This window comes from Musca vetustissima, unplaced genomic scaffold (assembly GCF_032173495.1).
Source record: "Musca vetustissima isolate MV318-11 ecotype Yass unplaced genomic scaffold, APGP_CSIRO_Mvet_v1 utg209872, whole genome shotgun sequence".
Taxonomy (NCBI): Eukaryota; Metazoa; Arthropoda; class Insecta; order Diptera; family Muscidae; genus Musca; species Musca vetustissima.
In genome coordinates, this window is record NW_026886801.1 from 3,970 (window position 1) to 76,058 (window position 72,089).

General features: G+C 34.0%; 4 protein-coding genes across 4 annotated transcripts; 2 read left to right on the forward strand and 2 right to left on the reverse strand.

Moving 5' to 3' along the window:
* Positions 1 to 13,987: 13,987 nt before the first annotated feature.
* On the forward strand, positions 13,988 to 22,728 carry LOC133334276 (limbic system-associated membrane protein-like). Its single transcript, XM_061542565.1, has 5 exons — positions 13,988 to 14,163; positions 15,139 to 15,352; positions 16,790 to 17,047; positions 17,122 to 17,253; positions 22,715 to 22,728. Exons 1-5 carry the CDS (start codon positions 14,011 to 14,013, stop codon positions 22,726 to 22,728), a joined length of 771 nt encoding a protein of 256 aa, XP_061398549.1. The 5' UTR covers positions 13,988 to 14,010.
* Positions 22,729 to 22,918: 190 nt separating this feature from the next.
* LOC133334278 (large ribosomal subunit protein mL45) lies at positions 22,919 to 24,080 on the reverse strand. Its single transcript, XM_061542567.1, has 2 exons — positions 24,008 to 24,080; positions 22,919 to 23,938 (listed from the first exon to the last, which is right to left on the reverse strand). Exons 1-2 carry the CDS (start codon positions 24,050 to 24,052, stop codon positions 22,919 to 22,921), a joined length of 1,065 nt encoding a protein of 354 aa, XP_061398551.1. The 5' UTR covers positions 24,053 to 24,080.
* Positions 24,081 to 35,266: 11,186 nt separating this feature from the next.
* Positions 35,267 to 36,154, reverse strand: LOC133334277 (S-formylglutathione hydrolase). The gene has a single exon (XM_061542566.1). The coding sequence runs from the start codon at positions 36,141 to 36,143 to the stop codon at positions 35,286 to 35,288; it is 858 nt and encodes a 285-aa protein (XP_061398550.1). The 5' UTR covers positions 36,144 to 36,154; the 3' UTR covers positions 35,267 to 35,285.
* An 890-nt stretch (positions 36,155 to 37,044) lies between these two features.
* LOC133334279 (E3 ubiquitin-protein ligase RNF113A) lies at positions 37,045 to 38,198 on the forward strand. The gene is made up of 3 exons (XM_061542569.1): positions 37,045 to 37,144; positions 37,211 to 37,940; positions 38,006 to 38,198. Exons 1-3 carry the CDS (start codon positions 37,045 to 37,047, stop codon positions 38,196 to 38,198), a joined length of 1,023 nt encoding a protein of 340 aa, XP_061398553.1.
* The last annotated feature ends 33,891 nt before the right edge of the window (positions 38,199 to 72,089 follow it).

Consider the following 72,089-nt stretch of genomic DNA (forward strand, 5'->3'; position numbering starts at 1 on the left):
AGATCTCAAAAAAATATTCTTTTAAAAATCCACGCCTTGTGTAGATCTCAAAAAAATATTCTTTTAAAAATCCACGCCTGGTGTAGATCTCAAAAAAATATTCTTTTAAAAATCCACGCCTTGTGTAGATCTCAAAAAAATATTCTTTTAAAAATCCACGCCTTGTGTAGATCTCAAAAAAATATTCTTTTAAAAATCCACGCCTTGTGTAGATCTCAAAAAAATATTCTTTTAAAAATCCACGCCTTGTGTAGATCTCAAAAAAATATTCTTTTAAAAATCCACGCCTTGTGTAGATCTCGAAAAAATATTCTTTTAAAAATCCACGCCTTGTGTAGATCTCGAAAAAAAATATTCTTTTAAAAATCCACGCCTTGTGTAGATCTCAAAAAAAATATTCTTTTAAAAATCCACGCCTTGTGTAGATCTCAAAAAAATATTCTTTTAAAAATCCACGCCTTGTGGACAGCTCAAAAAAATATTCTTTTAAAAATCCACGCCTTGTTGACCGCTCTAAAAAATATTCTTTTAAAAATCGACGCCTTGTGTAGATCTCAAAAAAATATTCTTTTAAAAATCGACGCCTTGTGTAGATCTCAAAAAAATATTCTTTTAAAAATCCACGCCTTGTGTAGATCTCAAAAAAATATTCTTTTAAACATCCACGCCTTGTGTAGATCTCGAAAAAATATTCTTTTAAAAATCCACGCCTTGTGTAGATCTCGAAAAAAATATTCTTTTAAAAATCGACGCCTTGTGTAGATCTCAAAAAAATATTCTTTTAAACATCCACGCCTTGTGTAGATCTCGAAAAAATATTCTTTTAAAAATCCACGCCTTGTGTAGATCTCGAAAAAAATATTCTTTTAAAAATCCACGCCTTGTGTAGATCTCAAAAAAAATATTCTTTTAAAAATCCACACCTTGTGTAGATCTCGAAAAAATATTCTTTTAAAAATCCACACCTTGTGTAGATCTCGAAAAAAATATTCTTGTAAAAATCCTCGCCTTGGAGAGAGCCAGGAAAATATTCTTGTAAAAATCCGCGCCTTGAAGAGGCCCAGAAAAGTATTCTTTAAAAAAAACTTGAAATTCAAAATAGTTCAGTTTATATTGTGGATCTCTACATATTATCGATGAAATCTTCCCGGCAGATAATTTCTAATATAGCTCCATTTTTTGTCACAACCCCGATTTAAGACATTTCAAATCCCCCCTCATATTGAAGAGTATAAAAAATTTGTTCCGACCGAACACTACAACTATTTTATTTGTTTTACACCACATTGGCCGCTGAAATATATTGAGAAAGAGAGAGGCACCTAGCTGCTCTGGTTGAGACGAGTGGTTAGTTGGTCAATGAGTTGTTATTGGTTTTTTTCATTTTTAACACTCATTCAAGCCTATGACGCTTGTTTTTCACAGAAGGCCTCACACAAACATCGCTAAAAAACGAACCAAAAACAACTTTAATTGTGAGGTCATGTTCTTCAAATATTTAGACTTTATTTTATACATTTTTTGTCGAGAGCTATAGCTGTGTGTAAGTATTTGTTTTTGCTGTTGTTGTTTTTGTTTTTTGGACATGAATGATGTTTACACTTTGAGTTGTTTGCCTGCCTGTTTGGTCGGTCGGTCGTTCGGTCGGTAGGTTATTTACAATGAATGCATTCATCCAACCATCCATCCAACCGATCAACCAAGCAACCAACCATACAACCATCTATCTATCACATCTGGAACACACTTGAGAGAAATTGGACAATAGTTTACAATTCTTATGGGGTTCATTTTCTTCTTCAATGGTCTTTTTCGTGAGTCGTTTTTCAGTCGTCCTGCCTGCCTGCCTGCTTGTCTGTATTTTCACACTTTCTTAAAGTGGAGCAAATTTGTTTGATGACACCTCACAAGCAAGCAAGCAAGAAAAAAAATTTATATCAGGAAAAAATTGAAGAAGAAAGAGGAGGGAAGAAAAACTCTCAAACCAAACCGTTAAAGGCAAATAAAACTCCACAGAAGAAACAAAAAACATTGAAAAAAAAAGAGGAGAAGACAAGACGTTTATGATGATGATGGCATGGCACACAATATTAAAGGCAATGGCCATAACAATTCCACAACTGGCTTTACATTTATTTAAAGCAACAGCAACAACAAAAAACGAAATAAAGGAGCGAACATGAAAATTGTAGCTCTTTGCTCTTTGCCATCCATAAAATTATACAAATGGAATAATAGATGATCTTGATGATGGCTACGTATGATTAATAGTCATTTTAATGGCATTACTCATACGTTCACATTACCGCACATTACGACTTTACAATGGTTGTCGCAGTGGTGAGGGATAATGGTGGTGGTGGTGGTGATGGCGATGGTAATATTGGTTGCACAATGGTCTAGAATGCTTTGGCGTTGAAGTGGATGGATAATATTTAAAACAAAACTATTTGTGGATGGGTTTATTGGCTATCCCAACGGAGAGATTAAATGGAGGCCCATCAATTTTTAAATTTTGACCACTTGTAAAGGGATGGTAAGTAGACATGAACCCCACTTCGTGGGTTTGTTACTGTTCACATGCTATTTTGAAATGGCATACATGAATAGATGCAGGCTTAAATAAATAAAACTTATGTCAAACCTTCAGCAGTTTCGGAAGTTTTTAGAGATGATATGGGAAGTCGTAGTACCTAAAGTCAGTAGATATTATCTGCCAGGGGATTTTTCATGTCCTTAGAAAACGATATACTAAATTACAGACACTCAGGTTGGGAAAATGCAATTCAATAACCGGGAATGTCAAATTACAGGCACTTCGAAGTTATGTTCCGCCAGTCCGAACCGTTTATACACTCCATCATGCGGTGAGCATTCTAAAATCGGTTGAGATTATCTGCCTGAGAAAACGAAATACAAAATTACAGACACGCAGGATGGAAAAAATTCGGCATTCCGAATACCAAAAATTGGACCCGACCTTTACATGAGAGCATTGACAAAATCCTGGCCTATATTGAAAAATGTTATGAGAAGAAGTTGGAAAATACGCCCATGGCCATGAAAACTCCCAAAAATTAGCGAAATCTTGATAAGGTATGCTATAAGACAGCGCCATATTGACAATTTTCTGCAAATAAGTTTATTAGCCGTCAAGAACCCGGAATGCCAAATTACAGCCACTTCAGTTAAGAAAATACGCAGAGGACCATGAAAAATACCTCAAATGGACTTCGTTTGAAACCTACTCCCATTTATATATATATATATATATATATATATGGGAGGGCTATTAAAATACCGAAAACGGGTGGAATCTTTAAAAAAGCTATGCCAAAATATGGACGTGTATTGGCATTTTTCTGAGAAGAATTTATAGCCATTCCGGACAATAAAACATGGACTTTGAAAAAAATTGCTAAATATCCACGAATTTGCAGTTCAAATGCGACTTTGAAAAATTGCTAAAAAAACACGCCTTTGTGGCTCTTTTTGGCCTTTGAAAATTCACGCCTTTGTGGCTTTTGACATTTTTCTGAGTAAAAGTTTTTCCACCCAGTAATACTCCTAAATACCAACATGCAGCGACTTTGGTTGGTAAATGCGTCCGCCACAGTGAGAATACTGAAAATAGGACGGGGCATTGATATGAGAGGTATGCTAAAACTTAACCGGATTGGAAAATGCGTCTGGGGCAATTAAAATAAAATAGCTATGCCAAAACATGGACTTGTATTGGCATTTTTCTGAAAAGAACTTATAGCCATTCCGGTTGGAAAATGCACCCAGGACCATAAACCATGGGCTTTGAAAAAAAATGGATATTTCAAAAGCCAAAAAGAGCTTTTTAGCGTGGATTTTTAAAGGCTAAAAAGAGCTCTTTTTGGCTTTTGAAATATCCATGAAAAATCCACGTCTTTGAAGCTGGATAAGGCCTTTGAAATATTCTTCAAAAATCCATCCCTTTGAAACTCTATTTGGCCTTTGAAATATTCTGGAAAAATCCAGGACTTTGAAGCTCTGTTTGTCCATTGAAATATTCTCTAAAAATCCACGTGTTTGAAACTGGATATGACCTTTGAAATATTTTTTTTTAATCCACACCTATGAAACTCTCTCACCTTTGAAATATTCTCTAAAAATCCACGTGTTTGAAACTGAATATGACCTTTGAACCATTCTTTAAAAATCCACACCTTTGAAACTCTCAATTGGCTCTTTTTGGCCTGTGAAAAAATTTGCTAAAAATCCACACCTTTGTGGCTCTTCATGGCCTTTAAAAATACACGCTTATAAAACTCTGTTTGGCTTTTGAAATATTCTCTAAAAATCCACGACTTTGAAGCTCTGTTTGTTCTTTGAAATATTCTCTAAAAATCCACGTGTTTGAAACTGGATATAACCTTTGAAATATTCTTTAAAAATCCACACCTTTGAAACTCTCAATTGGCTCTTTTTGGCCTGTGAAAAAATTGCTAAAAATCCACACCTTTGTGGCTCTTCATGGCCTTTAAAAATCCTCGCTTATAAAGTTCTGTTTGGCTTTGGAAATATTCTCTAAAAATCCACACCTTTAAAATTCTCTTTGGCCTTTGAAATATTCATGAAAAATCCACGGCTCTGTAAAATTCTTGAAAAACTTACGCCTTTGATGCTGGGTATGGCCTTTGAAATATTTTTGAAAAATCCACGCCTATAAGCCTCTCTATATTTCGTCTCAATCGAATAAACGTTGAGAGTTTGCTGCACTCGTACATAATATCGATCGAAAATATATATGGGAGCTATTTTTAAATCTGAACCGATTTAAAAAAAAAACGTAATCCAGGCCCTTCTAGGCTCAAATTAGTACGCTGTACAATATTTCGTCTCAATTGGACGCCTTTGAAGCTGGGTATGGCCTTTGAAATATTCTTGAAAAATCCACGCCTATAAGCCTCTCTATATTTCGTATCAATCGAATAAACTTTGGGAGTTTGCTGCACTCGTACATAATATCGATCGAAAATATATATGGGAGCTATTTTTAAATCTGAACCGATTTAAAAAAAACGTAATACAGGCCCTTCTAGGCTCAATTTAGTACGCTGTACAATATTTCGTCTCAATTGGACAAATATCAAGACTTTGATGTACTTTTATATAATCGGGTTCGTCGTTGGGTCCAAATGTCATCCCATTCGTATCTCTTTCTCTTCCAATAATCAATAGTTGTTCACAATTTCAAAACGCATTAACCACTTACCTTAAAACACTCCATTGTCCCAATCATGATGTCGAACATCTGCCAAATTTTTCCTTATAATATTTCACATGGTTGGCAACATTTATGATTGGGACCATGGTACAATAAATAGGTAGTCCCATGGCACAATGAATAGGTAGTCCATTTAGCGCAGCTGATGTCTCGATTAACTGTCAAAGTGGGCAATTTTACTTGAATTCGATGTGCAACTGGTTGGCAACACATTTGAAATATTATAAGGAAAAATTTGACAGATAATCGAGACAAAAACAAATGTTTTTGTTTTGATACATCACCTTATTATTGTATCATGGGTAGTCCATTTAGCGCGGCTGACGTCTCGATTAAATGTCAAAAGTTGTAATTTCTACTTGAATTCGATGTGCAATGTTGCCAACTATGTGAAATATTATAATGAAATATTTGGCAGATGGTCGAGACCATGGCACAATGAATAGATAGTCCATTTTGTACAGCTCAAGATCTATTAATAAGGTCACCAAGATAGCAATCGAAATCGGAAAACAGCTGTTTTTTCTCAAGTCTAATGTCAAAAATTTCGACTGTGTTTACGTTTTCATAATGGAAGTCCATTCACAATAATGCATTTTGACAGCAAACTTGAGAGGTATCGATAATCAGCTGGTCTCCCTTGGTGACCTTATTTATAGGCCATGGTACAGCTGATGTCTCGATTAACTGTCAATGTGGGTAATTTCTACTTGAATTCCATGTGCAGTGTTGCCAACCATGTGAAATATTATATGGAAAAATTTGACAGATGATGGAGACAAAAACAAAAGTTTTTGTTTTGATACATCACCTTATTATTGCATCATGGCTTCTACTTGAATGCGATGTGCAGTGTTGCCAACCATGAGAAATATTACTAGATAAAATTTGACAGAATGTCGAATAATAAAACAGATGGTTTTATTTTCATCAGACCATGGCAAAATAAATAGGTAGTCCATTTAGCGCAGCTGATGACTCGTTTAACTGTCAACGTACTTCATTTATAATTGAATTTAGTGTGCATTGTTGCCAACTATGTGAAATATTATAAGGAAAAATTTGACATAGGGTCGACAAAAACAAAGGACTTGAAAAATATTCATAGAATCTCCTCAATAACTTCCGCAGGCTTCATATAATACGTTTACATTGTATTGGATTTAAATTGTCAATGTTATTGCATATACATATGTCAAATAAACCCTCATAAAGTAGGCTAACCGGGTAAAAAGTTCTAATGTATAATTCCAAATTTCTCGAGCCTCTTAAATATTCCCGTACCGAAAAATTATATTTTTGAAATTCATTGTTCCAACAGATTTCTGTTTTGCCATGGTATTTCTCGAGGAAATACATTAAATTAATTATAGCAACGACAAATAATTCTTCAAGGACCATTTTTTTCCAGCAGAAACAAAGGATTACTCACAAAAGTTCCATTTACGATGGAAACCTATTGTGCAATTCGATGTCATACGACAACTGGATTTTCGAAAGAAACTTTCTATGGCATGGCATATGTATGTTATACAGGATTTTACGAAAAATTCATCTACCATGGAAACCCATTGTGCAATTTTTAATTCAAACTACCAACACCGCGTAATGTCATCGTACGTACTTCATGTCACAGTTCGTATTGTTGTAGGATCATAAATTCATAAAAATTCATTTTTATTTAATGTGGTTAAAGTTTTTCGCCAGCTAGCCCGCCCAGCCTGTATGCCATAACAACACCAACCATAATTACCACTTTTTATTACCATTTCTATTAACCACCAGGGCTTAAGCTGACAAAGGAGCTCATCTTTGTTCGCTTTACCTTCCGTTTGCAATCAACCAGCTATCCATCCAGCCAAGCAACGAACGAACGCAGCAAAAGTATTACAATGATTTTGTTGTTGTTGTTGTAACAGCAATCCCTTTTTTCGTTTCGGTTCAGACCGAAGGATTTTTGGTTTTGTACCACATTTCCAAGAACAACCTGCTGAATAAATACTGTACAAATTGTTCTGGTGGATAACCTTTATCCCATCGCTTCGTATTTTCGTTTTCATTCATTCTGTTACATAGCTATTCTGTTCTTTCAACAGACTGTGGGAAATTTCCTTCATACCCTGAACAGCTATTGTCACTGAGGAGGAGAAACTAAACAAAAACCAGTAAGCTGATGTATCTGCTGCTTGAAAATATTTTGTGCTTGGTTGAGCTGGCTGGCTGGCTGGCAGGCTGGCAGCACCATTATCACCTTATACGTCATCTCCCAAGGCCTTCGTTTAGATTTTAAGCATCAAATTTCAGCAAGGAACATTTCTCGTTGATCCGTATTCAATAAAACATTTGTAGTTGAAAACCAAATCAGAAAGAAATACGAAATCATTCAAGCGCTTGTATAGCGCACAGCAAATCCCCCTCACAAATCTCTTTGCATATTTCGTAAAATTTCCAACTATTCCCGCAAGCATTAACCGCTCTTATTCGCTTACTTATCGAAATGTCAAAGTTTAAATTGATTTTTGTTTCGCTTGTTTGTGGGCCAATAGACTTTTCTTTATTCCCCGAAATTTGATTAGAAGTGCAAGATTCAATGGCAAAGCGACGAGGTGGCGGAGGTTAGGTGGCTTAAGGATTTTGTAATTTAATCAGTCTGTCTTTGTTTTTAGGTTCGGGTTTCTTAATCTTCGAAACAAAACCATAAATTCATGGATATTTAATGATTATTTAACCGCAAATAAAATTTTCGAGGATAACAAAATAAAATAATAATAAAATTGTGGGGAAAATTGAAGGCAGCCTTTTAACTAGATTTTATAGCAATTTTATCAATGCGACAACCTTTCGTCGTCAAATTCACAGATGACTGATATAACTGAAATGTTGTCCCCAAAAAAGTTCAAGGTTATGCTGCGACAGATGGTGTTTTTATATATTTTTTCGTTCTTTATAATTATTGTTGTAAATTTTTAAAGAATCCTTAAGAATGTTTAGCATTTGTCTTTTGCGAAATACCATGAGTTCTCAAATTTAATAGATGATGCAATAAAAAGATGATGTATAAAAACAAAATTCTTTGTTTTGGTCCATTTAGCGCAACTGATGTCTCGATTAACTGTCAAAGTTGGTAATTTCTACTTGAATTCGATGTGCAGTGTTGCCAACCATGTAAAATATTATATGGAAAAATTTGACAGATGACGGAGATAAAAACAAATGCTTTTGTCTTGAACATCTGTCAAATTTTTCTTTATAATAATTTACATCGTTGGAAACCATGATGCAGTAATATATCAACTATGATGCAGTAATATATCAACAAAACCCTTTGTTTTTGTCTCGACCTTCTGTCAAAGTTTTTCATATAATATTTCACATGGGTGGCAACATTGCACATCGAATGCAAGTAGAAATTACGCACTTTGACAGTTAATCTAGACATCAGCTGCGCTTAATGAACTACCTAATTATTGTGACACGGTTGTAAACATTACACATCGAATACAAACAGAAATTACGCACTCTGACAGTCAATCGAGACATCAGCTGCGCTAAATGGACTACCCATGATGCAATAATAAAGCGATGTATCACAACAAAAACATTTGTTTTTGTTTCGACCATCTGTCAATTTTGTTCGTATAATGTTTCACATGGTTGGCAACCTTGCACATCGAATTCAAGTAGAAATTACGCACTTTGACAGTTTATCGAGACATCAGCTGCGCTAAATGGACTACCTATTTATTGTGCCCATGATGCAATAATAACGTGATGTATCAAACCAAAAACCTTTGTTTTTGTTTCGACCATCTGTCAAATTTGCCCATATAATATTTATACCCTTCACCACACTGTGGTACAGGGTATTATGTATTTGTGCATATGTTTGTAACAGGCAAAAGGAATCGAGATAGACCCATGGTTCCTTTTGAGAATATGCATAGAATCACTTTCTGAGTCGATTTATGCATGTCCGTCCATCCGTCCGTCTGTTGATGTTAAATTGTAAACAAAGTACAGGTCGCATTTATTATCCGATTTGGATGAAATTTGGCACAGCTCACTTATTTGGCCCAAGGACAAACCCTATTGAAATTGGGAAAAATCGGTTCAGATTTAGATATAGCTCCCATATATAGTTTCGGCCGATTTTAGGTAAATGGTGCACCAAAGTTCCTGAAAAGCATTTGATTTGCACGAATTTTGGCATAGCGTATTGAATTAAGTCTAGAATGATGTGTGCTAAGTTTCGTGAAAATCGGTTTAGATTTAGATATAGCTCCCACATATAGTTTCGCCCGATTTAAGGTAAATGGTGCACCAAAGTCCCTGCAAATCTTTTGTTTGGCAATAATTTTGGCATTAATTAAGTCTAGAATGATGTGTACACCTCCTATATATATTTTTTCGCCGGTTTTAAGTAAATTGTGCACTAAAGATCCATAGCTTGGCCGATTGACACAACGTACTGAAGTTAATTTAAATTAATATCTGGCAGATTTGCTTGAAATCGCTTCAGATATAGATATAACGTAGTTTTCATATATAATTTCGACTTATTGATGTTAATTGTACACCAAATAATCAATGGGTGTATGATTGAGATTAAATTTTAAACAGTGCAGCGACGTCTTTTCGGATAAATATGTAGAATATACCTAAAGTGGTGAAGGGTATCATATAGTCGGCCCAGTTCGACTTTGCTACTTTCCTTACTGGTTTTATTTTACACTTAACGAGTAGCTTAGCTCATATAAAGTGTCCGGAGGTTCATTCTGTATAATGGGTGAATAAAAACACTTCTTTCCAGAATATTTCCTATATATATCCATATTTTCCATTTACCCTGATATGATTTAATCCATGAAGTGGGCTCAGATCTTCGCCCGAACTTTTTTCTTAATATCAATAATACTTTAATCCCAAATCGTCTGATTTGCTACATATGGTATAGTTAATATGGTCGTCTATTCTAGCCCACCATATTTGGTCTGCTTTTCTCATTTTATTTTATTTATCGATTAGCAAAAATACGCTCCAATAAATCCCCAATTGAGTTTTGGCAAATTCCTTTAATCCCGACGTCTGTTCGTCTGGCTTTTTTAAACAAATAAACAATTTCCCAAGAAAATCACATATTCCGTTGTTTTGTTTTGTTTTTTACTTCCATGGAAAATTTTAAACGAACAACAATTTTTTTAATACCTTAATACGATGGACGATTTGTAGCGACTTCGAAAGCAGCAAAAACAAATATTTGTTTTTCAAAAAAAAAAAAATTCCGAACAAACACCATGCCATGCCGATAAATCTTTCCCCCACCATTTATCATTGTTTGGCTCCTCTCGGCCCCCAGAGGATATTTTAAAAATAAGTTATGCTTGAGGTTATTGTCACAAGAGAACAACAACAAACCGATTCATAAGCTAGCTGAGTGACTGCCTGACTGCTGCATCAACTTCTGGTACCAGTTATTATTTTATTAAATCTGAAGCAAGAAGAAAAAAAACGTACGCATATTTTTCTAAACAAAGTTTTCTTTCTGCACTTCTCACAGCGGGCATTTGAAGGAGACTTCAATTGCCAATGCCTCAGTATTATGAACTTCTTACGTGCTATTCTCGGTTGGACTCCATCCATCGTTCCAAGCAAGGAGTGTGTGTGTGGGGGGAAAAGGAAGGAGCACCACCACATGAGTAGTATTTGTTCGTGGTTGTAGTAGGGGTAGTAGCAACAATAATACCAAAGACATTCCAAGAACAAACGAACTTCTCGAAAAGATTAATATTTGTTTTCTTTATGAAGAGCTGAGATGCTAAAAAGTCTTGTACTTCAAAGTTTTATTTTGCGAATATTGTTGTTGGTGTTCTTCTTATTTTTTCTTTTTTAAAAACTTCCCGAACATTGAAAGGAGGTCGATAACGAAAAAAAGAACTCTAGTATAAAGTGTTTAGACAAGATTGGCATACAGTGGTTTGAATCAAAGAGGGCCAATTCCAAATATTTTTGAATATTTTCAAGTAAATTGACAATACAACCAATAATAGGTGGGTTCTTTAACTTTTCCAGTAACAATTACTCAGTAGTTTCCATGATGCAATAATAAGGTGATGTATCAAAACAAAAACCTTTATTTTTGTTGCAGCTGTCCTCCATGACCATATTAATAGGCCTTGAGTAGAAATTACGAACTTTGACAGTTAATCTAGTCATCAGCTGCGCTAAATGTATCAAAACAAAACCTTTTGTTTTTGTCTCGACCATCTGTCAAATTTTTCTATATAATATTTCACATGATTGGCAACATTGTACATCGAATTCAAGTAGAAATTACCCACTTTGACAGTTAATCAAGACATCAGCTGCGCTAAATGGACTACCTATTCATTATGCCATGGTAGCATCCATTGTGATTTCTCAATGACTTATTTTATGTAAACATAATATTTTACATAACAGCATAATTATAGGGTTCTGTAGATGGTAAGAATTTTAATTTAAAGTATTGTAAAAGTTTTATGAATATGTCGACCACTTGGGATATGCAACGGTGGATCATGATGCAATAATAACGTGATGTATCAAAACAAAAACCTTTGTTTTTGTCTCGACCTTCTGTCAAATTTTTCCTTATAATATTTCACATGGTTGGCAACATTAAATATCGATTTAAAGTAGAAATTACGCACTTTGACAGTCATTCGAGACATCAGCGAAAGAAACTGATTCTGACCGAAACAATGTGCTTACTGGAGAATAACCTCTCTCTGTATTCCCTCCACAGAGAGAAGGAGCGAATTTGGACGAGGACTTTGCAATGGCAAAAAAATCCCAGGGAGATTGATGCAAAACTAAAGGACTATGGTAATACTGGTAATAATATTTAAGAAAAATCAGAACTGCTTCATTCTGATTCTTCTTCAATTACGAGAACGAAACTGATATAAAAAAGAAGGAACAAACAGGAAAAGTCCCGTAATATTGTGAGGCAAATACATGACGACCCAGGACTATGGTATGGAAAATATTACTGAAGAAGAATCATAGCAAACAATTTACGATTGAACAAAAAGAAGAACTCCTGCAGTTTGGCGATACAGAAACTAAGTGCCACTTAAAGAAAAGGAAGTTCGAAGACGAGATTTTTGATGGGGACAATACAAGGCGACCCATATGGTAAAATGGGTAATTTTACTGAAGAAGAATCAAAATAAACGACTTACGAGGACAAAAATGAACCGGACAGAAACTATGTGCCAGCTAGAGATAAAGGAAGATGATGATGGGTACTACAAAAAAAACAAGCTGTACCAGTTGGAGATAAAAAAATTTGATAAGTACTACAGAAGGCCGAATAAGAGATTTTTGATAGAGGGCAAAATCAAGTCGGCCCAATAATCCTATATGGAGGGCAGCGTTGTCTTCAAAAAGTTTGGTAATATTACTGAAGAAGAATTAAAACAAACGACTTATAAGTTCGAAACTGAACCATGCAGAAATTATGTGCCAGCTGGACAAAAAAGGAAAATTATGACAGGGTACTACAGAAGAAGCCAAGCTGTGCCAGTTGGAGATAATAGATGATGATGAGTACTACAGAAACCCGAATAGGAGATTTTTGACAGAGGGCAAAAGCAAGTCGGCCCAATTATCCTCGATAGTGGGTATTGTTGTCTTCAAAAAGTTGTCTAATTGTAGAAAACCTGTGAAGAAAACTAGAAGAGGACAAATGGGAGCAACAAAACTTAAACGGAATTCTGAAACTGAAAAAAACAGGGAAGAAACATAACCAGCTGGATATAAAGAAAGAACCAAGAAGAGAAACCAAGGTCGAAGAAGAGATTTTTGATGGGGAAAAACAAAGTAGTCTATTAATACTAGAAGAGGGCAAATGTCGGTGATAACGATGTTCGTTGCTAAAAAAAAGTATATATAGCAAGAAAACATTAATCCAAAAAATCTTAATGTCTCTAAAGTATTCAAAATAAAATTGGGATTTTAGTAATTTGTCTGTTTCAGAATTCCAATCTTTGGGTATAGGTTACATGGTATAAACCCAATTTATAGGTATTTTAATTAATGTTCGGCGTATTTTCAAATGGCTGCAGTTTGACATTCTGGGGGAAATTTACCTTCAAATAGACCCGTATAAAATCCCTGCCGATTTATTTATTTCTATGCCAACGATGCCTATTTTTCCTGATGGTCATTTGTTTTGGTTTCAAAACACTGTACAAAACATAGAAGTGTTTTCTCCAAAAAATATTAAACAATTCGAACAATAATTTGAAGCCATATTTGCAGTTTAAAGTTGTACTTTTTTGGCAAACTTAAATGCAAATTGGAAAAGTATAAAAAAGAAAGAAATTTATTTTTCAAAAAAGTTTGAAAATAAAAACTGCAAAAACAGAACAAATATTCGACTTATTTTTCTCAAAGTTCTCAAACACATCCACAAACATATGTACATATTGGAAGACCTATTTTTGTTGCAGTTTTCGGTTCCGAAGGCAAACACACACACATACACAACTGGAAACTCAATTAGAATTTATTGCAATATTTATTTATGTGCAAAAAATGCTGATGCTTTTTTTACCTTTTTTCTGAAATTATTATTCCATTAAATAATTGATATTCAACACATATGAAAATAAAAAAAACACACATACGAATGTTGATAATAAGTAAACAAAAAAGTCATACTTAAACTAATTGATAATTTTTTTGTGTTTTATTGTTTCATTACAGAAATGCGAATAATATCCGGCGATGTTTCCTCACACTACTGGGAAACACCCTACTCACAGCCATATTTTGATAATTCCTCAAGGCGTGAGGTTACCTCAATTGTGGGCCAGGCAGCATTGCTGCAATGTCGTGTACGAAATTTAGGAGATCGAGCTGTAAGTAATATTTCCTAGCAAAGAAGAGTAATGTAATTTGGAATGATTTGTTGTGCCACAAAGAGAAATACTCAAAGTCGACTTAGAGATCACTAAACATTATTAATTCTTTTTGGTCAAAATATGGTCAAACATGGGAAGGTTAACTTGAAAAACAATAGAACCCCGAAAGAGGAATGAGATTTTAATATTCCGAACAACTCTTGTGGATTTTTGTTTTGGCTCTAGGTCAATTGAAAAACTCGTTGTTTATGTTTTTCTTTTTTGTTTATTTTTATTTTCCAATATTTCGACTGTCTTCGGCAGTCATCTTCAGGGAAATACTACAAAACATACAAATATTTTAAAGATGTAGACGTAATTGTATTGCACAGATCTTACTTTTATGAGAAAAGCAACCGATTTTCATCACCGTCTATGCTAAACTAAGTTTTTCTTTTTTTTCTCGTCTGTGCTTATGAACTATGTTTCTATAAATATGTGCACGAACAACTATTATAATAAAATTGTTCGCATATTGTCATGAAACAGCTGATTAAAAGAACAGCTGGGTAAACATCTGGCATTACTTGAAAATTCATTTGTGTCATTTGTCATTTTTGTAAATAAAAATCTTCCAATAAAACATCGTACATATCATTATCTAAATATTGCTATTATAAAATAATTACAGAAAAATTAATTTATAGATCTCTATATATATGTTTTAATGTCAGATTTTTATCGACAAAAACGAATAATATTTTATATCTCAATCAAAAAATTATTGTTACCAACTATTAAATAAATCTGTCTATAGATTCCTAACAAATCATTTCACCTGAATTCAATTAAAATTTTAATTAATGTTCGGCATTTGTTATATCCTTCACCACACTGTGGTACAGGGTATTATTTTTCCTTAATTTCGTGACAAAATTTCACCACATTTTTATAACACCTCAACATGTTTATTAATTACTTTTTTCTTTCAAGAAGGTCTCCTGGATACGAAAACGAGATTTACACATCTTAACAGTCGGCATTCTGACCTACACAAATGATCAACGATTTCAATCGCTACACACTGAGGGATCCGATGAATGGACACTGCGTATATCATCACCCCAGCCAAGAGATTCGGGAACCTATGAATGTCAGGTGTCAACGGAGCCGAAAATTAGCCAAGGATTCCGGCTAAATGTAGTAGGTAAGTTAACAATAAATAGGGTTAACATACTTTATGAGGATTTATTTGACATATATGCAAATTGACAATTGAAACCCACTGGGTTAACGATATCCGGTTAAATGTAAATGTATTATAAACCCACTTGGTTAACGAATGGCACAATAAATAGGTATTCCATTTAGCGCCGATGATTAGATTAGTCTAAGCGCATATTTTCTACCACCTTGTTTTCTACCATGGCACAATGAATAGGTCCATTTGACGCAGCTGATATCTTGATTAACTGTCAATGTGGGTAATTTCTACTTGAATTCTTGAATTGGCAACACTGCACCAACCATTTGAAATATTATATTGTTACGAATATAACTTTAGATTTAAGTTAATTTAGATGAATTCCGTTAATTTAAGAATTTGAATTGTAACGTAAATTTCTACTACGCAGTTTATTCGAATAACTTCACAACAACAACTACTGTATAGATTTTTCTACATCCTTCCCTTTCCTCTTTCATTTTCTATTTTGTTATTGACGTACAATTCTTGTCAAACGTCATCATTGATGATCGCTTAATTCCTCTTTCTTTGTTACTCCCTCGCCAGTATATGTGTTGTTGTTATTGTTCACTCAGTGTAAGTTTGTATGTGTGTGTTGCATTGGTGGATTGTTCGTAATCCAGATGTTACCAGATCGTCTAGAAACTTCTGTAGCGACAGGCAAGGCCCATATAAATAGAGGAAATGGCAAGGCAGTTAGTCAGTTGTGAATCAGATCGCGAATTGAAACCGTCAAGTGAAGTAAAGTGCAAAGTAAAGTGTGTCAATAAACTCATTGTAATAATCGTAATCAGAAAGAACCCGCGTTTTATTTAGTACGAACTGTACTGAGTACTAGCGGAAATGTCAAAAATAGTACAAAACGTGACACAATCAGTAGGTACTCCATTTGTCGCAGCTGACTATCTTATTAACTGTCAAAGTGTGTAGTTTATACTTGAATTAGATGTGCAATGTTGCCAACCATGTGAAATATTACTAGAAAAAAATTGACAGATTGTCGGGACCATGATACGATAATTAGGTGATGTACCAAAGCAAAAATATTTGTTTTTGTTTCGACCATCTGTCAATTTTGTTCTTATACTAATTCACATGGTTGGCAACATTGCACAACGAATTCGAGTAGAAATAACGTACTTTGACAGTTAATCGAAACATCATCTGCCATAAATGGACTACCTATTTATTGTGTCACTTTCAGATTAAGGTTTTTTTGGCAACAAAATCCAACGGCCTAATAGTTTCTACGGTGTTAAAGTTATTCCTAAAAAGTTTCAAAGGGTTTGTGTACTTCCCTTCATTTATTATTTAATTAAATTTCTACAATAAATTTTTTATTTGGTATTTTCGTGAAAAAAAAAAACAAAAATTAATTATTGTTTTTTTTTCTTACAGTCTCTCGTGCTAAAATTCTTGGTAATCCAGAGCTATTCATTAAAAGTGGCAGTGACATTAACCTGACATGTTTGGCAATGCAATCACCGATACCACCCTCATTTATCTATTGGTACAAGGGCAAACGTTTAATGAACTATTCACAGCGTGGCGGCATTAGTGTAATAACCGAAAGGACAACGCGCACCAGTAAACTTTTAATATCGAAAGCAACACCAGCTGATTCGGGAAATTATACATGTTCGCCAAGTAGTTCAGGTACGGTATAAAATAATAAAAAAAAAACGCAATTTTGGGCAACAATTTATGACTCCATTGTTATTTCTTTTCAGATTCGGCGTCAGTGGTGGTACACGTTATCAATGGTGAACATCCCGCAGCCATGCAACATGGCAATAATAGTGCTACAACACTTATACCCTCCTATCGACGACGTCGAACACTGTCAACCACATCATTCAACGGTGGTGCTGTGGGACGGCTGGCATCATTATATTTCAATATATCAAAAGTTTATAGCGTTTTATGGTCGATAATTGATTTTATGATTGCAACAAATTGTTGTTTAGTTATTTTCGGTATCTGTCTGTCACAACGACTAGTGCACACAAGTGGTCGTTCAAATCATTTGCTAAATAGGTGACTGTAAACGGGTCAATGTTATGAAATTGACTGTTCGGTCTGGACCGAATCTAATGCAAGGCCGCCCATTACATTCAGTATTAAGATCAATAATGACATCAAGAATAACAACAACAACAAAAAACAGCAAAACCATTATCATCCGTATCGTTGATAGTAGACGAAAAGACATGGGCACTATCACTAAAGCAACAACAAAATAAGTGATGATGTTGGAGGCAAAGAAAATGGATGGCTTTTTTTGCTCGTTCGATGTAAAATCGATTGCAGCATTAGATCGGTATTATCGTTTTTTTTTTTAGTTTTATATTCTAGACAAGAGATAAGTGAGAGAAAAGAAGTTGGCAACGCGAATAGCAGCAATGAGTGTACACTACTATTAGGGATATACAAATCGACTTTCGTCTTAAAGATTTATGGATTTTTGTAACGAAAAATAAAATAATTTAAATTATTTTAAATTGACTGGATTCAACTTATTATCAAATAATTCCAACACACGAAAGTCGAAAATCCATTCCCTGTCATGGATTATTATCAACATCATTGGCATCATCATCCTCATTTTTATCATACAAACTAGAACAATAGCAACTGGGGTTTCCACCTAAATGCTGATGCAATGGGTTCCAGGCATTAGATCCACAACAGCAGCAGCAACAACAACAACTAATTAAAATTGTGTATGCAAAATATAATAAAGAAATCGTCGTCGTCGTCAAAGAGACAGAAAGTAAACTTTGCATTTGTTTATATTGTTCATAGTTATTAATTATTATCATACTATTATTATAAATAAGTAAGTTTAAAGATTTTAATTATGTATAACATAATATTAAGTAGATAAAAGTAAAAATGAAACAAACAAAACCATAAAGAGAGAAAAAACCAGAATGCTAATATTTCCAAATGGTTTTCATTTTCGTACCAATGCTATATAAGTTCAGTAGAATGATTTCCAAACCAAAAAAAAATTATTTAAAAAGAAAAATATAAAGTTTTCTAATATTTTTGTTATTTTTATTTTGGGTTTGACTTCACTTGGAATTTAAGTTACAATTAAGATAACGGGTTCATAATCAATGCGAAACAACCTGGGAATCTTAATTATGACTACGTACCTATGAAATAATAGACATATGGACATGTTTAGTCACTATTATTCATTTCATAATCATTCACCTAAACTTATATAGTAATCATTTTAATGAATATAATAAATAGACTTAAACAAAAAATTCATACATATGATAAGGTACGAAAATAACACCACAAAATAATAATAAATAATTATAATAAAAACTAAGTAAAGGGAATATATAGGGAGTTTTTTTTATGATAAATTAAAAAGCAAGGTAAGTTTTCGTGGTTCGGGAATATTGTTAATTATACCCTTCACCACACTGTGGTACAGGGTATTATGTCTATGTGCATATGTTTGTAACAGGCAAAAGGAAACGAGATGGACACATGGTTCCTTTTGAGAATATGCATAGAATCACATTTTAAGTCGATTTATGCATGTCCGTCTGTCTGTCCATGTTAAATTGTAAACAATGTACAAGTCGCATTTATCATCCTTATTTGGCCCAAGGACGAACCCTACTAAAATTGGGAAAAATCGGTTCAGATTTAGATATAGCTCCGGTTTAGATTTGGATATAGCTCCCATATATATTTTCGTCCGATTAAGGGTAAATGGTGCACCAAAGTCCCTAAATATCTTTCGATTTGCACGAAATTTGGCATAGCATAATGAATTGGGTCTAGAATGATGTGTGTTAAGTTTCCCGTCTGTCTGTCCATGTTAAATTGTAAACAATGTACAAGTCGCATTTATCATCCTTATTTGGCCCAAGGACGAACCCTACTAAAATTGGGAAACATCGGTTCAAGGTAAATGGTGCACCAATGTCCTTAAATATCTTTCGATATGCACGAAATTTGGCACAGCATACTGAGTAAAGCCTGGAATGATGTGTGCTAAGTTCCGTGAAAATCGGTTCCGATTTAGATATAGCACGCATATATATTTTCGTCCGATTTAAGGAAAATGGTGTACCAAAGTCCCTAAATATCTTTCGAGTTGCACGAAATTTGGCATGTCGTACTAAATAAAGTCCAGAATGATATGTGTTAAGTTTCCTGACAATCGGTTTAGATTTGGATATAGCTCCCATATATATTTTCGTCCGATTAAGGGTAAATGGTGCACCAAAGTCCCTAAATATCTTTCGATTTGCACGAAATTTGGCACAGCATAATGAATTGGGTCTAGAATGATGTGTGTTAAGTTTCCTGAAAATCGGTCCAGATTTAGATATGGCTCCCATATACATTTTCGTCCGATTTAATGTATATGGTACACCAAAGTCCATATATATCTTTCGTAATGAACTTAGTATAACCTATAAGTTAGATATTAATGCTGCACCGAATTCCCCAGGTGGGTCCGATTGGCAAAAAAATTTGCACAACTTATGGAAGTTTGAGATAACGTGTGGCAAGTTTTGTTGAAATTGATTCAGCTTTAGATATAGTTCCTATGTATAGTTTCGTCAGACTTTAAGTAAAATGTGCACCAAAGACCCAAAGTTATATAGTTTATATAACCTATGATGTGGAAAGTTTTATTGAAATCGGTTCAAATTTGGATAGAGCTACCATACATATTCTCTCTCGATTTTAACTAAATGATGCACCAAGAACTGAAAATGAGGCCGATATTCTGTGACAAGATTCGATGAAATCGGCTTAGATTTCGATATGGTATAGGTTGCAGAAAGATATGTTTATGGGACAATTTCATTTTACTGATCCTTCAAAAATGCGACGTCTGTTAAAATTCATCTGTTGATGATACCCAAACTGGTGAAGGGTATCATATAGTCGGCCCCGTCCGACTTTACAACTTTCCTTACTATGGATATGTGTAACAGGTGGTCTTAGGGTGTATATTATAAGGCATAATAAACCAATTTTAAAGGATTTGACACATTTAACGTTAATAGGTTCTCATTTACCTGAAATCGGACGAAACATATATTTATCTATATCTCAGTCATTTTTGACCAGCATTATTCGGTACTTATGCACAAAATTTTGGAATTGGTACTTATGCATAATTTTTCGGAATATGGGAGCTATGTCCAACTATGAACCGATTCAAACCAAACCAGTAAGAAGAGTAGAAAAGTTGAGCGGGACGACTATCTGATACCATTCACCACATTGATTTCATATAAGAGATGCTACCAAGTCTTTTATTTTATTTTTAAAGTACCATGACATCGAAAGAAATTAAATATGTGGTGTGTCTCAATCGTACAAAATTTGAAAGTTTGGTCCACAATTTACATAAAATCGGAGGAAAGTATATATGAAAGATATATTTAAATCTTAACAGATTTCAAGAAAACATCACTTGTGTAAATTTGTATTTAATTTAGTGCGCTGTACAAAATGTTGTCTCCATCGGACAAACTTTTTAAGTTTGTTGCACCACTACTTTTTACTACGATGACGAAATTTTCCTTTATGATATCAACAAAAATAGTAAAAACTAGTAGATTCTTGCAGTACGGGAACAGACCAAAAATCGGACGAATTTTCATCATGTTAAATTTTGTTTCGATCTGGCAACTCCTTCATATAGAAACAGGTGTTCAAACAAGACGCATCCACAATTTTTTACAATGGAAAAATTAGAAATGCGTTCTTTCATTGTAAAAAAAAAATCGGATGCGTCTTTCTTTAATAACGTAGATAGAAGTTTCCAAAACACTTAACTTTTTTCTGTTTATACCGCTCTTTTTGTGCTAGGCTAAGAACTTTCCGAACTGCCCTCGTATGGTAGCTATACCTAAATCCGATTTCGACAAAACTTCACATACGCCCAACTCTACTCAATTCAGTACGCTGTGCAAATTTTTGTCTCAATCGGAGAAAACTTGGGAATTTGCTGCACCTTTTACATAAAATCGTACAGAAATATATATGAGAGCTATACCTAAATCTGAAGCGATTTGAGCAAAACTCTACTTAATTCAGTATGCTGTGCAAAATTCGTTCAGACATTGTGACTGGGAATCGGACGAAAATATATATGGGAGCTATATCTAAATATAAACCGTTTTTCTCCAATAGGGTTCGTCCTTGAGCCGAATATGTAATTTGTGCCAAATTTCATCTCATTCGGATCATAACGCAACCTGTACTTTTTTTACTATTTAATATGGATGGACACGCAAAAATCGACGCAGATAGTAATTCTATGCATGTTCTTAAAAGGAACCATGTGTCTATCTCATTTCATTTTGCCTGTTACAAACATTTGCACAAAAACATAATACCCTAGCGATTTTCTATGTTATGTTAGGTATTTCAACACCCACACATGATGTATAAGGGATAATCCTTAAAAATAAGTTTTCCGGATAGGCATATATTTCCAATTTCAAGTTTAATACTTCTCCTATAATCATGCATTACGGAATATTGGTGGGTACAAAATCGTCACTTCAAGACCAATGTTCGATTCTGTCTATAATTTGGCATTTCGTTTTCTAACGGCAGTTCCTCACCATGGCATAGTCCTCATTATCCTGATCAATTTTAGGTATTTTTAATTTCTACCTCATGGTGGACGTTCAGCCCGGTCGAACTTAACAACGCTGTTACTTGTTGTTAAAATAGTCTAACATAAAAAATTCTCTTACCTCCAACCGTGCACAACATATTTAAATTAAACAACGTTTTATAACCTCTTTATTACAACAATATTAAGTTTTACTCCGTTAACACCTCATGAATATCTTTATGATGTACTTAATGTTATAAAACGACACAAAAAGGTCCTTCTCTTCGTAAAAGTCAACAACAAATTATGTGTATGTGTGTTTATTGTAAAATATTCCTCCTTTATATTCTTTAATTATTTCTCATTACTATACGACGTTATTGTTGCTGTTTGTTGACTTATAAATTATAAATGAAATAGTGCTTTCAGCCATTAACACTACATGATGGATTATGAACAGTGAGTGCTAACATCCTTAGGGTGGAGAAACGTGGTAAATGTTTAAGGATTTGGTTTTATGAATTAAAGCCTACAGGCATATACTTCGAATAGTAAGGAGAAGTTCAATGTAGTTAATGTGGTGCCACATTAAAAACTATTATAAATATTTTAGTATTCTAAAGTATATGTATGTAACATGATGTATACCTAAAATTCTTTGTTTTTCTTTTAATCTCATCTAAATTTTATCCAATTATAAACAGTATTGTTGGGTTGAAAAAAAAACCAAAGATATTAACTAAAAAACAGAAATCTCAAAAAAATTTCCTTAACTTAATTCAAACCAAATAAAAAATCATAACAAATAAAAACAACAAAACCAACAAATTATATACCTAATAAAATATTTATTAAACAGTATTCAAACGTAAACGCTTAAAGCGCCAACCCAACAATAAATAATATAATCAAATGGCCGTTACATTTGGTTTCGTTGTCGATTCTGTCGATGCTGCTGTGGTGGCCACTTGCACTTCCTTATCCTTTTCAGCATCACCACTTTCCTGCTTCTTTTGGCCTTCTTCCAGTTGTTTCGTTTCGGCAGCAACCTCTTCGACGGCATCTTCAATCAATTGATAGGTAATTGGTGCCGGTTGTTTAGGTGGCAACCAATCGGGTATAATCTTATCATGCAAACGCCAACGACCATATTCATTGGAAATGTGTTTCTCAAACACCACATATTCTAATACATCTTTGGTCAAAATTTCACTACCATGCATAAGACGACCAAAACGATCATAAATTGCCAACATTTGCTGCGTATGGAAACGTACGGTGACTTGGGCGAAGAGATTTTCTTTGGAAATAACATCAGTGACACGAGCATGTACCATACGTGGTGGTTCCAACGACTTAAGGAATGTCCAACGTATCGTCTTATCCTTTACATTATGCATCATTTCGGGATAACAACGTTCGGTAACAAATTCTCTTAGTTGATGTTTATCCTTATCGGCCATATATTTGTGGGCAGCAATGTAGATATCTTGGGCAATGGTTGGGAAATTATCGGTATCGAAATCTTCTTCATAGGTGCGAATTTTACGCACAGCCAACATACTTTTGGATTTCTTTTCCAAAAATTCGAATTTCTGCTTGGCACCAGCGGTGGAAATAAACGATTTCTTGCCGTCACCTTCTGGTGGTACGTAAGCCTCAAAAATACCACCAGTACAACTGATATGGAATGGTCGCTCCAACCATGGTCGTGGTGGCAAGAAACCACGTTCTTTCATACGTTTCTTCAGCTCTTCCTGTGGCAGCTCATTGGCTTTCTCCTGGAAATCTGGCAAATCCATTTTGACAAACTTCATCTTGCGCAGTTTCTTGAACTTGGGATTCCAATGTTTCGTCTGACGATGACGAACCTGCTGGCTTTGCACCAACGATTGTACACCCGGTGTCAGCATGCCTGGTTGTACATACTAGAAGAATAGAGGGATATGAAAGGTAATTATCACACAAATATGTTGACATATCATTGATGAACTTACCTGCAAGAATTTTATGCAGCTCCTTGTGGAGCATAACAGTTCCATTGTTTACGTAAGTTTTTATTGATATTTCTGTAATGGAAAAACAAGCCGTCTCCTCCTAAAAGACTCCACAAGAATTTTTTATACAATCAACCATATGTCGGCAAATGTCAGCCAACACAGAGTTGCCAATTTGAATGTATTATTGTGAAGCGCAATCAGCTGTATTAGGGGGCAAGGTAATTTGGCAAATTCGTATTGTAGGCTAGATGGTTTGAAAGAGTTGTAGTTTAGAATATATTCCGGCAGCCACAAGGTATATTTAATAAGGGAGGCGCATCGGTCCAGCTGTTGGTGCAAACAAATGTTAAAAATATTGTTGTAATGCCGAAGCAAGCAATTAAAAAACAAAATTATAAATGAAATTATATTATAAATTAACATTTTCTACAATAATTTGTGTTAAAAAATCTATTGCTTTAAGCAGAATCTATTGTTTTAATCAGAATTTTTTGACATATCAAAATACAACAACCGATGTTTGTTGTAGAAATTCGCCGATGCGGCTACCTTGGGCAGCCATTTACTTTAATTCTAAACTCAATTATCCCCCTAATATAAAAATAGTCATTAATCTGTGTTGACAGATACACCCTTAGCCTACTACATTTTATTACGTGTAATGAAAATCTGAATCAAATCGAGAACTCACTTCGCACTCACAAACAAATCTTGCAGAAAGTTTGTTTTTTTTTTATAAGAAAAAACAAAATAAAATCCTTAAATGAATATGAGTTTTATTTATCTATATCTATCTACAAATTTCTAGGGCTCCTCTAAAACATTTTTTCCTCCTAAAAAATAATCCTCAGTCACTAAAAAAATCTACATTGATGTCTGTTTTTAAACAGCCTTAAGGTTATTCGTGGTCAGGCGTCTCTATTTCTATAAAAAATCATCAGGCCATCTAAGATCTGTTTTTCAAGGAAAACAAAAGGTTCTCCTTATGACATTTTTTTGAGAGAAAATATTTTTGCGCTGTTATTTAATTACAAAATGCAATCCTCAAGCTCCTCTGAGGATTGTTTTTCTATTTTGTAGGTTTTGTTAAAATTAATGTTCGTTCGCTTTATATGAAATTTAAAAAAGGTTATACTTTTTGAAATTTCATAGCCGAGGCGGTGAATTGATGGATCAAATTTTCATGTCGGGCTTTTGAGAAGCCTTTCCATTCCCTGTTAGTAACGGAGAATGGACTGCTCCATCGAGAGATTATTAATACTTTTTTATATCGGAATTGGCTGGTATCATGGTATAATTATTGCAAGGTAGAGCACAGCTACCAACTGATTACAATTTTCTCAAGGTGGCATGTTCTATCAAATCAAAATACATTTTTTGTGAATGTGTGTGTGTTTTGTTTTGAATACTATGTATGTGAAATAAATTGAAATATATTCGAAATTAATTGAAACGAAAATGACATTTTTAACTCGTCCATCTGGAAAGAATTACTTTGTTATGGATGAAACAAACATTTCATGGTATTACCTACTGACTTTTGGAAAGAAATTATAACCTTTCAATTATTTTTCGTGTTTTTAGTTATGTGTTGAAAAAATGTCAAATAAACACAACCAATTGATGCAGATATTTATTTTATTTTTGGCAGAAGAAGCCACCACCTACATTGTTGCTTTTCTGTTATTCAACTCAAGCTGCCCTACCTTGTATCATTGTACCATGGCCTACCTTACCTAAAATTACAAAAAAAATATACACATAGTCTATATTCCAAGTTCTGTGACACATCTAATATATATTTTTTTCTGCGTAATAATTTTTTTTTTAATTATTCGCATTTGTTCTTTTCAATTTCATTAATAATTTTTACCACTAAAAACATCTCACTTAGAAACGCCAAACGCTAACGCTTTTAAAAAAATCCCACGCTGACATACCAATGGCAACGCTGTCGTGTCGACTGGCAACATATGTTTGGCAAATAATTTTTCATAGCATCACCAACTACATAAAATAATTACAGGAAATCTTTTTGAAAATATAAACAAATAATTTATTGGGATATTGTTTTGAACGAGATGTCCTGTTCGGTAAATAATCGCTGGCAAATCTGTCGAATTTGTTTAAAGAGTGGTAATCATGAATTATATCCAATATTCCAAAATGTGGAGAAGACCAAGGATTTAGGCAATTTGCCAGAGAAAATACAACAGAACGGTGGTATAAAGGTAATTATTCAGACAAAAAGGAAGATCATTATTATAAGATAATATTCGAAATTCAATTATCTTTTAGATTTTTGATCAAAAAAATCTACCACGTAAAATATGCAACCGATGTCTGCTGTTATTAAGGGCCGCCTGTAAGTTTCGCGACCTGTGTGAACAGTCAAATGAGCAGTTGAAACAGTTCATAAATCCCCTTAAAATAGAGAATGGACAAATTGTGGCAAGCCACCCAAATGACCAGGATCAGCAGCAGGAATGTATTATATTAAATACAAATACTCAGGATATCGGTGATATTGAGAACAACGATGACAAGGAATCTTTGGTAACTATTATGAAAAATGAATACGATGATTGCCAGGACAACAATAATATGGATGGCCATATGGAGGAGGAGGACGAGGAGGAAGATCAAGACGAGCAAAGGGGCATGGAAAATCAGGAAGCTATGGCAGATGACGACGATGATGAAAATCAATATATTTATGAACAATTAACTGAAAATAGTCAAGATCATGGATTTTTAGCGGAAGATTCCAATTCATATTCGCTAGATGATAATATACACATAGAATATTATGATGATTCAAAAGAACAATCCTTTAAAATTCAGGCTATGGCAGAAGAAAAAACTACCAGCAACAGTAATCAATTAACTAAACCGGCAAGAGCTCCTAGACGTAGAAGAGGTCGAACGAGCATCAATGAAGATATTAAACCCGAAGAGGGTGGTGTATATCGTTGTAGTTTTTGTGAGAATGCTTATCATGATAAGGCGAAATATGTTTTGCACATAAAAATGCACAAGAAAGTTAAACCACATGAATGCGAGTAAGCAATGAAATGCATGGAAGGCTTAGTATTGTACATTTATTTAATTTCATATTTTTTTTCTTGTAGAATTTGTGGCAAACGTTTCTCCACAACACCACAATTATCCAGACACATGAATTCACACACCGGTAATCGACCGTATAAATGTCAATTTTGTGATGCCAGTTTTGGTGATCCATCCACGAAAATTAAGCATGAAAGGTAAGATACATAATACACAATAAAATATAAATGTAATTCAATAAGATTTTTGCTTTCAGAATCCACACCAATGAACGTCCCTACAAGTGTACACTTTGCCCCAAATCTTTTGCCTATTCGAATGTTTTAAAAGTTCACATGATGGTACATACTGGAGAGAAACCTCACAGGCAAGTTTTTATTTTTTTGTGAATATCTATAGGAACATATTAAAATTGTATTTGTTAATTACAGATGCGCCTATTGTAGTCGTGCCTTCTCTCAACTCCATCATAAAAATGCCCATGAAAAATGTCATAAAAGAAAAATTATTGTTATGGGCACTGAAGATAACGATGATGATTTCGATGAAGATATGAAGGAATATGAATTGACAAAGAATTAAATTATATATAATTATGTACCTTAACATTAGGAAGATGGGTATATGTTTTGTTTGAGTAAAAGAATGTTCAAAGTAATACAATATATTTTTATTTAAAACTCATAGAACTTGTTTTTTTTTATATATATATTGAAGTCAGCAATATTAATACATTAAATTTATGTTTAATTTTTTTTTTTTAATGAAATCCTGTGTACGTTGCTGAAAGAATATATATATTATATTTCAAAACTAATATTTGAGCCATAAGCGTGATTTTTAAACAATATATTTCATAAAAACATTTTAACCATAAACGTGGATTTTTAAAGAATAGATCAAAAAAATATTTGAGCAAATCAAATATTTAAGCCATAAGCCTGGATTTTTAAGGATTGTTTTTAAAATTTAGGAGAAACAAAGTTGTCGATTTTTGTAGAAAAGACTTGTGTTTAAAAAAAGATATAAAAAAATATAAATGAATTTTCAAAAAACAGTAAAGACATAGACAGTCATACACGTTAATTTTTAAAGTATATTAAAAATAGTAGGACCAGACCCGTAGATTAAACAATAAATATTAAAGAGAATAATAAAAATATTAAAAATGAAATATTCTTTAAAAAATTTGCGCTTAGGTTAGGTTTGGGGACGTGCATTCACTTATGTGGCTGGAGCACTCTGAGACCGTTAGGTCCGTTGTGATCATCCACGAGAAGAAAAGAGATAAGGAGAGATCTATAGGGGAGATACGATTGGGGAAATAAAGAGAGATGAGAAACTTACAGAAAGATATAAGAAGGTAAGTTTGGAATAATGTCGATGGTTATAGAGATAAGACAGAAGATATATTACATGTCAAGGTTGCACTTTCCCAACCACTTTAGGTTTCTAATTATGCTGTAGATTAGAGCAGGTTCGTTTGTTGAGAATAAGCTAAGACTCGGTGGAAAATGAGCACCCACTAGTCTGTGCCGCCTGTAAACCAGGGCTGGACAGTGACACAGAAGATGCTCAATTGTCTCCGTCTCCTCCTCGTCAACGCAGAGTCTACAGTAATCAATTGCATCAAGATCCCATTTACTAGTAAAGGCCCTGATATTGGAATGACCAGTAATGATTCCTGTCATTACGCCTAGGTTCGTTGTGCCAAAGTTCATAGGCTCTTTCGTCGAAGAACGCCTCAAAGTTCCGGTAAAGATGACATATGGGTGGTTTGATTGAGTCATCAATTGCTAGATCTGCGAATTGAGATCCTTGTCTAGCTAGTTCGTATGCACTTCCATTACCCAAGATGTCACGGTGTTCTGGTACCCAACACAGCCGATAGCTGCAAGCTGTTCTACACTTGAGGACGGCCTCAGATTTGATATAAAAAGATTTGATGGCTTTTAGAGCCGCTTGACTATCCACGGTTCAACGACCTCTTCATCCAGACTTTTTATTAATTCCGCTGCCTTCCAAATCGCGAAGATTTCTTTGCATAAGCTCCGAGATTATTGACGGAAATTTTACGGAAATTAATATCACCACGTCGACCGCATAAGCTAAAACTTTGATACCTTTCCCGTCCAGTTTCATCAGTATATTATTAATTACCAATAGCCTTAGCAACGGCGAGAGCACACCACCGTGAGGTGTACCTCTAGTTACCGTTTTCCCGATTTTTGTATCCACCACACTTGAATTTATAATTCTGCTGTTTTATCTATCCAATACGTAAGGATATGGATTCAAATTTAACGTTATTAAAGCCTCCTCTATACGCGGCTTTACAACATTCCTTACTGGTTGAAAATTATTTCTAATTAATAAAAAAAACTTTAATGTATCTATATAAATATATCTATATATTTTCAAATCATATTTCTTAATTTTTATTATAAAATAAATTGTATTATTAACTTGACCAAACCTTTATATATGTTTATATTTAATGTTTTCTGATTCAAAACAAAAATAAATGACATATTTTTCAAAAAAAGAAAATTCGTTATCGTCGTAAAAAGTTAGATTCTTGCAGTTTGGAATTTTACAATTAACAGGCTGTTACATTTTTTCTCTAAAATTTTATTATTTTTTACCAAAATTATATATTCTTGGGTTATTTATAATTGGTCTGTTCCCGTACTGCAAGAATATACGAGTTTTTACTATTTTTTTCGATATCATAAAGGAAAAAAGTGTTATCGTAGTAAAAAATAGTAGATTCTTGCAGTACGGGAACAGACCAAATGTTTCCTAGGTATGTGATCCGCATTTTTTTCATTCTTATATATTTAGTCCATGCTATTATAAATAGTCCATGCTATTATATTTATATGTTTCTGGAAATGTTATGCAAAAATTATGTTATGCAAAAAAAAAAAAGCAAAAATTCCCTCCTCGTCACTTCTTTATAACATTTCTGTTGAAGTCAATTTCTACAGCCCAGACGATCCTTCGGTTAATCTTATGATTTTGTCATTTATTCCATTGGCTTGCTGTGTAGAACCATAGACTAATGAAGATATAGACGACGAAATACTCAAAAAATGCGCGGTCAAGTGACTCAAAACAAAAAAACTCAAAATTTTTTAAAGACGTTTTTTGAGGAAAAAGGCCCTTTTTTCTTCAATGTTTTTATCTGAGGATATAGTTTTTGCCTAAAACTAACTATATTTAGTGGCATTCCAAATTAAAAGGTTCAAACATTTAAATAAATCACGATTTAAAATTGAGTAGCGCATTGACTCAATTCAGAGAGGACTGGTGAGAGCATTTCGTCGTCTATATTTTCATTAGTCTATGGTAGAACTAAGGCATAGTCAATGAATCAATTGCCCTTGTACGATTTCAAACCTAGTTTAGGTTTTAATTTCTCAATTACGTTGCCACTTGCAATCTATTTTTCGATTTTAATACCTCGGCATTTTTTATAATCCTGTAAAGAAAAAAAATTAGCAAATATAATTACATAAAATTATTTAGATTTGATCATGGTAATTAAGTAATACTTTCGGAATATGCTCATTATTTACATATTAATGAACAAAAAAAATATTTTTAATAAAATTGTCTTTACCATCTCTACTAAAGCCTTCTGAATTTCCGCCTCCCGTTCAATGTACATCTTTAAAATATTCATTTTCTCCTCCTCTATGTGTATTAGTTTCCTCATAGTTGTATTCACTTCATTAAGCATCTGTTCAATTTTAATTTCAATATTTTTGAAATGTAGTTTTAATTCGACGCCACCATTTCCGTCTGTTTCCGAAGCAAGAGTCGCTTTTACATTGCAAAGCAACTGCAATTGAGTCAATATCATTTTCACAACTTGTAATTTTTTGGTGTCCAATGAAGTTCCCTCAATAATTGTCGGTAGGGCCAAACGTCTTCGTCGTAATATCAGTTTTGTAATAATTTCTTTTTTATTTGTCATTTTATTTAACGTAATAGTTAAAAATTTTCCTATTCTTTGGCTATTTTGACAGACTGAACTGAATTAATTACCATATACTTAATTCGCTCTCTCTGCTGGCATAATAATGAGAGAGAGTGACTTACAAATGCTCTCATGAAAACATAACGTAATTGTTATCGTTTTTCCTCATTTCGATTTTGATAATCGACATATGGCCACAAACAATATGGCCACTCCCCGAATAATTGACAGTAAAGCAACAACAGCACGACAAGCGTCACTGTTTCCAATTGTGTGAGAAGTACTTTTTTTTTTGTTAAGTAGAAAGATTGTTGAAAACATTTCAATATTTTTTTGTGGCTACGGAAATTAATTAAGTAAATAAATAGAAGCATCCATCAATCACGGAGGCCACAACATGAAATCGGGTTTAAATCAAAAATGGCTGGTGTGTCGCATTTGCCTCAAACAACCCAAAGAGGAGATGCAAACAATATTCGATAAAAATGCTGAAAAAGATTTGACGCGTATGATATTAGAATGTGGTGGTGTACCTGTAAGTGGCTTCCACGAAAAAAAAAATCAACAACAACAAACTCCAAATGTGGAACAATAACCATTTATATGAAACCCTTTTCCATTACAGATAAAACAATTCGATCATTATCCGGATAAGATATGTAAAATCTGTTTTAAATATCTGCAAGTGGCCTATAAATTCCGTCAAAGTTGTCAAAAGTCTCACAAGCATTTAAGTAAATTTATAGCACCCGTCGAAGTTGACGATCCCAAAGATGAGCTGCTTTGTAGTAATGATGATGATTACACCAATGATTCAACACAAAATACAGTGGCTTTTACCGACGAGGGCTATGTGCTGGAGGATGCAAATGGTGATAATGTCCTAATCAAATTGGAACAAGATACAATAGTTAATAATAATGCATCGGCAGCAACAGCATCATCATCATCGGGTGCACCTGTCAAAGAAGAATATTCGGTGCACATCGAAGAAGATGATGAATTTGTGGAAATCTATGAACCCATGACGGAGGAAGAGGAAAAGGAAGTTTTCCAATTGGCCGATGAGGCTTTCGAAATTGATGTGAGTAAAATGGGAACAAATGCACTTTACGGACACCTCTCAGATCATTTTGAAAGTTGAAGTTGGAGTATTTTTTGAACTTTCGAACCCCATATCTCGGGAAGTACTGATTTCCCCCCGAAAAAAATTATGTTGCTGTAATCAGCATCAGAAGGGCTACTTATGGTTAAAATTTCAAAATGATCTGAGAGGTGTATGTAAAGTGCATTTAAGCCGTAAATACGTTTAATGTAAATCGATGAAACACGTTGTGGAAGGGCTGTATGCGTGACACTTGTTTTAAATTTCTCGAATCGAACTTCGAAACATAGACATAGGCCGGCTATGGGAGCTATATATTAATCTGAACCAATTTTCACGAAACTTAGCACATATCAATCTAGACTTAATTCAGGACGCTGTGTAAAATTTCGTGCAAATCCAAAGATATATAGGGACTTTGGTGCACCATTTACAATAAATAGGACGAAAATATATATGGGAACTATATCTAAATCTGATCCGATTTTAATGAAATTTAACGCACATCATTCTAGACTTAATTTAGTGCGCTATACCAAATTTCGTACAAATCGAAAGATATATAGGGACTTTGGTTCACCATTTATATCAAATCGGACGAAAAAAATATATAAATCTGAACCCATTTTCACAAAATTTAACACACAATATTTTAGACATAATTCAGTACGCTATGCCAAATTTCGTGTAAATCGACAGATATATAGGTACTGTGGTGCACCATTTTCATAAAATCGGCGTAAAATTTATATGGGAGCTACATATAAATCTGAGTTGATTTTCACGAAGCTTAGCACATATCAATCTAGACTTAATTCAGTACGATGTGCCAAATTTCGTGCAAATCGAAAGATATATAGGGTCTTTGGTTCACCATTTATATCAAATCGGACGATAATATATATGGGAGCTATATCTAAATCTGAACCGATCTTCACGAAATTTAATACACATCTTTCTAGCCTTAATTCAGTACGCTAAGCCAAATTTCGTGCAAATCTAAAAATATATAGGGACTTTGGTGCACCATTTCTATTAAATCGAACGAAATTATATATGGGATCTTTATCTAAATCTGAACCGATTTTATTCTAAAAAACTAAATAAAATTCCATCTATTTTCCAGAGTCTAGCTGGCAGTCAAGATCACATTGAATATTTAGAATTGGAAGAAGATCTTGAGCTACCCTCATCGGATAATGATGAATATGTACCCGATGAAGAACGTAAACCAGCACGCAGTCGACTTGTTATGAAACGTACCATTGTTAAGCCATCAACCAGCCAACAGCAAACGGCGGGAACAAGACGTAAACGTACCGGTACCCGAGAAAAGAAACCTAAAGATACAGCGTATATATGTGATTTTTGTGGCAATAAATATCCATCACAGGGTCGTCTGACGGAACATATAAAATTACACAAGGGCATTAAGCCACATGAATGCGAGTAAGTACGTTTGTTCTTGATTTAAAGAATGTTGATGAAATTTTCTGTTTTTTTATTAATTAGAATTTGCGGTTATGCTTTTGCCCAAACCCAACAATTGGCCAGACATATGAATACCCATACCGGTAATCGACCATATAAATGCAGTTATTGTCCGGCGGCCTTTGCTGATTTGTCGACCAGAAATAAACATCATCGGTAGGTGAAATATTAACGAATTAAAGAGCAACATAAATAATTGAGGGTGTTTTTTCGTTTCTTTTTTCTCTTTTTTTAGTATCCACACAAATGAACGTCCCTATGTTTGTGATGTTTGCGGAAAATCATTTACCTACACCAACACATTGAAATTCCATAAAATGATACATACCGGCGAAAAACCATTTGTGTAAGTAGATAAACGTGAGACAAAAAATTCTAATTTCTATATGAAAAAATCCCAATGCTGTTCCTTGTCTTGGTGACCTTCAATTCATCATTTACGAGTTAGAAGACTTTTTAGGTTTTCTTTTTTCTATAACATCTTCTGGTATTCTATGAAAAGGCTTTCTAGTCTTCTAGGAGAATATATGCTGACATTCTAGAAGAAAAATTTCTGATTTTTTATAAGAACACATTTTGCTATTCTATGAGATCTTTCGCTTTTCTATGAGAAAACTTTTCGATCTTCTAGGAAAATAAGGATACATTGTGATCTTCGACGATACGTCTCTTTAACTTTTCCTGAGAAACGCCTTGATCTAAGACATTCTGTCCTCTATGTGAGAAGACATTCTTCTGTATATTCTTCAAAGAACAGAATTGAAAACATATTTTGATCCTCTACAGAAGAACATATGGTTCTGCAGGTTTCGAAAACAATCTTGAAAGTTTGTCCTGGATTTTGTAAGGAGGTATTCTTATAGGCTTCCGTCAGAAATTTTTGGTATTCTGTGAGAAGATTTGTTGGTCTTCATTGAGAATATTTGTTGGTCTTCTTCAAGAATATAATATGATGATGAGGATACATTTTGGAAACGTTCTCTTGATCTCCGGAAAGACATAAACAAGGTCTTTGAGAAGAAAGACAGTTAAAATACCATCTAGTCTTCTATGGAAATAAAAGATATTGGGACTTATTTTCAAAATTTAACGTTCGGTCTATCTCAAAATGTATTTATTTTAATTTTTTCTTTTTCTCTTCTTTCAGATGTGATATATGCGGCAAAGGATTCCAACAGGCCTATAAATTACGCACTCACAAAATGACCCATGAAAAGAAGGGTATAAAACTGAGTATGTCTCAAATTGAGAATAGTAATAATATCATGGAACAGCAGCAGCAACAACAAGAACAAGAACAGCAACAAACGTATCACGAAATGACTGTTGTTGAAACAGGAACACATCAGCTTTTGCAGATTTAAACCAAACTATTCACATGCAGTGAATAAAAACAAAACCCTTTTTCTTTAATTTTTTTTGTTTAGTTTTGACCACACAATATATATATATATATACATAACTATAATATCTGGAAAAAGAAGAAAATAATACACTCTGAAAGTTTTTTTTAGATAATTCTTAATACCTATTAATTTCTTGAGTTGTAATCGCATAAGTAAAATAAACAACAACAAAATAATATAATTTACAAAACTCCACATTTTTATTATTTCACATTTTTTTTAATTCTTTAAAAACTTAGCATGATAGGCAATATGTTCACCCACAAATGTAGCAATATAATAATAGCTATGATCATATCCCTCACGTTGTTTGTAGATGGCCTGCAAATGATCATTTGCCGCACAGGCAGCCAACAGATTATCGGGCAGTAATTGTTTTTGTTTGAGGAAATTATCATCACTACCCTGATCGATGAAAAGTTCCAATGGTGTACCCGAGTATGTTTGGGCCAAATGGGTGGCATCATATTGTTTCCATTGTTCTTTGTCGTCACCCAAATAGCCCTTGAAAGCTTTCTGGCCCCAAGGGCATTCAGTGGGATTGCAAATGGGTGCAAAGGCAGATACAGATTGATATTGGCCGGGATTTTTAAGGGCACAGATCAAGGCACCATGACCACCCATGCTATGACCAAATATACCCTTCTTATTGGGTACAACGGCGAAATTTTTATTTACCAATTCCACCAGTTCTTCGGTAACATAAGAATACATCAGATAATTCTTGGACCAGGGTTCTTGAGTGGCATTCACATAAAAGCCGGCACCCGAACCAAAATCATATGAATCATCTTCACCGGGGATATTGACATTACGTGGAGAGGTATCGGGATTAACGATCAGTATGCCCTCCTTGGCTGCATGCTGTTGCATACCGGATTTGTGTATGAAATTCTCATGGGTACAGGTTAAGCCGGAGAGGTAATAAAGGACGGGACATTCTTTTTTCTCTTCCAACATGCAGGGTGGCACGAAGACGGAAAATTTCATTTCACAACCCAACACTGTCGAATTGTGACTGTAGATACGTTGTTCGCCTTCGAAACATTTGCTGCTGGATATTAATTCAAGGGCCATGATTTCGAGTAGTTATTTTACAATGTCCCGCACGTACAAACACTATCCGAAACGAATTTACAAATCAGCAATTGTATTCTGAACTTAAGATAAGGCACACAGATTGGCGGACATTTAGAGTTGCCAATCAATGGAAATTTTTAGAAACATTCCATATCATGCAAAAAACTTAACGTACACTGAGGATATTTTGTGCGGGATAGTCTGTGATTAAATATCAATGGGTATATACACATAATGACGGTTTTCGGCCTCAAAATTGGATGTCGAAAATCGAAACGCACTTCAAATGCCTTAGGACAAAAAGTTCCTCTGGTGTACAAAGGTTTTGAACGGTAAGCTGGTAAGTACGAAAGGTTAGTCGAAGAGAGTAATCCTGATCTGAAATAAGATAAGATCTATCGGTCCACTCTTTCTTGTATATACACCACAAAACGTTAACATTTTGAAAACATGTAAATTGCACATGAAGTGTTGGTGGTATGCGATAAGATCCATCGAATATTTATCAAACCAAATATATCACCCAGCACCTTTTTTTCTCAAGTCTGATGTCAAATATTTGGACTTGTTTACGTTTTCATAATGGAAGTCAATACACAATAGTGCAGTTTGAGAGCACACATGAGAAACAGCTGATATGCAGCTGGTCTCTCTAGATGACCTCACTAATAGGTGTTGAAAACAAACTTTAATTAAACCCAATTTCTTTGTTCTTATTTCCAAAAAAATGAATGCTTGATACGCAAAAAAAATGCTCTACGTCATCCACTAACTGCAGTAATAAAAATAAAAGTTGGCAACTCCGTATTATGACAATTGTGCCTGAGAAACAACGTTTGTAAACAAAACAAAAACGTTCAAAGAAGTTTATTTATAAAGAAGTTCCCCCAAGAAAAAAATGTCTGAAGAAGCGGCCAGTTCCAGCAGTTTTGGTTTCAAAAAACGGAATATCAAAAAGCCAGCATTTCGAAAAAAGCAAGAGTCCAGCAATGAGTCCGGTAAGTAAATTAATAAACCCAACATCCCTTCCCCTTCAATCCATTAATCCCAACACACACTTTCAGATGCCGGTAGCGGAGATGAGGAACAACAACAAACCTCAGCTGTTGTTCGTTTGGAGCAAAGACGTAAACGTGCCAATCCAAATTTTCAAAGTACCAAACATCTAAAATCTAAAAAAGAACGGAACAATAAAGACTCCAGCTCGTCGAGCAGTGAAGACAGCGATGATGATAAACGTGTAACCGTGACATATAAATCCAAACGAACAGCAGCACCAAGTGGACCCCAAGATCAGGGTGCAACATCAGTTTTGGAAATCGACACCGAAATTGATCGTGATGCCCAAGCGATACATGAAAAGGCCATTAAAGTCAATGAAGAATTGGAGGGAATGGCCGATGATAAAATCTACAGGGGCCTTAATAATTATGCCCAATACTATAAGAAAAAAGACACCGCCGCTGGTAATGCTAGCTCTGGTATGGTACGCAAAGGACCGATTAGAGCTCCAGCACATTTACGTGCCACCGTTCGATGGGATTATCAACCGGATATTTGTAAAGATTACAAAGAGACGGGTTATTGTGGCTTTGGTGATAGTTGTAAATTTTTGCATGATCGTAGTGATTACAAGGCAGGTTGGCAATTGGAATTGGATCATGCTGCCCAGCAAAAGGGTGAATGTGAATCCGATGATGATGATACAAAATATGAAATACATTCGGATGAAGAAACATTGCCATTTAAGTGTTTCATCTGTCGCCAAAGTTTTGTTAATCCCGTGGTTACAAAGTAAGTTTGGGGTATTTTTTTATATAGTAATTTATTGAATAATAATATAATATTTGTTGTTTCAGATGTAAACATTATTTTTGTGAAAAATGTGCTTTGGAACAGTATAAGAAGAGCCAGCGTTGCTTTATTTGTTCCCAGCAAACAAATGGCATTTTCAATCCGGCCAAAGAATTAATAGCCCGTCTTAAAAATGCCGGAGATGATGATGATCATCATCGTGGACATAGTGATTCGGAGGAAGAGGCTAGTGATTAAGTTTGCTATATTTTGATATATATATTTTTTTAAATAAATTGTTTACGCATGTAATCAATATGATTTCGATTTATAACCTACAAAGTGTTTGTAGCACCATGAAATTCGGTCCCTACATCCACTTTTGCGGGAGTATAAAACATGTATTTTAAATCCTCACTTGGTAGCAAGTCTTCCTGCCAATAATGACATATATCGGTCCTCTTTATTATATCTCCCATATAACGGTGCTCTCCATTATTCAGTATGTTGACGATTTTTGGCATGTTTATAACCGAATTGGCTGTAAATTGGTATTTTGGTTTCCTCTTGGGTAGAAAATCTACCTACCAAAAATTATTGATATCGGTCCACTTTTTATGATAGCTCCCCTATATTAGTATCCTTCATTATTCAGTATTTTGGGAAGTTTGGACACATTTTTCAATCAATTTGGCTATAATATAATATATTTGAATCCTCATTTGGTAGCAAAACTTTTTGCAAAAATGATCAATATTGGTTCAATTTTTAGACAAGTTTTTTTTTCAGAATTAGCTGTAATTTGGTACTTTGGGTTCCCATTGGGTGGCAAATCGCCCTATAAAAAAATATCGATATAGGTCCACCTTTTAGTATAGAACCCCTGTAACCTTACCCTCATTATTCGGTATTTTGGGGAGTTTGGGCTAGTTTTTTAGCCGAATTGTCTGTAATTTAGAGATTTGGGTTCCCATGGGGTAGTAAATCGTTCCATCAAAAATGTTCGCTTTTTATGATAGTTCCCATATAGCAGAACTCTTAATTATTCGGTATTTCAGAGTTTTTTAGCACGTTTTCCAACCGAATTGGATGTAATTTGGTACTTTGAGTTCCCATTGGGTAGTAAATCTCTCTTCCAAAAATGATCGATATCGGTCTAATTTTTATGATAGCTCCCATATAGCGTTAATCTCCATTTTTTGGTATTTTTGCGATTTTTGGCACCATTTTGTTAGCGAATCGGCTGTCATTTGATATTTTGTGTTACCATTGGGTAGTAAATCTCTCTTCCAAAAATGATCGATAGCTCCCATATAACGGTACTCGCCATTATTGGATATTTTATGGATTTTTTGAAGTTTATTAGCCAAATCGGCTGTTATTTTGTTCTCATTGGGTGTCAAATCTTCCTACCATGGCATAGCCCACCATGTATGAAGGTCCCGAACGATTACTGGTATTTTAAACGTCCATCTCATGGTAAAGGGTATAAAAAATTCGGCCAGGACAAACTTAACAACATTTTTAAATGTTTAAAAATTAAAGTTTTAAAACCTACTTTAGATAACAACCCGATTAAAATTATTACAATTACATCGTGTGCTTTGGAATATCTTGCATATGCGCTGACACCTTCTCCTTATCGCATTTACATATCTATGTATGTATATGCCGGCGAAAGGAAATGCGTTTCGTTGCAAAGGACCCACAGCACCGAACATTTGTTATGTTTAATGTAATATTTACTCGGCATGACATGGCGCAGTGTATGCGGAAACAACAGAACACAAATCTCTTGTTGTTGTTCGTTTTGTTGTTATTGCCATTGTTTGAATGCCTTGTATGGTGAGATCCGGTATTCGATTGCCTTTAGTAACACTTGCCTTTTATTTTCTGACACCTCAAAGGAAAGCAAAACTATGCGGATGTACAACATTGGATATGTGATAAGGTATAAAATTGCAATACTGACATCGAGATATAAATATCGAATGATATTTCCTTGTCGGCAATGTTCCGAATGGGAAGAGTGTAAATATATATCGATGTAATAGAACAATTGTAGAAACTTCAATAAAAAACAATGCTATTACTATTTTCGAAGTGTTGTTTTGTGAATGTTCTGAAATTTGTTTTACTTCTTAAAATATTTAGAACTTAATCCACATGCTTAATAGAAAAAATAAGAAATTCCATATTAAACCGGACACATTTTTATATATGTATATAGTCACTTGTAATATCTTGTAAATTATGACTAACAGTCAAAACCTAAACACGATTCTTTTAAAAAGGAAATTCACATAATTTTGTTTTTTTTTTTTGCTTTTTTAAAATAGTTTGTATTCTTCTTCTCTGGGTTTAGTTTACTTCCTAAACATGTAGGCCCGTTCCTTTATTTATTATTTAACACTTTCTTTAACAATTTCCGCTAAATAGTCTCTTCCGAACAAAAAACGATTGTCAACTTAACATGATAAAAATGCTCAAACGGATAGAGAAAAATGCATCAACCTTTTGTCCGCCTTCTATTGTTTATGTTTAAGCTTAGCGTAATAGCAATAATAAAACCAGTAAGGAAAGTAATAAAGTTGGACGGGGCCGACAATATGATACTCTTCACCACTTTGGGTATATTCTACATATGTATCCTAACAGACTTAGCCGATTTCAAGGAAACTTGTCCGAGATTAATTTATATTTATTTCAATAAGTTGTGTCAATCGACCTAGCTATGCGTCTTTAGTGCAACATTTACTTAAAGACGGAAGAAAATATATATAGGAGCTATATGTAAATCTGAATCGATTTCAAAAACAACTCGACACACGTAAAGTTAAACTAACTTAAGTACATTGTACAAACTTGTGTGCCAATCGGACAAACTTTGTGTCTTTAGTGCACAAATTACATTAAATCGGACGAAAATATATATGGGAGCTATATTTAAATCTGAATCGATTTTCACGAAACTTAGCACACATCATTCTAGACTTAATTAAGTACGCTATGCCAAATTTCGTGCAAATCAAAAGATATATAAGGACTTTGGTACACCATTTACATAAAATCGGACGAACCTATATATGGGAGCTATATCTAAATCTCAACCGATTTTCTCGAAACTCAGCACACATCATTCTACACTTATTTAAGTACGCTATGTCAAATTTCGTGCAAATCAAAAGATATATAGGGATTTTGGTACACCTTTTACATAAAATCGGACGAAACTATATGTGGGAGCTATATCTAAATCTGAACCAATTTTCACGAAACTCAGCACACATCATTCTAGACTTAATTGAGTACGCTATACCAAATTTCGTGCAAATCGAAAGATATATAGGGACTTTGGTCCACCACTTACCTTAAATCGGACGAAAATATATATGGGAGCTAAATTTAAATCTGAACCGATTTTCACGAAACTCGGCACACATCATTCTAGACTTAATTAAGTACGCTATGCCAAATTTTGTGCAAATCAAAGGATATATAAAGACTTTGGTACACCATTTACATAAAATCGGACGAAACTATATATGGGAGCTATATCTAAATCTCAACCGATTTTCTCGAAACTCAGCACACATCATTCTAGACTTAATTGAGTACGCTATACCAAATTTCGTGCAAATCAAAAGATATATAGGGACTTTAGTCCACCACTTACCTTAAATCGGACGAAAATATATATGGGATCTAAATTTAAATCTGAACCGATTTTCACGAAACTTAGCACACATCATTCTAGACTTAATTAAGTACTCTATGCCAAATTTCGTGCAAATCAAAAGATATATAAGGACTTTGGTACACCATTTACATAAAATCGGACGAAACTATATATGGGAGCTATATCTAAATCTGAACCAATTTTCACGAAACTCAGCACACATCATTCTAGACTTAATTGAGTACGCTTTGCCAATTTTCGTGCAAATCGAAAGATATATAAGGACTTTGGTACATCATTTACATAAAATCGGACGAAACTATATATGGGAGCTATATCTAAATCTGAACCAATTTTCACGAAACTCAGCACACATCATTCTAGACTTAATTGAGTACGCTTTGCCAATTTTCGTGCAAATCGAAAGATATATAAGGACTTTGGTACACCATTTACATAAAATCGGATGAAACTATATATGGTAGCTATATCTAAATCTGAACCGATTTTCACGAAACTCAGCACACATCATTCTAGACTTAATTAAGTACGCTATGCCAAATTTTGTGCAAATCAAAGGATATATAAAGACTTTGGTACACCATTTACATAAAATCGGATGAAACTATATATGGTAGCTATATCTAAATCTGAACCGATTTTCACGAAACTCAGCACACATCATTCTAGACTTAATTAAGTACGCTATGCCAAATTTCGAGCAAATCGAAAGATATATAGCGACTTTGGTACACCATTTACAGAAAATCGGATGAAACTATATATGGGAGCTTTATGTAAATCTGAACAGATTTTCACGAAACTTTGCACACATTATTCTAGACTTAATTGAGTACGCTTTGCCAAATTTCGTGCAAATCGAAAGATATATAAGGACTTTGGTAGACCATTTACATCATATCTGAACCGATTTTCCACAATTTCAATAGGGTTCGTCCTTGGGTCAAACAAATGAGCTGTACCAAATTTCATCCAAATCGGATTATAAATGCGACCTGTACTTTGTTTACAATTTAACATCAACAGACGGGCGGACGGACATACATACATCGAAAGGAACCATGTGTCTATCTCGTTTCCTTATGCATGTTACAAGGCGTGGCATCAAGGCATGGATTTATTAAAAAAATATTTTTATAAGGACTATACAGGCGTGAATTTATTAAAAAATATCTGTTTCAAAGACCATCAAGGCGTGGATTTATTAAAAAAATATATGTTTCAAAGACCATCAAGGCGTGGATTTATTAAAAAAAATATCTGTTTCAAAGACCATTGTTAGTTGTAGGGTACACATAAAGAACAAAAAAAAAAGGATATATGATATTCCGCTTCAACTAAACGGTCGTCATGTTCCTCCTAGACAATACCATTTGGAAGTGTTGTTTTGGCCAAGGGCCAAATTGAACTAAACAAACAAAACAACTTCGAACCGCTGCAGTATAACTAAAAGTCAAGGTGCAAAGGTTGGAGGTGTATGGGGGGAGGGGCGTGTAACATTGCCGTTGTAACTGTATAACTTAAATGACTATCAAAGTGCTTTCCGTACTGTCCGTCTGTCTTTTGTGTTTTTGTTATTATCAGTTGTTGCAGTTGTTTGTGTTGCCATCGTTGTTGTTGTCGACTCATTGCAGTAATGTTGTTTTGCCACATTGTTTGTGTCTGGAGGTTTTTTTTAAAAAGAGGTTCGCTTCGTTGTTGCTTCACAGTTCCTAAGCTGTTGACAATGTTGTAACATATTTGTTGTTTATCGTAGTGTTGTTACTGCTATTGCCACTGCTGTTGTCCGTTATAACAGTATTTACATGCATAATCATGTTCTTTGTTGACCCGATTTGTTAACATTGCTAGTGACAAGAAGTAAAGTGACAGTTTTTTGTTTGCTTCTTTTTTGTTGTTGTACTGTTGCTATTGTTTAGTAGTTGGTCTATACAAGTATGTACGTGTGTATGTCGTGACTTAGGTATTTGTGTTTTCAACACAATTTTTAACACATTATTTTTATAGGTTATAAAGAAAAAAGTGATGAATCGTAAAGGATAAATGTGTTATAGTGGAATATTTTTGTTTTGTTGTAATCACTAAATACGGGATAATGGTATTTTAGCCCTTTCTGAGCAAAGAAGTCAAGTGTCCAAGACCACTCAGAACACCAATAGAAATGATTGTCCTCATACCAATATTTGTATATAATGTGTATGCCTTAATGAAGTTGCAAAATAATTCTCTTCGCATAGATTAATGATGAAAATATGCTTCACACCTGATTTCTATAAACTTTTTCTATGAAATTTATATTTTTTCCTTTCATGTCATCCATCCATCCATCCATTATGGGTTACATGTAAGAAAGTTAACACATTGTTTTATGGCTCATAAAATATTAACTGATCCACAGTGAAGGCTTTAATTCACTCATCTTCCCATCGTACGTATACGCAACAAACCAACATGACCAATTACATTAAGTATACGACATGCGGCGTCCACTACATCATGAATGATGATGAACGACACACTGACCACCTGGGTTTATATTATTTAATGAAATTAATTTTTTTCAAAGACCAGCTAAGGCGTGGATTTTTTAAAAATATTTTTTCAAAGACCAGCTAAGGCGTGTATTTTTATACTCTTCGCCACTCTGTGGTACAGTGTATTATGTCTTTGTGCATATGTTTGTAACAGGCAAAAGGAAACGAGATGATGAGATGGTTGCTTTTGAGAATATGCATAGAATTACTTTTTAAGTACAGGTCGCATTTATTATCCGAATTGGATGAAATTTAACACAGCTCATCAATATGGCCCAAGGACGAACCCAATTGAAATTGGAAAAAATTGGTTCAGATTTAGTCCATTCATATCCTTCGATTTGCACGAAATTTTGGCATATCGTACTAAATTAGGACTAGATTGATGTGTGTTAAGTTTTATGAAAATCGGTTCATATTTAGATGTAGCTCCCATATATATCTTTGTCCGATTTGAGGTATATAGTGCACCAAAGTCCCTATATATACTTCGATTTGCATGAAATTCGGCATAGCGTACTGAATTAAGTCTAGAAATATGTGTGTTAAATTTCGCGAAAATATCGGATTTAGCTCCCATATATAGATTTATGTATATAGCTCCCTATATATATATCATGAAATTCGGCATCCGATGTGTGTTTTCGCGAAAATGGTATATAGTTCGATTTAAGGTAAATGGTGCACCAAAGTCTTTATATATAAAGAAATTTCAGCCTATATATATATATATATATATATTGATTATGCACCAAAGTCCCTATATATATTTTTTGCACGAAAGCATAGCGCGTAATGAATGATGTGTGCTAATGAAATGAGATTTCGATATAGCTCCCATATATATTTTCGTCCGATTTAAGGTAAATGGTGCACCAAAGACCTTATATATATTTCGATTTGCATGAAATTTGGCACAGCATACTGAATTGAGGCTAGAATGATGTGTAGTGAGTTTCGGGAAAATCGGTCCAGATTTAATTTAGTAAAAGTCCTTACTATATCCTTCGATTTGTACGAAATTCGGCATAACGTACTGAATTGAGGCTAGAATGATGTGTGCTAAGTTTTGTTAAAATCGGTTCAGATTTCGATATAGCTCCCATATATATTTTCGTTCGATTTTAGGTAAATAATGAACCAAAGTCCATTTATATTCTTTGATTTGCACGAAATACGGTATAGCGTACTGAATTAAATCTGGAAATATGTGTGTTAAATTTCGTGAAAATCGGTTAAGATTTAAATATAGTTCCCATATATATGTTCGATCGATTTAATGTAAATGGTGTACAAAAGTCTTTACATATATTTCGATTTGCACGAAATTTGGCATAGCTTACTAAATTAAGGCTAGAATGATGTGCCTAAATTTTCTTGAAAATCGGTTCAGATTTCGATATAGCTCCCATATATATTTTCGCCCGATTTTATGTAAATGGTGCACCAAAGTCCCTATATATGTAGAATGATGTGGGGAAAGTTTCCTGAAAATCGGTTCAGATTTAGATATAGCTCCCACATAAATGGTGCGATTAACACGAAATTTTGCCCAACGTATGAAATTGAGATTTGAATGGCGTAATTACGTTTTTTTTTGAAATTGGTGCTTTATAATGGCGTGGATTTTTTAACAATATTTGTCAAAGACTAATATTATTAATTTCCTTTTAATGTGGATGTGGACAAAGCAGATAAATTACAACAAAAAGTATTATATTCATTTCTTTTGATTTTGCTCCAGTTTTTTTGAAGCTAAATGCAAACATATTGACCTAAATTACATTCCATTTAAAATTCACTTTTCCTTCAATACAATATTAACATACTTATCAACCTACATATTTCTTTCTATTTTTTTGCATTCTATTTCGCATTTCACCATTCTTTTCAAATTTACACACTATAGTTTTTTTTTTAGGTAGAATCCGGCACAGCAAAATAAAGGAAAAAGGTAATCATTTGGCATTTTTATGAATGGACGGTTAGATGGATGTCGGGACACAAGTGTTTCTGACTACAATGTTTATTGTTGCCGTTATCGCTGTTGTTGTTGTTGTTTTTGTTGCTATAGTCGATTTTAATGTTGTCTAACATCGACGATGATCATGATGATAATAATAATGATGCTGGCATTGTTGATGATAGCGCGATATTAAAAATGCTCACGGCATAAAGGAAAGCAACGAAAAACGAACTGTAATAAAGAACACGATATGGCGAATATACAAAAATGCCGCCGCCGCCACCACTCTTCCTTCCATCCCATCAACCGTGCAATAAGTAACTAATAATAAGGTAAGCAATACTGAGCGATGAAACGTCTGTAAACGACAGATTGCTAATAAATTGACGAGGAAATATTGAAGTTCCATGGAAAAGTGTTTACGTGAATGATTAATTGTTGCTTAATTTGAAAATGAGGTGTTCTATTTCCATTTTTTTTTTGAAGTGACAGAGTGAAGAATAGAAAACTAGAAAAAAATAATTGCGTGTGAAAATATTGTGAAGAGTCGGAATAAATAAATTAATATATATATTTCGAGAGGGCAAAAGATTTATTTGTTTTCGTTTACAAATCGATGAAAAGATGATTGAAGTTGATGAATTAGTTTCAGATTTATTCGGAAAGGTAGATATCAATTAGTAGATAACAGTATGCAGTTTTTTTAAATATTGGTCTTTATAGTCCTTGAAAAAATATTCTTTAAAAAATACACGCCTGTTGTGGCCTTTTAAAAATAAACTTTTAAAAATTAAAACCAGTAAGGAAAGTAGTAAAGTCGGACGGGGCCGACTATATGATACCCTTCACCACTTTGGGTATATTCAACAGATGAATCCTAACAGACGTCGCATTTTTAAAAGAATGAAATTGGATCCATAAACATTTCATTCTGCAACCGACACTAATTTTTTATTTGGTCAGATCTAGAAGCTATATCCAAATCTGAACCGATTTCAGGAAACTTAACACACATCATTCTAGACCTAATTCAATATGCTGTGCCAAATTTCGTGCAAATCGAAAGATATATAGGGAATTTGGTGGACCATTTACATTAAATCGGACGAAAATATATATTGGAGCTATATTTAAATCTGAACCGATTTTCACGAAACATTGCACACATCATACTAGACCCAATCAGATATATAGGGACTTTGGTGCACCAGTTACATTATATCGGGCAAAAATATATATTGGAGCTATATCTAAATTTGAACCGATTTCCAGGAAACAACACACGTCATTCTATACCTAGTTTATTACGCTGTGCCAAATTTCATGCAAATAGAAAGATATATAGGAACTTTGGTGCACCAGTTACATTAAATCTGACGAAAATATATATGGAAGCTATATCTAAATCTGAACCGATTTTCACGAAACTTGGCAGACATAATTCTAGACCTTATTCATTACGCTGTGCCAAATTTCGTGCAAATCAAAAGATTTCCAGAGACTTTATTGGAGTATTTACATAAAATCGGGCGAAGCTATATATGGGAGCTATATCTAAATCTGAACCGATTTTCACGAAACTTGACAGACATAATTCTAGACCTTATTCATTACGCTGTGCCAAATTTCGTGCAAATCAAAAGATTTCCAGAGACTTTATTGGAGTATTTACATAAAATCGGGCGAAGCTATATATGGGAGCTATATCTAAATCTGAACCGATTTTGACGAAACTTTTCAGACATAATTCTAGACCTTATTCATTACGCTGTGCCATATTTCGTGCAAATCGAAAGATTTCCAGTGACTTTAGTGGACTATTTACCTAAAATCGGGCGGAGCTATATATGGGAGCTATATCTAAATCTGAACCGATTTTCACGAAATTTTGCACACATCATTCTAGACCTTATTCATTACGCTGTGCTAAATTTCGTGCAAATCGAAAGATATATAGGGACTTTGGTTCGCCATTTTCCTTAAATCGGACGAAAATCTATATGGGAGCTATATCTAAATCTGAACCAATTTCAATAGGGTTCGTTCTTGGGCCAAACAAATGAGCTGTGCCAAATTTCATCCAAATCGGATCATAAATGCGACCTGTACTTTGTTTACAATTTAACATGGACAGACAGAAGGACGGACGGATATGCATAAATCGACTCAGAAAGTGATTCTATGCATATTCTCAAAAGGAACCATGGGTCTATCTCGATTATTTTTGCCTGTTACAAACATATGCACAAAGACATAATACCCTGTACCACAGTGTGGTGAAGGGTATAAAAATCAAATTTGAAAAAAAAACACGCCTATTGTAGTCTTTGAAAAATATTCTTAAGAAATCCACGCCTATTGTAGTCTTTGAAAAATATTCTTAAGAAATCCACGCCTATTGTAGTCTTTAAAAAATATTCTTTAAAAAGCCACGCTTATTGTGGTCCTTGAAAAAGTTTCTATAAAAAATCCACGCCTATTGTAGACTTTAAAAAACTATTGTTTAAAAAAATCCACGCCTATTGTAGTCATTGAAAAAATATTATTTAAAAAATATCCAAGCCAATTGTTGTTCTTGAAAAACGTTCTTAAAAAAATATCCTAGCCTATTTTGGTCCCTGAACATTCATTAAAAATCCACAACCGTTTCGGTCCTTGAGGAGAATATTCTTAAAAAATCTACACCTGTTCTAGTCCTTGAAAAAGAAAATGTTTTCTCACATTAATGTTGTCAATATCATAAAATGTATTCTAAGATTTTCTCTTAAATTTTATCGTCTAGATTTTTACTTTATTCAAATATTGCTGAAATCTCAAATCATCGATTTTTTCTTTCCAATCCATTTATATAATACAATAAAAAGAAAACCAAAAGGTATTTTTCAGAAGCAAAATGTTAAGAATATTTTCAAATTAAGTGAAAATTTATTCAAACACAAAAATATCTCCATATGGTATGAAAATAATGTAAATTACAATCCAATTCGATTGCCTACATCTTTCCCTGAAAAAAAGTCAAAAATATGCAAAAACGTTAGACAATAACAATATTGTAAAAATAAATTAGCTTATCACCAGTAATGGGGAAAACAAACATTTTGGGATTCCCGACCGTCTTACACTAATCTACTATAACTAAAAATTGCTACTTTGGGTCAGACAATGCCAACTGAAACTTTGCTATTATTTTCTACGGCTTTTTGACAATTGGCGTGAATAGTTGTGGGAGAAAGTAAACACCATGAATTTTCTTTAGTATGTTGTAATAACAAAAAGGCATTGGAATTTTATCCAAAAATCAATCTGTATGGACTTTGAAAAATTCTTCAAAAATCCACGCCTAAAGAGTTCTGTTTGACCTTAGAAAAATTCTTTAAAAATCCACGCCTAAAGAGCTCTGTTTGACCTTAGAAAAATTCTTTAAAAATCCACGCCTCTAGAGTTCTGTATGGTCTTTAAAACATTCTTTAAAAATCCAGCCCTCAATAGCTCAGTACGACCCTTGCAAAATTCTTTAAAAATCCAGCCCTCAATAGCTCAGTATGACCCTTGAAAAATTCTTTAAAAATCCACGCCTCTATAGCTCTGTATAGCCTTTAAGAGTTTCAAAAATTATGATGTATTTTTTCTTCCCTTCATTTGTATCAATTCCTCCCACATCTTCAACTATTCTACACATAAGTGTTATAAATACAAATTGTTAAATTCGAAATTCTATAAGTGGAAAAAGCAGTAACAAGTTGCACAGGGCTCGTTCGTTGGCAAACAAACAACTAGCAATCAGCTAACAATATGTACACATCTATTTCCATATAAACAAACAAACAATTACAAGAAAAAAAAACAACAACTTTTCAAAGCATTGGTGAACACTTTGGCACAGCAACAATCATTCCAAGATGAACATAAAATGTTGTTAACTACTTAAGGACAACTTATGCTTGGCAAACAATCAACAGAACCAACCCCAAGACACACAGTGAACACAACATAAGGATGGAAACACACACACACTGATGCCCACATAAATATTGAAATAGTATCTTCTAGTCGTTTTGTAACCTTTTATTTACAGATATTCTTGGCGTTTTTTTTCCTGTCTGACAGCATCTTTCTGTTACAGTTCATATGAATGGTCCATTAAGTATGTAGTTGGGAAGAATGCATTGCAGTTTGGGATTTTCAAAACGGGAAATGACTTAGGAGAAATATATTTGGTTGTGAATCAAGGCGAATTTGTGATGCCCTTGTCATAAAGCGGATTTTTTATAAAGAAAAAACATTTTTAAAAATCCAAGCCTATAGAGGCATGTATGGTCATTGAAAATTTCTTTAATAATCCAAGCCTATAGAGGCCTGTATGGTCTTTGAAAATTTCTTTAAAAATCCATGCCTATAGAGGCCTGTATGGTCTTTGAAAATTTCTTTAAAAATCCACGCCTATAGAGGTCTGTATGGTCATTGAAAAATTCCTTAAAAATCCACGCCTATAGAGGTCTGTATGGTCTTTGATAATCCACGCCTGTAGAGGCCTGTATGGTATTTGAAAATTTCTTTAAAAATCCACGCCTATAGAGGCCTGTGTGGCATTTGAAAATTTCTTTAAAAATCCACGCCTATAGAGGCCTGTATGGTATTTGAAAATTTCTTTAAAAATCCACGCCTATAGAGGCCTGTATGGTATTTGAAAATTTCTTTAAAAATCCACGCCTATAGAGGCCTGTATGGCATTTGAAAAGTTCTTTAAAAATCCACGCCTATAGAGGCCTGTATGGCATTTGAAAATTTCTTTAAAAATCCACGCCTCTAGAGGTCTGTATGGTCTTTGAAAATTTCTTTAAAAATTCACGCCTATAGAGGCCTGTATGGTCTTTAAAAATCCATGCCTATAGAGGCCTGTATGACCTTTGAAAATTTCTTTAAAAATCCATGCCTATAGAGGCCTGTATGGTCTTTAAAAAACCATGTCTATATAGGCCTGAATGGTCTTTAAAAATCCATGCCTATAGAGGCCTGTATGGTCTTTAAAAATCCATGCCTATAGAGGCCTGTATGACCTTTGAAAATTTCTTTAAAAATTCACGCCTAACGAGGCTTGTATGGTCTTTGAAAATTTCTTTAAAAATCCACGCCTATAGAGGCCTGTATGGTCTTTAAAAATTCATGCCTATAGATGCCTGTATGGTCTTTAAAAATCCACGCCTATAGAGGCCTGTATGGTCTTTAAAAATCCATGCCTATAGATGCCTGTATGGTCTTTAAAAATCCATGCCTATAGATGCCTGTATGGTCTTTAAAAATCCATGCCTATAGATGCCTGTATGGTCTTTAAAAATCCATGCCTATAGATGCCTGTATGGTCTTTAAAAATCCAGGCCTATAGAGGCCTGTATGGTCTTTGAAAATTTCTTTAAAAATCCACGCCTATAGAGGCCTGTATGGTCTTTGAAAATTTCTTTAAAAATCCACGCCTATAGAGGCCTGTATGGTCTTTGAAAATTTCTTTAAAAATCCACGCCTATAGAGGCCTGTATGGCCTTTGAAAATTTCTTTAAAAATCCACGCCTATAGAGGCCGGTATGGCCTTTGAAAATTTCTTTAAAAATCCACGCCTATAGAGGCCTGTATGGTCTTTGAAAATTTCTTTAAAAATCCACGCCTATAGAGGCCTGTATGGTCTTTGAAAATTTCTTTAAAAATCCACTCATATAAGGCTCTGTATTGCCTTTGAACATTTCTTTAAAAATCCACGTCAATAGAGGCCTGTATGGTCTTTGAAAATTTCTTTAAAAATCCAAGCCTATAGAGGCCTGTATGGTCTTTGAAAATTTCTTTAAAAATCCAAGCCTATAGAGGCCTGTATGGTCTTTGAAAATTTCTTTAAAAATCCAAGCCCATAGAGGCCTGTATGGTCTTTAAAAATCCATGCCTATAGAGGCCTGTATGGTCTTTGAAAATTTCTTTGAAAATCCACGCCTATAGAGCTTGGAATGGCCTTTGAAAAAATCGTTACTTACCGCCTATAAAATATTTACACTTTTCTTACCAATGAGTCCCATGTTGAAATATAAAACTAAATACTACCCCTCTAGCTTGTAGCTCCCCATTGACAGCACATAATAGGATATATCTTTATCTTTAGACAATTTTCTCATATAGTTAACACTTAAGTATTTGCCATTATTGGGTGAAGATATTTGCTGCTGCTCATGCTCCTGGTGCTGTTAACATTCAGGCATCTGATGAAAGTTCGTTTTCTCTCTCTCTCCCCCATTGTCCTTTCTATTGCAATGTTTCCCCAAAGAAACTCACATTTATATATTAAGTGAGAAAAATAACAACAACAATATTCAAAGACATTCACTACTTGCACATTTGAGAGTAGAAAAGAAAAAAACATGTGGCAGTCACTGTCATTACTGTTGCCACCATCATCACCAAACTGCCACATTTTAAAATTGTTTGTATTGTTGTTTGTTTGACTTGCTTTTCCTCTTCAAGGGGGGTATGAAAAGAATGAATGAAAATCGTTGTGAATGGGAAGAATAGGGTAGAACGGAATCTGAATATAATTTTTTTTTATAAATATAATGATTTTAAGAACCAATACCTGCATAGAATTTTTAAGAATATTTTTCCAGGATCAAAATAGGTGAATTTTTAAAGAATAATTATCAAGGACCATCCACAGGCGTGGACTTTTTTAAAAGAATACTTTTCAAGGACTACAATAGACGTGGTTTTTAAAGCATATTTTTTCATGGACTACCTCAGGCGTGGTTTTTAAAAATAATTTTTTTTCAGGGACTATTTCAGGCGTGGATTTTATAAAAAACATTTCTTCAAAGACTACCTCAGGTGTGGATTTTTGAAAGAATATTTCTTCAAAGACTACATCAGGCGTGGATTTTTTAAAGAATATTTTTCAAAGACTACCTCAGGCGTGGATTTTTTAAAGAATATTTCTTCAAAGACTACCTCAGGCGTGGATTTTTTAAAGAATATTTCTTCAAAGACTACCTCAGGCGTGGATTTTTTAAAGAATATTTCTTCAAAGACTACCTCAGGTGTGGATTTTTTAAAGAATATTTCTTCAAAGACTACCTCAGGCGCGGATTTTTTAAAGAATATTTCTTCAAAGACTACCTCAGGTGTGGATTTTTTAAAGAATATTTCGTCAAAGACTACCTCAGGCGTGGATTTTTTAAAGAGTATTTCTTCAAAGACTACCTCAGGCGTGGATTTTTTAAAGAGTATTTCTTCAAAGACTACCTCATTTTTTTAAAGAATATTTCTTCAAAGACTACCTCAGGCGTGGATTTTTTAAAGAATATTTCTTCAAAGACTACCTCAGGCGTGGATTTTTTAAAGAATATTTCTTCAAAGACTACCTCAGGCGTGGATTTTTTAAAGAATATTTCTTCAAAGACTACCTCATTTTTTTTAAAGAATATTTCTTCAAAGACTACCTCAGGCGTGGATTTTTTAAAGAATATTTCTTCAAAGACTACCTCAGGCGTGGATTTTTTAAAGAATATTTCTTCAAAGACTACCTCAGGCGTGGATTTTTTAAAGAATATTTCTTCAAAGACTACCTCAGGCGTGGATTTTTTAAAGAATATTTCTTCAAAGACTACCTCAGGCGTGGATTTTTTAAAGAATATTTCTTCAAAGACTACCTCAGGCGTGGATTTTTTAAAGAATATTTCTTCAAAGACTACCTCAGGCGTGGATTTTTTAAAGAATATTTCTTCAAAGACTACCTCAGGCGTGGATTTTTTAAAGAATATTTCTTCAAAGACTACCTCAGGCGTGGATTTTTTAAAGAATATTTCTTCAAAGACTACCTCAGGCGTGGATTTTTTAAAGAATATTTCTTCAAAGACTACCTCAGGCGTGGATTTTTTAAAGAATATTTCTTCAAAGACTACCTCAGGCGTGGATTTTTTAAAGAATATTTCTTCAAAGACTACCTCAGGCGTGGATTTTTTAAAGAATATTTCTTCAAAGACTACCTCAGGCGTGGATTTTTTAAAGAATATTTCTTCAAAGACTACCTCAGGCGTGGATTTTTTAAAGAATATTTCTTCAAAGACTACCTCAGGCGTGGATTTTTTAAAGAATATTTCTTCAAAGACTACCTCAGGCGTGGATTTTTTAAAGAATATTTCTTCAAAGACTACCTCAGGCGTGGATTTTTTAAAGAATATTTCTTCAAAGACTACCTCAGGCGTGGATTTTTTAAAGAATATTTCTTCAAAGACTACCTCAGACCCCAAGAATATATATTTTTTCAAGCACTCCACACAGGCGTGAATTTTTTTAAGTCAATTTTTTAAGGATTTAAAATAGCAGACATTTCTACATAGGCTAGAACAAGGATGGATTTTCATCAGATGTTCAAATGTTCTATGAAGAATACTTTCAGCTCTTTAAGAAAACCTTGTGCTCTTCTAAACGAAGAAGTTGAAAGTTCATCTCCCATACATCTACCCCAATAAATCTCCGCCATATGAAGCACACACACACATGTCTTTATACTTAACTACAAATTTCACTTAATTTTCAACTAAAAAGTATAGTATCTTCGTTATTCCAAAGAAAGAAGGCAATATCAGCTACTTTGGCATTAGACTGAAATGAAACCAGACCCCCCCTAAATGAATGTACGGAGCGAACAGAAACTCCCCCATTGTAGAATATGTGAGAAGAAAATCAGCTTGAAATAAGTACCAGAAATTTAAGTAAAAGCAACAACATCGCACACACACACACACACACACATTCACACTCTTATACTCACACATTTTTAAAACCATAACAAAGAGTGGTACTAAACAAAGATGGGATGCGCTTGAAGTGATTTTAGCTGGAACATATGTTTGGTGTGTGAGTGTGTGTGTGAACTATAACAGCCAGAACAGTCATGTGTGTGTGTGTGTGCGTGTGAAAGCTACAACAACAATTACAGAAACGGCAATAGTACCCAGATTATATTGCATTGGTGAATAGATTGTAATGGTGGGTGTTGGTGATGCCATTGTCGGGATGTTCAGCAGCTACTAGCTGGCATCAGTTTTACGAGTAGTTAAGTTTAGTTATTTTGTTTTTTGGTTATTTTCGAAATCATTATTTATTCTTTCGTATTATTTGGTAAATGGTTTAAATGGATGGAGTAACAGTAGCTGAATATTTTTGTGAAAAAAATAACAAGAAAATGTGGTTTAAGTTTTCTAAAAAAAAAAATAACAGAAATCTAGTTGAAATACAGTTTGAGATATTTTAAAACGAGGACCAAAAAAAGTCTCATCTGTTATAAGAAGCATGGGTATTCCTTAATGATAACTATTGGTCTTTTTTAGTTAGACCTATTAGTAATCCAAAAGATGATGTCCCTTGATCTTCAATAAGAAGACCCTTCTTAATATTCTACAAGAAGTTCCTTGGTCTTTTATAGGAAAGTCTCTTGGGGTTCTATAGGAAATTTCCTTCTATAAGAATACTAATTGGTCTTCTATAATAGACTTTATAAGAAAACCTCTGGGATTTCTAGAAGAAGGCCCTTTGGCTCATATTAGAAGGGTCTAAAAGATGATCCCTTGGCTTTCCTTAAGAAGGCAATTTGTCTTTTGTAAGAAGACCTATCGGTTTTCTATAAAAAATGCCATAAGTAGACCCTTCTATAAGAATAACTCTTGGTCGTCTATAAGACGACGATTTGGTCTCGTATAAATATGACATCTAGGTCATACCACACTGTGGTACAGGGTATAATGTCTTTGTGCATATGTTTGTAACAGGCAAAAGGAAACGAGATAGACACATGGTTCCTTTTGAGAATATGTATAGAATTACTTTCTGAGACGATTTATGCATGTCCGTCCGTCTGTTGATGTTAAATTTTAAACAAAGTACAGATCGCATTTATGATCCGATTAGGATGACATTTGGCACAGCTCATCTACTTCCCACAAGGATGAACCCTATTGAAATTGGGAAAAATCGGGTAAGATGTAGACATAGCTCCCATATATATATTCGTCCAATTTAAGGTAAATGGAGCACCAATGTCGCTATATATCTTTCGATTTTCATGAAATTTGGCATAGTGTACTGAATTAGGCCCAGAATGATGTGTGGTAAGTTTTGTTAAAATCGGTTCAGATTTAGATATAGCTCTCGTATATAGATGTGTCCGATTTTATGTAAATGGTGCTCCGAAATTGGGAAAAATTGGGTCAGATTTACATATAGCTCCCATATATATTTTCGTCCGATTTAAGGTAAATGGGGCACCAATGTCGCTATATATCATTCGATTTGCACGAAATTTGGCATAGAGTACTGAATTAAGTCTAGAGTGATGTGTGGTAAGTTTCGTGAAAATCGGTTCAGATTTAGATATAGCTCCCGTATATAGTTGCGTCCGATTTTATGTAAATTGTGCCCCGAAATTGGGAAAAATCGGGTCAGATTTAGATATAGCTCCCATATATATTTTCGTCCGATTTAAGGTAAATGGGGCACCAATGTCGCAATATATCTTTCGATTTTTACGAAATTTGGCAAAGGGTACTGAATTAGGCCCAGAATGATGTGTGGAAGTTTCGTGAAAATCGGTTCAGATTTATATATAGCTCCCGTATATAGTTGCGTCCGATTTTATGTATTGTGCCCCGAAATTAGGAAAAATCGGGTCAGTGTTAGATATAGCTCCCATATATATATTTTCGTCCGATTTAAGGTAAATGGGGCACCAATGTCGCTATATATCATTCGATTTGCACGAAATTTGGCATAGAGTACTGAATTAAGTCTAGAGTGATGTGTGGTAAGTTTCGTGAAAATCGGTTTAGATTTAGATATAGCTCCCGTATATAAATGTGTTCGATTATATGTAAATGGTCCAAAGTCCCTATATGACTTTCGATTTGCACGAAATTTTGCATAGGGTACTGAATTGAGTCTTGAATGACGTGTGTTAAGTTTCGTGAAAATCGGTTCAGGTTTAGATATTGCTCCCATATATATTTTCGTCCGATTTTATGTAAATGGTGCCCCGAAGTCCCTATTTTGCATAGGGTATTGAATTGACTCTTGAATGATGTGTTTCAAGTTTCGAAAAAATTGGGTCAGATTATGATATAGCTGCCATATATATTTTCGTCCGATTTAAGGTAAATGGGACACCAATGTCACTATATATCTTTCGATTTGCAGGAAATTTTGCATGGAGTACTGAATTAGGTACAGAATGATGTTTGCTAAGTTTCGTGAAAATCGGTTCCTCTGGAAGTTGACTTCTGCTCTTTTAGAAAGAAACCTCATGCTTCTGCGGAAGAAGAACTCCTGATTTTGTGAAAGAAGACCTTCTGCTCTAATATAAGAAGATTTTCTGATTTTCTCTAACTTTTTACTGCAAGGTATTATTTCAAATCATTACAAAAAAAGAAAAAAAACAATATCCTCAACAATTTCTTAGAACAAAAGTTATTGGCCACTTATTAGCTGTTTCTAATACCTACCAACAATTGTCATATTTCAGTCGTTATTAATCTGCAACCAGTTGACGGCAAAATAAGCAACACCAGCGGCACAAAAAATAAATCTTTGCAATTGTAAATAAGTCCTTTTTACCTCAAACAACAACAAAAAAAGGAAAATTAATTTTCTTCTTACCATCACCAGTATATCACCATTATGATGACAATAAATTTGTAGAATTATTAGAAAAAAAGAAAACAAAAGCCCTGCTAAGTCAGGATATGCAAAACAATCATTTTGTGGGATTTCATATTGAGGTATTTGAGTACGACTCTTCCCACCTTTTGCCGAACATCTAATGATATACTGAAGTGTTAATGTTTGGATATTTTTTTTATTGTGCGACAGAGAGGCCTCTCCTCCCCTCCAGGGTTGATATTTCAAAATTATTTTTTTTACAGCCACATTTATAATAAACACATTGGTTGTTTCTAAACAACGACGTGCTTATGATTTCATATCGATGTTATTGTTGTAGAATTTGTGGTTGTTTTTGATTTCAATATTTGTTGTTTGATGGAGATTATAGGGTTATTGCATAAATAAAATAAATTTTGTTTACAAAAATAGAAAAATAAAAAAAATTTCCAATTTAGCGAATATTTGTCTTTAAATTCACTACAATACCGCATATATTTTCCTTTGATATCAGAACTATTTTGAAACGTATTCTATTTAGATTATATTAAGTTCCACTTTAAAAACCCAGTTTTTGATTATTGCCGTGTAGACAAAAGCCATCGATGCTAATATTTGGATTTTCGTTTGTTTTTTTTCTTGTGGTTGTACTGTCAAAATATTGCGGATTCCAGGTGTTGTTGTAGAAGCAGGTGACAAAATAAGCAATGAAAAACAAAAAGCTTCATCAGCTAAGGATAACATATATATTCTTTAATAAATCCACGCCTGTTTTGGGTACTTGAAAAAATATTCTTTAAAAAATCCACGCCTGTGTTGGGTACTTGAAAAAATATTTTTTAAAAAATCCACGGCTGTTTTGGGTACTTGAAAAAATATTCTTTAAAAAATCCACGCCTGTTTTGGGTACTTGAAAAAATATTCTTTAAAAAATCCACGCCTGTTTTGGGTACTTGAAAAAATATTCTTTAAAAAATCCACGCCTGTTTTGGGTACTTGAAAAAATATTCTTTAAAAAATCCACGCCTGTTTTGGGTACTTGAAAAAATATTCTTTAAAAAATCCACGCCTGTTTTGGGTACTTGAAAAAATATTCTTTAAAAAATCCACGCCTGTTTTGGGTACTTGAAAAAATATTCTTTAAAAAATCCACGCCTGTTTTGGGTACTTGAAAAAATATTCTTTAAAAAATCCACGCCTGTTTTGGGTACTTGAAAAAATATTCTTTAAAAAATCCACGCCTGTTTTGGGTACTTGAAAAAATATTCTTTAAAAAATCCACGCCTGTTTTGGGTACTTGAAAAAATATTCTTTAAAAAATCCACGCCTGTTTTGGGTACTTGAAAAAATATTCTTTAAAAAATCCACGCCTGTTTTGGGTACTTGAAAAAATATTCTTTAAAAAATCCACGCCTGTTTTGGGTACTTGAAAAAATATTCTTTAAAAAATCCACGCCTGTTTTGGGTACTTGAAAAAATATTCTTTAAAAAATCCACGCCTGTTTTGGGTACTTGAAAAAATATTCTTTAAAAAATCCACGCCTGTTTTGGGTACTTGAAAAAATATTCTTTAAAAAATCCACGCCTGTTTTGGGTACTTGAAAAAATATTCTTTAAAAAATCCACGCCTGTTTTGGGTACTTGAAAAAATATTCTTTAAAAAATCCACGCCTGTTTTGGGTACTTGAAAAAATATTCTTTAAAAAATCCACGCCTGTTTTGGGTACTTGAAAAAATATTCTTTAAAAAATCCACGCCTGTTTTGGGTACTTGAAAAAATATTCTTTAAAAAATCCACGCCTGTTTTGGGTACTTGAAAAAATATTCTTTAAAAAATCCACGCCTGTTTTGGGTACTTGAAAAAATATTCTTTAAAAAATCCACGCCTGTTTTGGGTACTTGAAAAAATATTCTTTAAAAAATCCACGCCTGTTTTGGGTACTTGAAAAAATATTCTTTAAAAAATCCACGCCTGTTTTGGGTACTTGAAAAAATATTCTTTAAAAAATCCACGCCTGTTTTGGGTACTTGAAAAAATATTCTTTAAAAAATCCACGCCTGTTTTGGGTACTTGAAAAAATATTCTTTAAAAAATCCACGCCTGTTTTGGGTACTTGAAAAAATATTCTTTAAAAAATCCACGCCTGTTTTGGGTACTTGAAAAAATATTCTTTAAAAAATCCACGCCTGTTTTGGGTACTTGAAAAAATATTCTTTAAAAAATCCACGCCTGTTTTGGGTACTTGAAAAAATATTCTTTAAAAAATCCACGCCTGTTTTGGGTACTTGAAAAAATATTCTTTAAAAAATCCACGCCTGTTTTGGGTACTTGAAAAAATATTCTTTAAAAAATCCACGCCTGTTTTGGGTACTTGAAAAAATATTCTTTAAAAAATCCACGCCTGTTTTGGGTACTTGAAAAAATATTCTTTAAAAAATCCACGCCTTTGGATGGTCCTTGAAAAAATATTCTTTAAGAAATCCACGCCTATGGATGGTCCTTGAAAAAATATTCTTTAAAAAATCCACGCCTGTTTTGGGTACTTGAAAAAATATTCTTTAAAAAATCCACGCCTGTTTTGGGTACTTGAAAAAATATTCTTTAAAAAATCCACGCCTGTTTTGGGTACTTGAAAAAATATTCTTTAAGAAATCCACGCCTATGGATGGTCCTTGAAAAAATATTCATTAAAAATCCACGCCTGTGGATGGTCATTGAAAAAAATATTCTTTAAGAAATCCACGCCTGTGGATGGTCCTCTTTAAAAAATCCACGCACATTCACAGAATGGTCCTCTTTAAAAGAAGTCATGGATGTGGATGGTTCTTGAAAAAATATTCTTTAAAAAATTCACGCCTGTGGATGGTCCTCTTTAAAAAATCCACGCTTGTGGATGGTCCTTGAAAAGTATTCTTTAAAAAATCCACGCATGTGATTGGTCCTCTTTAAAAAAAATCATGCCTGTGGATGGTTCTTGAAAAAATATTCTTTAAAAAATTCACGCCTGTGGATGGTCCTTGAAAAATATTCTTTAAAAAATCCACGCCTGTGGATGGTCCTCTTTAAAAAATCCACGCCTGTGGATGGTCCTCTTTAAAAAAATTCACGCTTGTGGATGGACCTTGCAAATTATTCTTTAAAAAATCCAAGCCTGGTGATGGTGCTTGAAAAAATATTCTTTAAAAAATCCTCGGTTTGGAAATTCCTGAAAAAATATATTTTAAAAATTTCCTTCAAGCATTGTTGTATACACCACTGTAATTGTTTTTATTTATATTTTTTTGAATATTCCCATAACCAAATCACGTACTATTTGATTGAATTTCAATTTTTTCACCAATTCAACGCCTGATTTTTTGGTTTTTTTAGAAAAAAAAACTCCACCACCATCAGAATTTTGATTAAATGTTTGCCTGTTTGTATAGCTAGCCGGTTTTGTTTTACGCCTAAAATAGTTGATGGATGTTGGCTAGTTGTTTGGCGGTTGGTCAGATTGTTAATTTAAAATTCAATTTTTTTCGAATCGATTTTGAATATTTTGTCCGAAAAACAAAAGCAAAAATAATAAAAAATGCACATGTTGCCATAGACAAAACATTGAAAAGGGATTGTTTTTTTGGTAACGAATTTTCAACACCATATTTATAACTGAAATGCGAGAACAAACGACGACGAACACCAACTACAATTTATTCAAATAAAACACACAATTCAAATTGAATAAATTTTTTCATCGCCTCGTTTCGATTTGGTGTGAAGGCATGAATGCGAATGTGGTTCGTGTCCATTGTTTTCCTGTTGATGTATTTCTTTTTTTATGGTGTCTAAACAATTTGTTTTTTTTTGGTTAGAGATGCAGGATGGAATATTTAAAGGGGTAGGTATGGGATACCAAGTTTTGTATCTTTTATTATAGGCAAAAATGCTGGTCTTCCATTAGAAGGTCTGTTCGTGGTCTCTCTTTAAATTAAATTTTCCAATTTCCATGTCTGGTGCATACTTTTAGGCGCCAATAAAATCAAAATCAGCTGAAATCGAATTCAACACATGTTTGCATATTCAGAAACCTATTTTGATACCCAATTTCACAGAATACTATTTATAAAGCGCACACTTCTCAGTACGGCCTGGCCATGGATTCGCTACAAAATTTTCCATCATCAACAAATACATCAGCGGTGGGGATGAATAAGTTGAACGAAATTCTATTTCGAGATTTGATTGCCAAAAAAAAAAAAATTAAAACAAACCAGTAAGGAAAGCAGTAAAGTCGGACGGGGCCGACTATATGATACCCTTCACCACTATGGGTATATTAAATAGGACTATTAGCATGAAATTGGATGAAATAAAATATGTGATATTTATCTAAATGTGAATCTACCTAGATCTATCCATAAAGTATGTAAATCGACTTCAAACAAATATAAATAGATCATCCGTTGGGCTATGTCTGTACTTCTAGAAAACGCAACTACATAATTCTATGCTCAATTTTGTACGTTGTGCAAAATTTGATGTCAAACTGACTAACATGAGGAGTTTGATGCCCAATTTACTTGAAATCGGGCGAAAATATATATGGATTAAGCGATTTCAAACAAACTTGTCACAGGATAGGTTATACTAATTTCAGAACGTTTTGTTCCTATTGGTTCTTGGTGCGTCCATTACTTAAAATCAATTTATAATAAAAGGGAGCTATATCTAAATCTGGACCGATTTTCACGAAACAACGCAGACATCACTCTAGGCTCAATTCAGCACGTTATGCCAAATTTTGTGCAAAACGAATAATATATAGCGACTTTGGTGCACCATTTACATAAAATCGGACGAAACTATATATGGGAGCTATATAGAAATCTGGACTGATTTTCTCGAAACTTGACAGACATCATTCTAGACTCAACTCAGTACGTTATGCCAAATTTTGTGCAAAACGAAAGATATATAGGGACTTTGGTGCAACATTTACATGAAATCGGACGAAACTATATATGGGAGCTATATGTAAATCTTGACCTATTTTCACGAAACTTGGCAGACATCATTCTAGGCCTAAATGATTAGGCTGTACCAAATTTCGTGCAAATCAAAAGATATATAGGGACTTTGGGGCACCATTTACATGAAATCGGACGAAACTATATATGGAAGATATATCTAAATCTGGACCGATTTTCTCGAAACTTGGCAGACATCATTCTAGGCTCAATTAAGTACGTTATGCCACATTTCGTGCAAATCGAAGGATATATAGGGACTTTGGTGCACCAATTACATGTAATCGGACGAAACTATATATGGGAGCTATATCTAAATCTGGACCGATTTTCTCGAAACTTGGCAGACATCATTCTAGGCTCATTTCAGTACGTTATGCCAAATTTCGTGCAAATCGAAAGATATATAGGGACTTTAGGGCACCATTTACATGAAATCGGATGAAACTATATATGGGAGCTATATCTAAATCTGGACCGATTTTCTCGAAACTTGGCAGACATCACTCTAGGCTTAATTCAGTACGTTATGCCAATTTTCGTGCAAATCAAAAGATATATAGGGACTTTGGGGCACCATTTATATGAAATCGGACGAAACTATATATGGGAGTTATATCTAAATCTGGACCGATTTTCTCGAAACTTGGCAGACATCATTCTGGGCTCAATTAAGTACGTTATGCCAAATTTCGTGCAAATCGAAGGATATATAGGGACTTTGGTGCACCATTTACATGTAATCGGACGAAGCTATATATGGGAGCTATATCTAAATCTGGACCGATTTTCTCGAAACTTGGCAGACATCATTCTAGGCTCAATTCAGTACGTTATACCAAATTTCGTGCAAATCGAAAGATAAATAAGAACATTAGGGCACCATTTACATGAAATCGGACGAAACTATATATGGGAGCTATATCTAAATCTGGACCGATTTTCACGAAAATTGGCAGACATCAATATAGACCTAAATGATTAGCCTGTACCAAATTTCGTGCAAATCGAAAGATATATAGGGACCGTTTACATTAAATCGGTTAAATATATATATGGGAGCTATATCTAAATCTGAACCTATTTTTCCCAATTTCAATAGGGTTCGTCCTTGGGCCGAATAAGTGACCTATGCCAAATTTCATCCAATTCGGATCATAAATGCGACCTGTACTTTGTTTACAATTTAACATGGACAGACAGACAGACAGACGGACGGACGGACATGCATAAATCGACTTAGAAAGTGATTCTATGCATATTCTCAAAAGGAACCATGGGTCTATCTCAATTATTTTTGTCTGTTACAAACATATGCACAAAGACATAATACCCTGTACCACAGTGTGGTGAAGGGTATAAAAACGAAAAAAACGAAAGTTACAAAACGGGATATGCCTTAACTGTGCCACTGCCAATGGTGAACCAATCAAATGGGTGCTCACACATCGACACGCAATGCATTGGAAAAGTTGCACACATGTATATGTGCATGTGCACCCTTTATAGAATCATTGGACCAGACAGGGTCCCCCCTTTGATGGAAAAAAGGATCTACGTGCCTAACTGATGACTTAATGCCTTGGACAGTAGACGATGTGGGAAAATGTGTCCAGTGACCAGGGTATTCATGTGCGATCGCATGAATTTATTTATTGTACGGATGCGTGTGAGTATGTTTGACTGTGACTGTGAGTGTGTCTGTGTGCTGTTTTTTGCATCCATTAAAATTTCAATTTTCATGCAAAAACCTGGTTTTTATGTTTCGTTAAAAGACTAATTCATTCCACGCTTTACGCAAAGTTCTACATATACGTATGTGTCTCCATAATATGTTTCCCTCAGAGGACAGTGGGACAAAAGTAGATTTTTAATTTTTATTCAAGTACTACCTTAGGCGTGGATTTTTTAAAGCATATATTTGTACTATTTTTTTTTCACCACCCAAAACTGGCGTGGATTTTTTAAAGAATATTTGCCAAGGACCAAAAGATGCTAAGGACTAAGATGCTAAAGGACCAAAAGAGGCGTTGATTTTTTAAAGAATATTTTTTCAAGGACCAAAAGAGGCGTGGATTTTTTAAAGAATATTTTTTCAAGGACCAAAAGAGGCGTGGATTTTTTAAAGAATATTTTTTCAAGGACCAAAAGAGGCGTGGATTTTTTAAAGAATATTTTTTCAAGGACCAAAAGAGGCGTGGATTTTTTAAAGAATATTTTTTCAAGGACCAAAAGAGGCGTGGATTTTTTAAAGAATATTTTTTCAAGGACCAAAAGAGGCGTGGATTTTTTAAAGAATATTTTTTCAAGGACCAAAAGAGGCGTGGATTTTTTAAAGAATATTTTTTCAAGGACCAAAAGAGGCGTGGATTTTTTAAAGAATATTTTTTTCAAGGACCAAAAGAGGCGTGGATTTTTTAAAGAATATTTTTTCAAGGACCAAAAGAGGCGTGGATTTTTTAAAGAATATTTTTTCAAGGACCAAAAGAGGCGTGGATATTTTAAAGAATATTTTTTCAAGGACCAAAAGAGGCGTGGATTTTTTAAAGAATATTTTTTCAAGGACCAAAAGAGGCGTGGATTTTTTAAAGAATATTTTTTCAAGGACCAAAAGAGGCGTGGATTTTTTAAAGAATATTTTTTCAAGGACCAAAAGAGGCGTGGATTTTTTAAAGAATATTTTTTCAAGGACCAAAAGAGGCGTGGATTTTTTAAAGAATGTTTTTTCAAGGACCAAGAGAGGCGTGAATTTTTTAAAGAATGTTTTTTCAAGGACCAAAAGAGGCGTGAATTTTTTAAAGAATGTTTTTTCAAGGACCAAAAGAGGCGTGGATTTTTTAAAGAATATTTTTTCAAGGACCAAAAGAGGCGTGGATTTTTTAAAGAATATTTTTTCAAGGACCAAAAGAGGCGTGGATTTTTTAAAGAATATTTTTTCAAGGACCAAAAGAGGCGTGGATTTTTTAAAGAATATTTTTTCAAGGACCAAAAGAGGCGTGGATTTTTTAAAGAATATTTTTTCAAGGACCAAAAGAGGCGTGGATTTTTTAAAGAATATTTTTTCAAGGACCAAAAGAGGCGTGGATTTTTTAAAGAATATTTTTTCAAGGACCAAAAGAGGCGTGGATTTTTTAAAGAATATTTTTTCAAGGACCAAAAGAGGCGCGGATTTTTTAAAGAATATTTTTTTAAGGTCCAAAAGAGGCGTGGATTTTTTAAAGAATATTTTTTCAAGGACTAAAAGAGGCGTGGATTTTTTAAAGAATATTGTTTCAAGGACCAAAAGAGGCATGGATTTTTTAAAGAATATTTTTTCAAGGACCAAAAGAGGCGTGGATTTTTTAAAGAATATTTTTTCAAGGAAACTTAAGAGGCGTGGATTTTTTAAAGAATTTTTTTCAAGGACCATCTGATAAACAGGCATGGATTTTTTAAAGAATTTTTTTTTAAGGTCCAAAAGAGGCGTGGATTTTTTAAAGAATTTTTTTCAAGGACTAAAAGAGGCGTGGATTTTTTAAAGAATATTGTTTCAATGACCAAATGAGGCATGGATTTTTTAAAGAATATTTTTTCAAGGACCAAAAGAGGCGTGGATTTTTTAAAGAATATTTTTTTAGGATGACAAAAGAGGCGTGGATTTTTAAAGAATTTTTTTGGGAAATATAAGGACAAAAGAGGCGTGGATTTTTTAAAAAATATTTTTTCAAGGACCAAAAGAGGTGTGGATTTTTTAAAGAATATTTTTTCAAGGACCAAAAGAGGACAAATAGGCGTTTATTTTTAAAGAATATTTTTTGGGAACTATAGAGGGCAAATAGGCGTGGATTTTTAAAGAATATTCTTTTTGGGAACTATAGAGGACAAATAGGCGTGGATTTTTAAAGATTTTTTTTGGGAAATATAGAGGTCAAATAGGCGTGGATTTTTAAAGATCCAGGACCCACAGTTGTTTTCCCTTGTTGTCAGAATTGCTGTTATTATGACGTCTCACCACGGTCCACCTCAGCCAAAAAAGCGTATCCCAGTGACGTTGTTTATTTCGGGTGTTGTGTTGCTCATGTTGTTTTTTCTGCAGAGCATGAAAATTGCCATTTTTTTTTTTTGGCTTGGCAAAGAAATTGCTTTTATTGTTTATAGGAATTCGGTATTTTTTTTGTCGTGAAAGATTTTTTGGTTAACATTTACATACATATGCGTCGTTGCTATTGCTGTTGTTGACCGAACAGCCAAGAATGTCATTCAGGTGGGAAATTTTTTTCTGCACACGAATGGTTTCACCAAAAGAAAAAATGATAAAAAATACGACAACAAGGCGAAAAAGTGAAATGCAAACAAACTCACATTAAAGTGATTTAAATAAAAAAGGGAAGTTATATAAACAAATAGGAATAAAATGAAAACTGACCTCAAAGTAGGCGTAGTAGTGCCATTGCAGTAGGGTAGCTGGTTAAAAGGGATTTGAGGTAACTGCGGGAGCTTAACACTTTGGGATGTTCCGAAAAAAATTAAATCGATTAAAAAGATGTCATTTTGTGCAGTTTTTAAATGAGTACAACAGAGTGATGAGTACAAAAAGAAGACCCATTTGCGGAGAGTCTATAAATTATACTGACATAATATGATACTTTATACTTATGTTAAGTGTAACATCTTTAATTAACCCTTCATCGCAGCGTTCACATATTGATAGAATTCTGCTTTAATACCATTTCTGGAATTTCTTTTTGTAATTCTTCCAAAGAAATTTCCAAATAAAATATTCCACTTGCCCTTAAGCCCTTTTGTCCTTCTACGAAAGAGTAATGAATGAGATCATCTGGCTGGAAGCAAACTTAAATCCACAAAAATACACAAACACACACACACACACCCTCTCACACAATGAATCACTCCAACACGTGTAACAAAAGAAGAAAAGTCCCGCTCCAAGGTTTGTTTGTTTTTGTTGTTGCTGCTGTTCCTCATCCATGACTGATAATTTCACCTAAAAATTCAAATATTGTTCAAACAGAGGAAAAGAATAAATTCAATTTCAAGATTTTTTATTCATGTATTTTTTTTTGCTTTGCCTTGTTTGAGGTAAAACAAACCACAATCGATATTTTGATTGTGGTTTTCCAAAAGGGTTACAGGGGGTATGGGTATTAGCTTGGATAACGTTTTTTTTCAATTTCAATTGGAATATCAATATTATTTCCTTGTGTGTTTGTGTGTGTATGTGAGAGAGTTCCGCCAGAGGCTGCAGGGTGTTAAAGGGAATCATACTAAATCAAAACGTATTACACCTTGCAGCAAACACGAATAGAAAAATATCGAAAATGTTATGCCAAGAATTTCCACAGGAATAAACCATAAAAACGAACATATTCTTTGTGTGACGCCGCAAAATATTTTAATAAAATAAAAAAGTAATAAAAATGCAAACAGAAGAGATGAATGTGGGATAAGGTGAAGTGAGGTGTAACAAATATGTTAAACAAACAACTATGAAATTTTATTTGTTGTAATATTGTCACAGATGATAACATAGAGGATGCTGACTTTAACAAATGAAAAGGGTAATTGAAAACTTAAAAACTTTATAAACAATTTTCCTAACAAAAATCCAAGTTATGTCGTCCTTAAGATCTCCAATAAATATACTTAAACCAGTAAGGAAAGTAGTCAAGTCGGACTGGGCCGACTTTATGATACTCTTCACCACCTTGGATATATTGTACATATGTATCCTTACTATTGTAAGTCAATGTTCCCTCGAAGGTACTATATGCCAAATTTCGTGCAAATCGAAAAATATATTCGGACTTTGGTGCACCATTTACGAATTATATATGGGAGCTATATCTAAATCCGAGTCGATTTTCACGAAACTTAGCACACATCATTCTAGGCTCAATTCACTACACTGTTCCAAATTTCATGCAAATCGAAATATATTTAAGGGCTTTGGTGCACCATTTACCTTAAATCGGACGAAAATATATATGGGAGCTATATCTAAATCTAAACCGATTTTCACGAAACATGGCAGAAATCACTCTAGGCTCAATTCAGTACGCTGTGCCAAATTTTGTGCAAATCGAAAGATATATGAGGACTTTGGTGCACCATTTACATTAAATCGGACGAAAATATATATGGGAGCTATATCTAAATCTGAACCGATTTTTCCCAATTTCAATAGGGTTCGTCATTGGGCCAAATAAATGAGCTGTACCAAATTTCATCCAAATCGGATCATAAATGTCACGCCTGTTTTGGGTGCTTGAAAAAATATTCTTTAAAAAATCCACGCCTGTTTTGGGTGCTTGAAAAAATATTCTTTAAAAAATCCACGCCTGTTTTGGGTGCTTGAAAAAATATTCTTTAAAAAATCCACGCCTGTTTTGGGTGCTTGAAAAAATATTCTTTAAAAAATCCACGCCTGTTTTGGGTGCTTGAAAAAATATTCTTTAAAAAATCCACGCCTGTTTTGGGTGCTTGAAAAAATTTTCTTTAAAAAATCCACTCCTAGTTTGGGTGCTTGAAAAAATATTCTTTAAAAAATGCACGCCTGTTTTGGTTGTTGTTTGTTTAAAAAATCAAGTTTTCTGTTCTGTTTTTCTCTTTCCGTGTCCGTCGACACCTTTGATGGACACCAGTAAATGCCCATTTTTTTACATCACATTATTTTCAGTCACCCATAAAATATTTCCCTTCTCCCCTACCCCCAAATTAAGAAAAATAAACTTGTCCACTAATTTTGAGGTTGAATTCAATCAAAAAACTTCATCATCCATAAAAGGGTATCAAATTGGAAATCCTCTTTTATGGCAGGGACAATTTTAAAGCACCTGTTCTCGAATGTTTTGTTTGCTTTGGTTTGTTTTGATGACATTGCCAATTCTTTTTTTTTTGTTTTTGTTATTTAACTACCACGGGACCCTTGGCTGTTTACCTTGAGGTCTTCAAGGTTTTTGTCTATTCAAGCGCTTTTGGTTTCCCAACCGCCCTTGCACGAGTAACAGCAAGTCAATTGTATGCCGAAGAAACAAAAAATTTTGTAACCCCAGCACAATTCATATCCTTTTGTCTATTTGATCAAGCAAGGTAACCTTTACAATATTAGGACTTTTATGGGTGAGCAGTGTTTTTTTCAGTATTTGTTCCGAAGAGAGCCAGCCACAATTGTCCAACACTGGGTAAGTCAATGTTACAATACCATCAATACCAATAGCTGAGTATTTGTGGTAAAAATGAACAAAGAAGTTAGCTGAGGTGTACTGCTAACGCCTCGCCTTCCCCCTCCCTAAAGCCACAAAAAACACAAGTCAATTGAAAGAGTTTTTCTTCGGCCTCAACCACTTCTAGGCACTTCTCCTGGCCAAAAAGGAAAGTCATCGGAAATTGTGATGAAAAACAATATTTTCTGCAACAATAGCAAACATAAAGTTTTTGTTTGCGAAAGTTTTTTGTTGTGCTGTTGTTGTTGGCAGTAGTAAAATAAAGAAGAAGAAGCAACTGAAACTGAAGAAAATCAACCTGAGTTTCCATTTCTTTTGAACCCCTTCTTTTTTGTCGACTTCGTCTTCTTCTGTTCATGTTCGGCAAATATTATGCCAGAGCAACAATGGCAAGGCTTTGTTAACCTAATTTCAAAATTCGCAACAATACCGAAGGAAGAAAAGAGGTGGCGGCGGCGGCGGCGGCTGACGACAACAAGAAGCAACAATTTCGTCACAATATGGTGAACGGAATGTTCAGACGCAGGTTGTGCAAAACAAAAAGAACTACAGCAACAATGAAAACACAAAACTTATTGTTGTGTGAAAAATGAAAATGAAGAATGGCATAAAAATAAGTTGTTGTGCCCCATAACTTTCAATACAGAAAGAGGAATAGAGAACCTGGTTAGGATATTACGAGGTAGGGTTTGATATTTTATAGAATTTTTTTAAAGAATATTTTTTTCAAGGACTAGAACAGGCGCGGGATTCTGAAGGAAGCGTGGGTTTTTCAAACATCCAAAGCAGGCGTGGATTTTTTACAGATTTTTTAAGCACCCAAAGCAGGCGTGGATTTTTTACAGAATGCTTTTTTCAAGCACCCAACTGAGGCGTGGATTTTTTAAAGAATATTTTTTCAAGCACCCAAAACAGGCGTGGATTTTTTAAAGAATATTTTTTCAAGCACCCAAAACAGGCGTGGATTTTTTAAAGAATATTTTTTCAAGCACCCAACTGAGGCGTGGATTTTTTAAAGAAAAATTTGTCAAGCTCCCAAACAAGCACCCAACTGAGGCGTGGATTTTTTAAAGAAAAATTTGTCAAGCTCCCAAACAAGCACCCAACTGAGGCGTGGATTTTTTAAAGAATATTTTTTCAAGCACCCAACTGAAACGTGGATTTTTTAAAGAATATTTTTTCAAGCACCCAACTGAAACGTGGATTTTTTAAAGAATATTTTTTCAAGCACCCAACTGAAACGTGGATTTTTTAAAGAATATTTTTTCAAGCACCCATATATAGTTTCGTCAGATTTTATGCAAATGGTGTACCAAAGTCCCTATATATCTTTCGATTGGCACGAAATTTGGCACAGCGTAATGAATAAGGTTTAGAATGATGTGTGCTGAGATTCGTGAAAATCTGTTCAGATTTAGATATAGCTCCCATATATATTTTCGTCCGATTTAAGGTAAATGGTGCACCAAATTCCGTAAATATCTTCGGATTTGCACGAAATTTGGCACAGAGTACTGAATTAAGTGTAAAATTGTGTGTGCTAAGTTTCGTGAAAATCGGTTCAGATTTAGATATAGCTCCCATATATAGTTTCGTCCGATTTTATGTAAATGGTGTACAAAAGTCCCTATATATCTTTCGATTGGCACGAAATTTGGATAAGGTCTAGAATGATGTGTGCTAAGTTTCGTGAAAATCGGTTCAGATTTAGATATAGCTCCCATATATATTTTCCTCCGATTTAAGGTAAATGGTGCACCAAGTTCCCTAAATATCTTCGGATTTGCACGAAATTTGGCACAGAGTACTGAGTTAATTGTAGAATGGTGTGTGCTAAGTTTCGTGAAAATCGGCAAGTTTCCCTGAAATCGGTTCAGATATAGATATATAACAAAAAACGCAACATCTGTTAGGATACATATGTAGAATATACCCAAAGTGGTGAAGGGTATCATATAAACGGCCCAGTCCGACTTTACTACTTTCCTTACTGGTTTAAGAATATTTTTTCAACATCTAAAACAGGCTTGAATTTTT

What these genes read in the sequence shown, in the direction of transcription:
- LOC133334276 (XM_061542565.1), top strand. Translation starts at nt 14,011, where the DNA reads ATGCGAATAATATCCGGCGATGTTTCCTCACACTACTGGGAAACACCC. An exon ending in GAAATTTAGGAGATCGAGCT is followed by an intron (nt 14,164 to 15,138) that starts GTAAGTAATATT and finishes TTTTCTTTCAAG; the next exon opens with AAGGTCTCCTGGATACGAAA. An exon ending in ATGTTCGCCAAGTAGTTCAG is followed by an intron (nt 17,048 to 17,121) that starts GTACGGTATAAA and finishes ATTTCTTTTCAG; the next exon opens with ATTCGGCGTCAGTGGTGGTA.
- LOC133334278 (XM_061542567.1), bottom strand. Translation starts at nt 24,052, where the DNA reads ATGGAACTGTTATGCTCCACAAGGAGCTGCATAAAATTCTTGCAG. An exon ending in GCTGCATAAAATTCTTGCAG is followed by an intron (nt 23,939 to 24,007) that starts GTAAGTTCATCA and finishes CTATTCTTCTAG; the next exon opens with TATGTACAACCAGGCATGCT.
- LOC133334277 (XM_061542566.1), bottom strand. Translation starts at nt 36,143, where the DNA reads ATGGCCCTTGAATTAATATCCAGCAGCAAATGTTTCGAAGGCGAACAA.
- LOC133334279 (XM_061542569.1), top strand. Translation starts at nt 37,045, where the DNA reads ATGTCTGAAGAAGCGGCCAGTTCCAGCAGTTTTGGTTTCAAAAAACGG. An exon ending in AGAGTCCAGCAATGAGTCCG is followed by an intron (nt 37,145 to 37,210) that starts GTAAGTAAATTA and finishes ACACACTTTCAG; the next exon opens with ATGCCGGTAGCGGAGATGAG. An exon ending in GTTAATCCCGTGGTTACAAA is followed by an intron (nt 37,941 to 38,005) that starts GTAAGTTTGGGG and finishes TTGTTGTTTCAG; the next exon opens with ATGTAAACATTATTTTTGTG.